Raw genomic sequence first — 72,089 nt, 5'->3', positions numbered from 1 at the left:
GCCTCCTAATACAGCTCTCCCATTATAAGATTGCCATATCTTACAGTTATACTGTTGATCACATTCAGGCCATGGTTGGTCAAAGGGCTCTGATGTGTCGGGGGCAGTGGTCTAGCGGAATTTGATATAAATTTACCTTTCTGTAAAGACCTTTGCGACAGTCCTGCCCCAGGAAGAAAATTATCACTCCGGTTTGTTGTTTGATTGAGTCATTGGCATAGCCCACAAAAGTAGGAATGGTGCGGCTTCCGAAGTATTGCAGAATTGAGTGTTGCAATAAAGAGGATTTTAAAGAATAGACATGACGGCGGGAAAAGCAGACTGTAAAAGAATTAGGACCTTTTTTAACAAAAATGTATATTACAAAATATAAAATACAAACTCTTTCGTTGACGCACTTCACTCGAAAGGATCGCAGTTTCACAACACTTCGCTGGCACAGTGCACACTTTCAACTAGTTATTAAGGTCACACTATCGCCACTGTAGACGCTACGCGCGAACGCTCAAAAACACCACACGATAAACAAAACAAAAAAAAAATGAAGTTTTTACCAAAATGTTAACTTGAGGAAACTTACCGCATAAAAATATCGATTGACGCGTCGGTATGTTGGAAGTCAGATTCCATATAGAATGGTGAGTAGCAGCTTTCGCCAGTTATGAGATGAAAGTGTACGTCACGAACGGTGAGAAAAACGTTGAAGACGAATGTGCGCTAGCACTACAGGCGATAACATAACGTTTGCGTATAAGTGCTGCAAAGGCGTGGCTGAATTTCATTTATATCTGAGCTGTACACCTGTCATTCCAAAGGTTTAGTGACGCCCGTTAACCGCAATACCAGCGGCAGAATTTACAACCTCCTGATAGTAGATACGTGCTGCCCAAAAATGAAACTGGCCTCCGTAAACTTAATCGTGTGGCGGAGGCCACTGCTAAACACGAGAAGAAACCTGACAGTGCAGTTACCTGTGGTGCTTCGCGTACATAAGGACGCAGCATCGAATTTGGTCTTTACAATTGCATTATGCCCCTGCTCTTAAGCGGCTGTGTGTATGTGGATGTTAAGCGAACAAAAATGAACCCGCGTATGGAAAAAGGCAGAATTCCCTGAAATGTAAGCGCAGTAAAATGAACAGTAGTTAGAAAAATCACGTGATTAAATAAAGGGATCGAGTGAGTCAAGCCAAATGACCTCAGGAATTTGTGCTTTATAAAAGATGGCTGAGCATGCACGGCTCAATGATTTAAGGCCATACAGGTGTATGTTACCGACAAACATCAATTTTTACTTTCTCATTTTGCTTGCATAACTATTTTCAACTGCCTTAAATATGTTGGTTTGTTTACTTGGCGATGTATCATGATTGCAATAGGAAAAAGAAGCACAATTAAGATCTTCCTAAAAGGCTCGTTCATGATGTGATATTTAAAGACCCCGATAAAAGTGCATTGCGTATTCAGAAGCGAAGCTTGGCCTTTTCCACAATTCATTCGTGCTCCTTACGATAATTAAAGTACAATTTTACCTGCATTCGCGCCGGAAGGAAATATTCTCGAATGTGTCACAGGTCACCAGCGTTAGCTAAGTTTGTATGGGCCGCCAGTAGAGCCGCCGCCGCCGCTCTCGAATCCGACCATGATAGAGCCTGTTGCGCCAGTGCCCGGCTCCCATTGTCACAAGCCCGGGGGAGGCTTCCCTGTCTCCTTCTGTTGCTGGGAATGCAAGGCGGCCATTTCCCCTTCACCTTTCAAAGCTCTCTCTCCCTCTCCACGAAAAACCAGTTGGCCAAAATGGATGCCGCGTTGGCGGCAGCGGGATGCGAGCGACCATCTGCATTCTCTTCTTTCTCCTCCCCTCTTCCTTCTCCCACTACCCGCAAGCTGACAGTGTCGGTGTCATTTCCGCCGGCAGTCCACAGCCCCCCCCCCCCCCCCCCCTTGTTTTTTTGTTTCTTGCTCAGCTTCCTCCTCGTTCACTCAAGTCAGCAAGATGCCGCGTTGTTCGTCTCGCGGATCACGTCAGTGCTGCCCTGTGCAGTCGTCTTTCTCCTTCGGTGACTTTATGCAGATCTGTGACGTTTCTGTTCGTACTCATTTAACATGAGAATAAGCCCAAGTGCGATATCATCTGAGAATACAGTGCGAAAGTCCTCACCGCAGGACATTGGAAAACCGACAGAACGATATGAAGATTTTGGCAAGGCGAAGAAAATCCGCGCGGCGGCCACCGCATTGCACATATATTTCATATTACAGGTAAGCGTCTCTTTTGCTACGACGTGTTTTGAATTGTATTCTGAAGCGAAAAATGAATCGTAACGCTGCACTTAACCGCAGAGGAAGAAATGGAGGGTTGGAGCAAGAGAGCTTAGCAGGCTGAACAGGAAACGCCATGGCGAGCCTGATGCGCGGAAGAAGGTACGTAATGTGATGTTTGTCCTTTGTTTTGTACTTTTAGTAGCTACGATGACGGATAAAGCTTCTAAACCCCACTGTTACCCTAAGCAACAACCTTGATCCTGAGCACTGCCTCTAGCCTCCTAGCATGAAAAGCACTAAGGCGCCAGACTACAGTTCGCGAGCAGCCAAGTACGGGCGTATAGTCTTGCCTGGCGAACTCGAGCTGGGCTGTGTGTCGCAAAATACTGCCGCCATCCTTTCAGATCTTTAAATGATAACGCCTTGTAGAGCACGGATCCATTCTGTGATTCTGTTCATGCTTATCGCGAACGCGCTTATTTGGCTGAGCTACATGTACTGGGAAAGCTCACGCAAACGCGACGGCGGCACACATCGCGCGAAGCCTTCGCGTGATCAGAAATGCATGTGTCGATTGGCTCGTCACTCCGACCGGTCGAAATTGAACATTTCGCTCCTTCCTCGCAATCGCATGCACAATCAGCTAACAGCATGAACGCGAAGCGTACGTTGCTGGCGTTCCTTTCGTACGCGCTCTCTCTCTCATTTTTTTTGTGCAGTGTTGCATTGTGATTGTGCATTTCCGCGCAAATTCCTCGCTTTGTATGAACAATGGTGAATGGGCAAGGATTCTACGAATGTATAATCGCAACAAAAAAAAAAATGAATGAAAGGTCAAGTTACTATTCTTATAGCGCAAGTGTAAATCCATTTTATTGCATGTTATCGCAAAACACTTCAATCCTTGCAATTGTGACTTTCATATGCAAATAGTTTGCAGTGCACTATACCAGCAACACTGAGCGTCGTCGCCGTTTCGCGTTGCCATCGATTCGCGATTAAAGTATATTCTAAATAACTTGCACTTGGTTGCTTCAAACTTTATTCAGTCAAGTGCTTTTGTCTCTTCAACAACTCTAACAAAATGTGTGCTTCTTTTGAATAATGCATGTCATATTTATCTAAAGAATCAGCCCCATTAATTACATTTAACTTTGTGTTTTTACAGGTCCACCTTGGCCATGGAAATTGTATGAACCAATTCAGTCTCCGATCGGATTCCGACTTGTGCAAGCTGATGTCCGTTTACCTCGGGGGTACTGAAGCACAAGGAGCATGACAGGAAGCCTTTGTAGCAGAGATATCTCAAGAGTGTTCCAACCACCTTACCCTTTTGGAGTGGCATCAGTTGTCAGGTAAACAAAAACATCTTTCCATGAACTACAGAAGAGATTTCATTTGGTTTTGTGGTGGCTGTATACAATATAATTGGAATTGTATTGTTTTGGTATTTCGGAAACAAGCTGGTGATGGTTTAACTGTGGCTATCAACAAGCTGTAAACCATGCTGCTTAACGAGCGTGGCTGCTATTTGAAATACAGTGCAGAGGAAGGCTGATGAGATCACACAAAACGGTTTTATCATTATCAATGGAGGACTGGCTCCATGTGCGAGTTGGTTGTTAGGCACCAACAATTATGCTAGCAGTTTTGAGTCACTTTCATAGCTGAACTGGGCTAGCACGAAAAAAAAAGCCATATTTGCTTCGAAATTTAACAACTTTAAACAACATGTGTTGCTCGTTTGGAAATGTATACAACAGTTGCTTGACCATGGTCAGAGGAGTAGTTGTATTTCAGCATGCTAACCCTTGCAATTTTCTCTTTTATGCTAAACAGTGTTTCGGTAGTAAATCAATGCTTCCAGTTGAGCAATAATTTTTCTGGAAAATATGTAAAGTTTTCATCCAAATTGCGATTTTGTCGTTTCCGCAAAATCGAATTAATAATTGATTAGGAAATAATTATTGATTTTATTTGTGCAGACGCCTGGCTGTTGCTGAGGGAGGTGAGTTGCAGCGAATAAGATGTGGCCAAGCGCTACAAGCTGATGCCGCAGTATCTGGCACAGAAATGTCTGCACCTTTTCCTCTAGGGTAAGATTTACAGTGTATTCCTTCTGGTGGGTGACAGAGTAATGTATGCACAGGATTTCCTTTTTTTTTTGCAGCGGAGTTGTGCTTGCTTTCAAGGTGTAGCTGATCAGCGGGTGTCACAGGTTGCTCAGTTCTCTAACATAAAAGCTTATAGGCTTATAGTACACAATAAAAGCTATTGAAATTTCAGGAGATTTTCCTAGCAGAGAAAGATTTGCATGGGCCGCAGTTATAAGAGCATTACATACTGGCTGTCCTGAGGATATCTGTGTGCAATAATGGTTAGGCTAAACACGTATAATCTTTGTCATTTTCCAACTCTTTAAACATTTATTTATTGCTCGATAAGAAGGCTTACTACTTTAGCATTCTACCACTTACGTTAAAGTTGTGGGCTTTATGTAGGAGAGACGGGCTATGATATGATAAAACAGTAATACAAAAATGGCCTAGTGCTGTTCATATCCAATCCACATAATGAGCACAATGAGGTTTAAAATATTCTTCTGCCTGCCACTACAACATTCACTATAGCAAATGTCTATGGAAAACCACAAAATAATTATTTCATTTTTCAGTTACCTTCAAAATAACGAGCATCAATTTTCCTTCATCGAAACCACTTTTTCGTTTAAAAATGCATTTTAAATAGGTGTTTAATTGAACTCTGCATCTGTTTGTCATTCAGGTGTTTCCGTTCAAGCGCCTTTTGTAAATACAGCTTCATGGATTCCAAATAAAGGCGCCTTCTCACAAGTGCTGTTTCGCATGTCTTCGGCATGCTTGCACACATTTTTGTGCAGAGCTGCTAGGTCTACATGCCTGCAAAATAGCCCAATTGATGACTATGATTCCATGAAACTATTTTTTCCCACTTGGCTGTGGTTGCATTTTGCACATGTGAATATTCTCACAATAGGAGAGAAGAAAGTCACAACAGTATGTGAAATGAACATGCGCCCTCGGACTATAGAACATCAGAGTACAGAATGTCAGATTGCGGGACATCAGAATGCATGCCGTCACAGTATAGAACAATAGGCTACAAAACGTCAAAATAGGGAACTACAAACAATGAACGTCACAGTACAAAACTACAGACAATGAACGTCACAATATAGAACTACAAACAGTGAACGTCACAATGCAGAACTACAGACAATGAACGTCACAATACAAAACTACAAACAATGAATGTCAGACTACAGGTCAAAAGTACGACAAGACTACAGACCATCAGAAATTTTCTGTTGTTTTTTTCGACTGGGAACCCTGTGTTTGAAGCCTTGGCTGCATGTATTTTATAGCTAGTGAGAGTGGCTGGATGTACGTTGTATGGGAGCCTGTGGGTATGCTTGGGTGGAAGACATTAGGCAACCGTTGAATGAGGCTGTGCATCAAGAAAATGAGATAGTCTGCCTTTGGTGGCCATTGTAGAAAGCCAGTCTAGTAAATTGGATCAACTCTTGGCACGGGAAGGGTCTCAATGAAACGCCATTAATGGTCCCAATATTGGACTGGCTGTTCCCAATATTGGGCTGATGGCAAGCCATTGTCGGCGTTTTACTTGGGATGTTGTAACTAGCGGACCCATTCTGCAGGTCGCGTAATCGGGGCACATATTGTGTGCAGTATTCTCAGCCCTAGCTTCTAGTATTCTAGGCAGCTTTAGCTCGACCATGACTGACTTCGAAAACCAGCTTCCAGTATCATTGGTCGTGTGGTCGTTCATGTAATGTGGTAGCTTAGGACTGGATACAATGGATAACGATTGTAATAGTGGAGGCATAATAATAAAAGATTAGTGAATAAGCGACCAGGAAAGTGATTGTGCGCAAATCAGGACCTGGAAGAGGAGGCGGCTGTCTGCAACATATACCGCCTCATCTTATTTCAAAGGTATGGACGAGGTATCCCTCCAATTTCTTCACGCTAAGGTATAACTTGAAGTTGAATAAAATAACCATGTTCTTTGCGTGCCATCATTTTATCATACTTCTAAATCTCCCATGATAGTTCTCAGATGGCATCTCTTGGAGAAAACGTAGGTAGCAATTCGACACTCAAATTACAAATTGATATTAACCGAAAAGTGTGTTTCTTGTCAGGGAAAACAGATTTGCCCTATCTGACCAGTTACATTCGAAACCTCAAGGCGAAAGCAAAGTTTATTTTTTCCAACGTTTCAACAAAACGTGCTAATTCTCAAACTCTCTTGTCTACACAATGTATACCTGGAAGGCACTTATCCGCAACCATTGCAAAATTGTCAGTTTAAGACCAGCAGCGCTACTGGCTGCTTTCTCAGCAAACCAAATCTGCCTCGAAAGCATGAAGGCTCGTGCAACAGTGGCCTTCGGATCTGTGTCACGAGATGGCATGCCGTGGACAAATTAGCAGTGTGACAATTTGGGCAGCCCTTTGCATAGGGGAATCGAATTTATTGATGCGAAATATAAAACTTCCTTCTCAAAGGATGCTTAACAAATCAGTTTCTCTGGTCCCTGTCAAATGAGTAGGTGTCGTCGTCATGTTCAAACCTGCTAGACTTAAACGCTGCGCTCACGGCGTAGTGGCCTTCGTCGGCTTCACCTCCTCCAGAAAAGGTGGGTCAGAGACCGGAATGCCTACTAAGATTTGAATACCTGGTTTTATGATAACGAGAGACTTCCACGTGGCGCATCAAGATAATGGCATTGGTGCCTCAACTGGAACATGATTTTTCGGATAACAATGAAGGCCAACTCTGGCTCATACCGAACATCTGACAAAGGATATCGCCAGCTGTATTATCAACCACACCGGGTACATGGCGGCAACAGTTGACAGTAGATTGTAAGGTCGTGGCTAAGCAGATCAAAGAAGTGCTATTATATGGCAAGCGGTACTACACAATATTCCGCGTCAATGTATTATAAACCATCTTCAAATTTGCACAACTTTCCCAACTTTGCAGGTGTTCATGCTACAAACTCATGCTGTAAGATTACAGCCCATCAAGATTATCGCAGCTACAGTCGTGTATACTATGCCGCTCAAGGCTTATAATGGTGCCCGTCCCACACAAACCATTTGTGGTGAACCCGAAAAAAACCACAGCAAGGCCACGGCGCTGCCTTTGAATAGGAACCAACCGTAACCGGTCGAAGTCGACCGGCTACCGGAAAAGTGGCCGGATCATAAAAGAAAATAAATCTATTGGCACAGAGACTACAAGCGTCCCACCTCTTCTGTGCGTTCCTCGCGCATGCCAACAAGTGCTGACCCGGACGTGATCGATCATGGATCAGGAAGGCAACATCACCAGTTATACAGTAGACGTCAAACTGGCTGTGCTTTCTACTGGCGACCCAGATCTCTGATACAAGTCAAGTCCCAGTTCGCTGTACACCGAATTACTACCGACAGCACAAAATATCATCACGTGGTGCGCAGCCTACTGCCTGTGACTGCCAGCGAGGTACGGTAAATACTTCTTGCGAGCCACCCGCTGAGAACGCCTACCGAGCCCTAAAGAGACGCTAATTCGTAGCCTTACACTTTCGGAACTGGAGCGTCTCCAACACATACTGCGGGTCCGCCGGCGACTACGCCCCTCGCCTATGTGATAATATGCATAATTTCCTGGCTACGCCTCAACGGCAGCCCACTCGCAGAAGTATATACCTGAGCAACGAACTTGATTCATGTAGTCAAGTGTTTCTGCGTATCGAAGCAATTCGATGACCCCTACAAGAACCATCTTAAGGACCACTCAAGCTTATCCATCGTGGTAGGAAAATGCTCACTTTTTAGGTGCGGGTCCGTCCGGAAGTTGTTTCATCGGAGAGTGAAACTTGCGTTCATGAATACTCAGTTCACGACCGCCATTCCAACCCCGTTGTCTAGCACCCGTGGAGAAGCACCTTGTGACATGGCAGCGGAATCTACTTCGAGAGAGACCAGCAGCTACCACACGTGCAGTGGCCGACTCAAACGCACCAAACCGCCTAAACAGCTATGTTTGTGAGCTGTTTCGCTCGTTTAGTTTATGCTCTCACAAGGGGGGGGGGGGGGGGGGGGGGGGGGGGGTGGGGGGGGGGGGGGGGGGGAGTGCTGTGGTGAAACCTAAAGACGCCACAGCTAGGCCACGGCGCTGCTAGCGAAAAGTAGCCAACCGTAGCCGACCGAAGTCAACGGGTAAAGGAAAAGGTGTCGACACATAAAAGAAAATAAATCAGATGTTAGTGAGACTACAAGCGTTCCGTCTCGTCTCTGCGTTCCTTGCGCATACAAACAAATTCAGATCTTCAGATCGAAATAAAAGTGCCGTTACTAAACTTGCCTTTTCTTAAGATACAGTAGTAGGCTATTTCACAAGGCACCACTACGCGTTTTTCCGATCTCTGCCCTGGATGCAGACCGCATGAAAGACATTTCGCGTGCTGAAAGCACATACGAAAACCTATTTCAGGCAATTGATTCTGACATTTTCTGTCGAGCACGTTTGGTAGTGCCCTGTCCTCCCAAAGCTTCTTCGTCGAATAACTGTATGGCTGGCGGTTTCTAATTGCTGCGACTAACAAGTCGGTCAGTCTGTTAGTACGAGAAACAGCATATTAGAGTGACAGTACAAGATGTGCTGGAACATTAATATCCGTTGCTCCTGGCAACTGTGGCGCGGCGCCTAGGAGAGGAGAGCCGACTCACGGACGCACTGATACGAGCGGACACAAAATGGCTGGAAAGTATTGAAGAAAGGCTGAACTGGAAAAGTCACATGCTTATACGGAAAGAAGGCCACCGGGTAGGAGAATTTCGAAGATTAGCGTAACTTAAAAAATACAAGCGGACGATGTAGGGGATTTCAGCAGTGCTTCTAAGCTGGCAAACAGGCATCTGTTAACTGCTAGCATATCTCCTTGCCCAATTTCACACGACGATGGCAACCTCTTCGGATCCAGAGATAGCCTCACCACTTCTTCCCTTCAGTTGAACACCTATCGGTGTTTGGCAGCGGCTGTTGGAAGTCCGTTTCTCGACAGCATCACCCCATCACTAAGATCAGTGAATGCATGGAGGATGGATAAAAAGCATTAATTGCACCCATCCTCCATCCATCCACCGATCTTAGTCTTTTCTGAGGAGCCGCTATTGTGCTTCATACTGTGTTTTCTCCATTACCATAGATGATATAGCGACTACGTAACTAACCCCTTTATAAACCATCCCTTTACTTACTTCGCACTTTGTTTCTCTGCTTTAACACTCATGTTATAAGCTTTTCCTTTTTAATTTTTTTTAAACATTCATCCTTTCGAGAATGCCGCCATCGGTACAACCGATCTCCTTTTTGAGACGAACTCTATAGAGGTTTAATGCACTAAGTTTCTTAGTATCTGTTCCAATGGCAGGCGCGCTCACCTGCAGAACACTGCTACAAATGGTTTCGTCACCGGATTACGTTGTATATATACAGTCCTGCCTCGTTAATACTGAAACTTTGGTTGCTGTAGAAGCCATTCATAATAACGAATAACGACTGTATTTGAGAAAAACCCCTGAAATATATGCTCCTTGGTTGCATCTGGGTAGCTTGTCAGGCTTGCTACCCAAGGATCAGAGGTTCGGTTACTTGGAATTTATCTTTAATTCGGTGCTATGCGCTGCCCAGCTGTTGCTGACGCTACAGCTGCAACGTTGGGCCACTTATCGGATTTCTAAGTGTCCTTGCTACAGTCGATCTGGTGCGAAGGGGATAGTCCAGGCCGTGTCCCTTAGTGCTCGGAATGACTGAAATGGCCTCTGCCATTTCGCGCTTTGCGCCTGCGTTCAGCTCCGTTCTTTTGCATTCAACTCCCGCTATGTAAAAACCATATTAATATTGTGTTGTAGAGGTGACTGATTCTTTGTAATGTTTCTATGCGGTATTTCTTTAAGGTTATACTGTAATCTAGTGAGTAAAGTATGCAGGCTGTTGCGCAGAATATCATCCAGTAGTCCCTCACTGGCACAGTTCGCAAGGGTTCCTAGGAAACAAGCACTACAAGCTGAATTAAAGTTTAGAATAATGACTAAGCGCCTGGGAAGAGGTGTGACCTTGTCATGTCCGCATTTTTAGTTCAAAACAAAGCCGGCACGTGGATCACAATGTGGAGTTTAGAGGAGGATGCAAAATATTGCAGTTTGGTAGCGCAACATTGAAGAAAAGCAGATTCCCCAGAGGGAAGTGCGTCCAAGAGGGTAAGCGAGGTTGAGGTTGCGTACTCGTCCCCTTTCTGTGGCCGCTTTAGCTTCTGAGTATATTTGTTGTAACACTGATTAGACAGCATTCCTGCTGCAGGCTTTGTGTGCTGGTGTTTTTTCTGTCAGTTCATTTTACTTTTCACATGATTTTCTGATCACGTTTAGCAGAGACCACTGCACTGCTTGTGGTAGCAATCGTGTAACGCAGCTTCTCACTGCGGCGCTCAATCCCACTCCATCCAGTCTCCTGGTTGCCTCTTTTCAGAACCTTAATCTCTTAGCAGACTCTAAGATTTCTGCAGGTTCTTCTCCGTCATTGCACAATTTTCCCAGCACGAAATAGGCGACGCACTAGTTCTTTCGAAGTATGCAAGGCTCATTTAGACATTTGGCCATAACGATTGCAGCGCAGGTTTACGGGTGGATTACTCTTTTAACTAGCGCTCGGACCCGTGGTTCGGTCTGGTCTACTTTTTCCAAGCCGCTGTCCATACTGACGCAACAGAAATACATGCTTGCCAAAGGATTGTTTGCATCGTTCCACTTCCCCATTGTCCAGACAGTAAGCTTCCATATTACAGAGGCATAAATACACTAAAAACGTTTGGTCTCCAGAAACGTTGTTTATATTTTGTGTTCTCCATGTTAACTGGCATGATATAAACGGAGCACTGCTTACATATCAAGCGATCGTGGAGCAAATATACGTCTTTCTCGAGTTAACTGATACTTGCAGTTAGTCGAACACTATTCAGCTTTTTTGGAGCTGTACGTACAATCCGCAGCCTTTCCTGAGCTATTCAACCGGACAACACATTTCTGGCGATGCTGCGTGCAGAAGAAAACTATTCTTTATGTCTCGCGTGCACTGACGGTTAGCAGCCAGCTAGCCGGGAGTTCTCGAAACTCAGATTATGTTCGCCGATGTTTTTCACTGTCTATTTTCGTCTCCGCTATTGAGGGTTACATCATTTCACTAAGCAAGGCGATATAGTGTCGTCGTTCGTTAACCGAGTGATGCTGCATCGATGACAGAACGTTTTGCACTTGGGTATGTACTTTCCACAGAGAGCACGTAAACGTACGATGTCTACAGCGAAGAAGTGAAATTGGTTATGCTCGTTCTACGCAAAACGTTACTCACCTTAAAGTTCGGCTCGAAAAGCGCCATAAAAATCTAGTCGCGCTCTATTTTTCTGATTGTTACGAATGACAAAAGTATGCTTTGTGTAAATTTTGAAACAGAAGTCAGCTTTCGAGCGGACAGTGACGGTGAGCCTGTTCTTGAACATTTTTTTTTTTCCTTTTTTATTGCAAGAGCTAGCTAGGATCGCGATTACGCTAGTCCGCGATTTGAGAGCAATAAGCATGTCATCCGAATTTGTGTGCCTAGAAATCCTTCCACTTGTGTTCACGTTAGCATAGAATAAACTTTAGAACTGACATTCACATATAAGATGCCTCATTTCCCAATTGCGTCTGGATATACTATTGGGCAGGGCACCACTCCGCAATCAAGACAGTCCGCATTGAACAGTTTACTGCATGAGTCATGCTACATGCGGGACTGTCACAAATGCCCGCTTACACACGTAGAACAGTGCCTCTACATGTTATTGCAGACATCAGAATGCACATCGCAAGATCATTCTCTCCAGATCCTGCAACACAGGTGGAAAGTGGTATATATTTGAAAGAATTATATGAGCCAATTCATCAGTTTGATCTATAGTAGCTACTTTGCTCATTCAATGTGCACAGTGTTCACCGCCAAGCGGCAACCTCGCGCGTAGTCACAACCCATGGACGCGCCACAAGTGAGTTTTAGGATGCCCTTGTAGCAGGGGTAAAATGTCTTCGCCGCCGCGATCTTTATCCTCACTGTGGGCCGCCATGTCCCCCACCGGGCTCCATGCGTTCTCAAATGCAATAGTCCAAACACAACATCATGTTGTACACCATCCCATTTAAAACAGGTGGCTCTAACTTTGACCCGGTTCCTAGACCCCTGTAATGCGCCCTTCAACTTGACCTTAAAGGTCTCATGTTTTCTGTCAGCAGCTTGACTATGGTGTACGCATATTTAGGCTGTCGACTTCATTATCATGCCTTTCGAAGCACAACTGGGACCGGGTACTTATACCTTTGTCTAGGACGCTGCAAGACGCTTCACGCTGCCATCAGAAGAGCCACATAGTTAACTGACTTCAAGATCTTTTTTTTCGGCGGCTCGAATTTTCTCACGCACTTTTTTATGAACAGTAAAGCACCCTTCGCGTTATACATTTCGTATGTGTTCGCTTATGAAGGTAAAGTGGGTTTATACCCCCAAATCGTACGAGCGCGGCATAATAAATTAGGTGAGAATTTTATATACAACAGTTCTAAGGCCTGATTGTCCGTGCCGCAAATTAAGAAGAAATTGAAAACATTTATATACCATAAACTAACTTTGTGTTACTGCTAATGCAGGTTTGGCGTATTTAAAAATTCTTACAATCACTGACAAAAACAGAAATTTATTGTTGTAGTTCAAGCGTGACAGGAACCATTTCACCCAATGGGTGAAAAATGTTCTTGCTATAAAAGCTGTCATGACAGAAAACTTACCACCGTGGCCACTAGCAAGAGAGTAGATGATTCCAAAGGTAAAACCGAGCAGGAGTAAAACGGCGGCTACAATGATGTACACAGCAGTGGTTTCGACTGTATTCATCTCAGTCCACCTGCGGCAGAAAACATCCCCGTAGGAAGTCTAGAGGGTTGCAGGGGCGCGTATGCTAATTTTCTAATGGCACCAGTATAGTATGTGGAAGAAAACTTAGTTACTTGTACATGCTGGGAGTCTTGAACCTGCATTAAGGTCGATGAGCACACGTGTGGTTTTTAATTTGATCTTAGTAAAAGCGGTGGTGCAAATGTGATTAAACTAAATATCATTGAATCCACGTGTCAAGCAAAACTAGCTGGCACTCGCTGCTGAGAGCCGGCGTCAACGGCAAGCAGTTATTAACAGGCTGTTTAGAAACGACACCACCCATCTGATGCCTCGTGATGCATCTTTAATGTGGTTTCGAAATTGTAGAGGCGTCATATTACAAAATGATAACATTGGTTCCTGCTCACGTACTTGCAGTGGCTCAGAGGTCAGGGCCCTCTACTAGCGATACAAAGACGCAGGTTTGAACTTAAGTGCATCGGCCATATTCATATGAAGGCGAAAGGCAAGGCTCTGGGGCACATGTGAGGTCTCGGCAGGTTAACTACCCTACGTGGTGAAGTGTCCTAAAGTCCCTTGAGCTTTTTATGAATTTCCTTAATCATATATAGGCTCATAACGGAAGTTGTATAAAGATCGACATGGACAGTTACTATCTTTAAGATAGAAAGGTAAAAAGCCATCATCTGATATAAAAATGCAGGCCGAGTTGTAAACGATGCCTTTCAATTTGTGTAGAGGAGAAGAAACGAAGAACATCAACTCAAATGAATAAAAGACTGCAGCAACGCACTGGTATTGAATGAAGCCAAACAAGCTACTTATAGTGATCAAGTAAATTGTTCTATAGTCGTGAAACTCCGCAGACAATGCGTGAAATTCGTGTTATCCCTAGACAGGCGGGTAGGACTTTTCCATAAAAAACTGAACTTGAGTAGTCCAGCGTCGCTACGGTATCTACCACAAATAAATTATTTGTACTAATATTTTAAAATGATCTGGCTATTTATTAAAAGAGAACAATCGAACAAATCACTGAAACGCCAGAGGTGGCACTAAAATAGGGAGCTATACCTTCTGTTAAGTCTATGGCTGTCTAAAAACTAAAAATTAGTCTGTAATCAGCTTGTAAAGTGTATAAATGGCAGAGTATAGATGGAAAAAATTGTCTTTTGCAGTGATGATGTAAGCGATTAAGCTTGAGCAACACGTTAGGACACGAGTCCAGCTTCAGCTCGTATAATACAAGGTTACCTTATTTGCCTCAACCCTGCAAAGTCGAAAAATTTTGTAAAGCTTCTGTGTGAGTATTGTGAATGCTGCCGTTTCACTGGCCCGCATTGTTGCACACCGATCTGTGCAAAGATGTCAAGATGGGGACCCTCTTTTTGAACACACTTCAAAGAAAGGCAATCTGGCAGGCTTTCTCCAAATGCCATTGCAATCATTATCACAGCGTTCGATATATGATAATGCCTTCGACACGGTTCGAATGCACTTCAAACATACAAAAACTGACTCGTCAGAAAAAAATAAATATAGTCGGTCACTTTTAAAAGTATCACGTGAGCGCCCACTGTCCGGTGCAGGAGCGTCGAGGCACAGTAGAACAGAAATCAAGAGTGAGATCGAGCATGCGCACAAGTTATGCTGCCTTAGTCACTGTAATCTGATTGGCTGTTCATCTTTGGTTATTTTGAGTCTGTTGAGTTGTAAGAGCCATTTTGCTTGGCACACGAACTGCAGAGCGCTGTTGTGAGACAGAACCCAAAACATGTGTTTTATTTATTCTTCCATCCCCGAGCGCCACCCTAAGAGCCCTAGCGGTCGCATCACGCTATTCCTGTCCCTTCTGCCACCGCTTTCGCGACCTAAAGAGAGCACTGCGACCTCACATCCTTTTCAGGGTATTATTTTCCTAAGGCCACGAGCATTGCATTTGGCATGGAGTTTTCTTGGCCTTGGGCCGCCTTTAAGAGTTTCTTTAGTAAGGTCTCTAACTATTCAATCTGCGAATTGGCAACGCTAATTGATGCCATCGCTTGCTTTACCATGGAGAACCCGAAAGCTTGCAATACGTGAATAATGTTCATTTCCTTCATGCCATGGTGTTCCTTTCTGGTTCCATGTACCATTGTCAGGAGTTGCTTGATGGATGGAGTAAGCCTCCTCGGAGTAGTGAATATTTGTCACCCGTGCAGGATATACTGCGCTGGGATCCTAACCTCCGTGTCTACTGGATTTCATGATCGTCTATAAACACCGTGATTTTCTACGCTAGTGGTGTCATCGGGTTCTTCAAGATGAGGGGCGCCCCACGTGTTCTAAATGGACTTAGTTGTTACGATGTCCTCAATCAATCAACCAACCAATCAAACAATGTGCAAACCAATCCCCTGGTGGAGTACCGGAAGCATTTCCTTGCGGCCTAGCTTCTGAATTTATAAGCAGTGTTTGCACTGAATGCTAAAACGTGTTACGTTCTATCCCTTATGCTGGGCACCAGTTTCATGTGCCGGTAGCGTCGCGTGGGCGTTCGTTTTATATTATTCAAAACACTCACGTCGACGGTCTCCTGCAAATTGTTTTTAGCAGTAGTAAGTACAATCAGTTTCTGGGGCATTCTAGGACGTTTTTCGCAAATCCGCACTTTCCACCAGGGCGCCAATGCAAAACAGTGAGAATATGGCCAGAAGTCACTTCACTTTCGGCAGAAAATTCACACAGATGACGCTGACTACATCAGAGGCAAGTGAGGGAAGTGCCCTTGCATACTTTTCCTTCTAAGCCGTCTTCCAGCCCATTAAAGCCGAGCATTTGAAGCTCGTGCGAAGCTTTTAAAGAAAGTAAACAACTATACATCATCAACATCATCAGCCTGACTATACCCACTGCAGGGCGAAGGCCTTTCCATATTTCTCCAATTAACCCGGTACTGTTCAAGCTGCATCCACTTGACCCTGCATCCACCTAACTTACTGCCGCCCCCTGCTACGCTTTCCTTCCCTTGGAATCCAGTTTGTTACCCTAAGCGACCATCGGTTATCCTCTCTTCGCACTAAATGTCCTGCCCATGCCCATTTCTTCTTCTTAATTTTCACTAGAATGTCAGTAACTTGAGTTATTTCTCTGCCCACTCTTCACGCTTCCTATATCTTAACGTTACCCCTGTAAAGAAGACGAAAAAGAAACAACGCTGCGGCATCGCCATCACCATCGCTGGTCTCCGGCGCCCATCTCTCTCGCGCTGAAGCTGTACCCTGCGGCTCGTATTCCGATCCTGCTGTGCCCGAATTACTGCCAGCGCTAGACGTTCGAATCAACTATTAAATCCACATTTCACTTGGTGGAGGTCAATCTGAGGTTCCCTGTACTCATCTCGCCCTGGAACTTCGCAGCAGAACATTGACTATCCCAATGACGGAGCCTAATTCATGGAACCTACCTCCGCCAGTCACCTGCACAGGTGCCCTTCGTCAACGGGACCCCACTACCTTCAGTGGAAGCAGCGATGACGACGTCGACGACTGGCTGTCCACTTAGGAACGGGTCAGCTGTCACAATACCAGAGACGAAAATCGTAAGCTCAATAATGTCATCTTTTACTTGAGCGACGTCGCTAATCTGTGGTTTCGAAACCACGAGTCGGACTTTACCACCTTGGCGAATTTCAAGACCAAATTTTCTGATGTCTTCGGTCGCCCCTCCGTCCGAAAACTCCGCGCGGAACAGTGTCTTCGATCGCGACTACAGCTGCCCAGCGAAACGTTCACCAGTTACATTGAGGACATTGCTGATTTGTGTCACCGCGTTGACCTGACCATGACCGAGGCCGTTAAGATACGTCATGTCCTCACAGGAATTGATGACGGCGCTTTCAACATGCTTATCGCCAAAGGCCCATTATGGTCAAGGAAATCTACGACCTCTGTCAAAGCTACGACGAGCTCCGCAAAGAGCGTGTTTTGATTCGCCAGCCTCATGCATCACTCGCTGGAATAGCCGCGGAGAGGGAGTCATGTAGCCTCTCTGAAGACATCAAGGTTTTTGTACGTCAGGAGGCCGCGCGACAACTGTACCTGCAGCCATATATTAAGGCGTCGACACCAACTGGCCTTGTTCCGGAGCTTCGCCGTGCGATCCAGCAACATGTATCTGAAGTTGTTCCTAATCCCGCTCCTCAATCAACTCCAGTCGCACCCTCAATACCATTCCCCACGCCACTGAGCTATATTGATTTTTAAGCCTACTGTTGTATCCTTATTTCTTGTTTCAGTTTCGGTTCTTTCAGTGTACATATTGTCATCGTCATTCAATAAGATTCCCTATATAAGTGGCTTCACTGTGACGAATAAAGGAGGGATTTTGCATACTGCGCTTGCGTGGTCCCGTGTCATGCGTCTGGTCTGAATCAGACACCACATATTGGCGACGAGGATCAGTATCTGAGCCATGTCACTCAGGTGTTTCCCAGCACCGCCCCCTTTCTTGCCTGCACCCGGTGACCTGGCTGTGCCTTGGCAGCAGTGTAAACGCGTATTCCTGAATTTCTTGGAGGCCATTGGCGGCGATGAACTGAAGCCGAAGCGTTGCAAGGCAATTCTGATAAACTCGCTTGGGGTTGAAGACCAGCGAATATTCTACAGCATCCTTGCACAAGGAGCAGATGCGACTGCGGACGCCAAGGCCGAGGAAAAGGTGGATCAGGTCAAGGACGCGCTTGCTACTCTGGATACGCATTTCGCGAGCGCTACGAATGATTTGGTGGAGCGGCGCCGGTTTCGCCAAAGACAACTGCCTGATGAGACATTTCAAGCATTTACAAGCAGTCTTCGGGACCTTGCGTCTACTTGCAATTTTGGCAGTGCTACCGATAGCATGATTCGAGACCAATTACTGGAAGGCACTTCGTCACGAACAACCCATGAACGCATGTTTCATGAAGGGTCTTCGCTTACATTCCAGCATGCTGTTGACATCGGGAAGCAAATTGAGCAAACACAACAAGAGCTAGGGGAATTCGCGAATAGCACTGTGAACAAGATCAAGATGTGCAAAAAAAGTGAGACTCTGAGCAAGGAAGTTGCTACAGGTGCATATGGCTCGTCATCGCATATGGCTAACTCGACTGCATGTCCGGCGTGGAACAAGCGTTGCCACTCTTGTGGAAAAATTAGACACTTTTCAAGTATGTGCAGATCGAAGAAAATGAAATATGCCGTTCGAAAGCCCGAGAAGAGCAACGCCGTCACGGTACTTCAAATCGGTGACCGTAATGCGTCGGCGAAATATATTCGAGCCAACATTTCCATCGGGAAGATAAGATTGTCGTTGATTGTCGACACAGGCGCTACGGTTTCTTTGCTCAGTGAAGAGCACTACCATAAATATCTAGCCGACACGTACTCATTACGACCGCCGACTGCCAATTTGTGTAACTATTCCGGAGAACAAAAGAAGTTAAGCGGTTGCTTTCTTGCTGACGTATCTTACAAGGGAAACAGAGCCAGTGTGCTTTTTCATGTCACAACCAAGGGCACTTCGCTGCGGGGGCTTGATGCCGTTCGGAGCCTAGGAATCACTATCAACGGCTCAACCTTGAATTGCTGCCAGGTGACATGCCCTGATTCACTGCCTTCAGAATTTACGCACCAGTTTGTGCTCTTGTTCACGGAACAGTTAGGGCATGTGAAAGGCTTTGTTCACCATGTTAAATGCCGTTCATCTGTGAAACCAGTCGTTGCGAAACTCAGACGCCTGCCGCTCACTCTACGGCAACAGGTATCGGTAGAGATTCAACACCTGCTGGCCGAAGATATAATTGAACCTGTCGACTCATCGGAGTGGATTTCACCGATCGTCATCGTGAGGAAGAAGGACGGTTCAATTAGGTTGTGTGTGGACCTACGTGAAGTGAACAAGATAGTAATTGCCGATGCTTTTTCTCTTCCGCATACAGAGGAATTACTTCATGAACTAGCTGGAGGAACGTGCTTCTCAAAGCTCGACTTAGCGTCGGCATACCACCAGCTAGAACTGGCTCCGGAAAGTCGGGGACTAACCACATTTATCACACACGAAGGATTGTTTCGTTTTAAGAGAGTGTGTTTTTGCCTTGCATCTGCCCCTTCAGCCTTTCAGAGAATGATGCAGCATATTTTGAAAGATTGTAAAGGCGTACTTTGTTACATTGATGATGTGATTATGTGGGGAAAGACACGTGAGGAGCACCACAAGAATCTACACCAGGTGCTAAAAGGCATTGGTGATTCAGGTTTGAAGCTCAACCAGAAATGCACATTTGCTCTTTCAGAACTATCCTTTTTAGGGCATACGGTGAGCTCAAAAGGGCTCACACCATTGCAGTCTAAGGTTGACGCTATTGTGAAAGTGCCTGCTCCTCACGATGTTGCCACTTTGAGGTCATTTTTGGGTCTCGCTGGTTACTATGCTCGGTTTGTGCCGCGATTTGCTGATCTCGTCGAGCCGCTTAGAAGGCTCCTGCGGTCTGGTCAACAGTTCACGTTGGATGATGAGACTGAGCGTAGCTTCCAGCTTGTTAAGACAGCTTTGTCTTCAAGCCTAGTCATAGAAATGTTTAACCCAGACCTTGATGTAACTGTTACGACAGACGCTTCTGATAAGGGTCTGGGAGCTGTTCTTTAGCAACGCGATGGTGACAGCGTACGCACGGTGGGCTTCGCATCACGTGCCCTGACTCCTGCTGAGCGGAAGTACTCCGCTGGGGAACGTGAGGCCCTTGCTTGTCTCTTCGCGTGCGAGCGCTGGCACATCTACTTGTGGGGTAGAAAATTTTTGTTACGTACGGACCAACAGGCACTGGTGACGTTACTTTCAGCTGCCGGTACAGGACGCCGACCTTTGCGTATATCCAGATGGTAAGCTCGACTTTTGTATTATAACATCGACATAGAGTACCAAAAGGGATCGCAAAATGTCGTGGGCGATGCGCTTTCACGCCTACCTCTTGACTGTGATTCGCAGCAGACGATGCAGGAAGAAATTGTGGCCGTTGTACCAGAGTGCCTAACAAAGGAGCGGCTGCGGGTGGCCACTGCTGCAGACAGCACACTGCAACAGGTTGTTGTGCACGTGGTACATGGTTGGGCGCCTAGAAAAGTTTTGCAAGCAGAAGTAATGCCGTACTTTAACGTGCGGGAAGAGCTTTCTGTCGTCAATGGCCTTTTGATGCGCGGCGAGCAGGTAGTTGTTGCGAGTGAATTAACCTCGCTCCTTGTTGGTTTTGCCCACGGTCACCCAGGAATTGTAAGGACGAAGCAGAGACTAAGTGATCTTTTTTGGTGGCCGCGTTTGAATAGACAGGTAGAAGAAGCAATCCCTTTTTTCCATACCTGCCAGGCCGCGGACAAGTCCCCTAAACCGTCGTTTGCACTGCTGCAGCCGGTGACGTTTACAGCGCTACCATGGCAGAAGTTAGCAATGGATATAGTGGGACCGATTGGCTGGGCCCCTTCAAACTGTAGGTACATGATATCACTGATCGATTATCATTCTAAGTGGCCTGAGGTTGCCTTTTCATCTACAGTGACGTCACAGAGTGTGGTCAATTTTTTGCAGACTGTGTTCAGCCGAGAAGGCTATGCGGAAGAAATTGTCACAGATAATGGGCCTCAGTTTAGTTCGCAAGTGTTTGAAACATTCTTGAGAGAGAGGGGCATTGCGCATCGTTGTTCTTCTCTGTACTGTCCACAGGGAAACGGCGCGTTTGAACGTTTTAATCGCGTGCTGAAAGATTTCATGTAGGTTGCCCGATTGGAGCAACGGCCCCTCCAGGCTGCTGTGATTGACTATCTCGGCATATATAGGTCGACGCCGCATGCGACAACGGGTGCGTCACCAGCTAAGTTGCTCCACGGGCGCCAGCCAAGGACAAGACTCAATACAGTTTGTTCGCCGACAAGAGAGGGAGGCCATGCCGGTTCGAATAAAAATGTTCCTGCTAGGGTGAGGACGAAGCAGATGTATGCAAAACAGTATACGGACAGGAGGCGAGGTGCGAAAAGACCAGCCTTTAGAGTAGGGGACTTTGTTCGTGTACGCAAGACAGCAGACGGTGGGAAAGCGTCGGTAACCTACACCGGACCTTACACGATTGTCGGCAGAAAAGGCAAAAATACCTTTTTGATGAGCGACTGTCGTTGCTGGAACGCGTCTAAACTAGTTCGGGTTCCCTGCAATCAATCGCAGACAATAGAACAATGGGCATGGGAATTGCCTCATCACTGCTCGGGTACCGCTGGGCCTGAAAGCCGCGCAGACGCTGAACAGGGTGAATTGTTGCGATGCCGGAAACAAGGGCTGAAGTTAATGAATAAGTGGTTGCTTCTCTAGAGGATTCGGTGGAGCAACCTTTGCGTCGCAGCACTAGGGTACGCCGACCTGTAGAAAGATTTGGGTTTTCTTTACCTGAACAATAAGTGTTTAGTTCGTGTTATTTTGGTTGTTGCAAATTACTGTGTTGTATTTTTCAAGCGGGAGGCGATGTTGTATCCTTATTTCTTGTTTCAGTTTCGTTTCTTTCAGTGTACATATCGTCATTGTCATTTAATATGATTCCCTATATAAGTGGCTTCACTGAGACGAATAAAGGAGGGTTTATGCATACTGCGCTTGCGTGGTCCCGTGTCATGCGTCTGTTCTGAATCAGACACCACACCTACCTTTCTATCTTTCCTGTGTAGGTCATCAATCATTATTTGCAGTTCATCCCCCGAGTTTCTTAACAAGACAATGTCATTAGCAAATCGCAGATTACTGAGGTATTCTCCATCTACCCTTATCCCTAACTGCTCCCATTCCAAGTCTCTGAATACATCCTCTAAGCAAGCTGTGAATAGTACTGAGGAGATTGTGTCTCCTTGCCTAACACCTTTCTTTATGAGAATTTTGTTACTTTCTTTATGCAGAACTATGGTTGCTGTGCAGCCACTATATATATCTTCCAGCACATTCACGTATTGATCGTCTACCCCCTGTTTTCGCAATGCCTGCATCACCGCCGAAATTTCAACTGAGTCAAATGCTTTTTCATAATCAATGAATGCTATGTATAAAGGCTGGTTATATTCCGAGCATTTTTGTATCACTTGGTGGATGGTATAGATATGATCGATAGTAGAGTATCGTTTCCGAAAACCTGCTTGATCCTTTGCTTGGTTGCAGTCTAAGATCGTCCTTATTCAATTAGCGATTACCTTGGTAAATACCTTATACGTAACAGACAGTAAGCTGATTGGCTTGTAAATTTTAAGGTCCTTAGAGTCCCCTTTCTTATGAATGAGGATACTGTTTGCATTCTTCCATGGTTCCGGTACCGTCGATGACACCAAGCACTGCGAATACAGGGTGGCCAGTTTTTCTAGCACGATATATCCCCTCCCCCAAGTCCTTTCACAAATCTGTAGTTATCTAATCCTCTCCAGCTGATTTCCCCTTTTTCATAGTTTCTAATGCTTTCGTGACCTCGTCCTTCGTCACTGGTGGAACGTCTGACTGTTTTTCCCTTCCGCCAATCTCATTACGGTCCTGACTACTTTGGCTACTGTAGAGATCTGTATAGAACTGCTCGGCTACTTTGACTACCTTGTCCATATTCGTGATGACGTTGCACACCTTGTCCCTTATCGCATACATCTGGTTTTTGCCTATGCCCAATTTCTTCTTTACCGCTTTAAGGCTTCCCTCGTTCTTTACAGCAAGCTCAATTTTTTCCATGGTATACTTCCTTATATCGGCCACCTTACGCTTATACATTAGCTTTGATATCTCGACCAGTTCTATCGGGTCTGTTGGATTGGAAGCTTTCATACTCTGGCGTTTCTTAATGAAATCTTTCGTCTCCTTAGACAGCTTACCGGTATCCTCTCTAACTATCCTACCGCCTACTTCTACAGCGCACTCAGTAATGATATCTCTGAAATTATTACTAATTGCTTCTAGGGTAATGTCGCCATCCTCGGTTAGAGCAGAATATCTATTCTCTAGCAAGATCCTGAACTCTTCTGCCCTCCCCCTCACCGCTAATTTATTGATGGGTTTCTTTCTTACTAATCTGTTGCGTTCCTTCTTTAGATTTAGGTTAATTCTGGACTTCACCATCCTGTGGTCACTGCATCGCACTTTCCCGATTACGTTGACATCTTGCATAATGGCGGGGGTTAAACACAGTATGAAGTCAATTTCATTTTTAGTCTCCCCGTTAGGACTTTTCCATGTCGATTTCCGGTTCTTTCGTTTGCTGAAGAAGGTATTCATGATTTTTAAGTTATTGCGCTCTGCAAACTCAACAAGCACCTCCCCCCTGCTATTCCTAGAGCTAATGCCATAGTCACCTATTACCTGGTCTCCTGCTGCTTTTTTCCTACCTTGGCATTCAAGTCGCCCATTAGTACAGTATACTGCGTCTTTACTTTTCGCATTGCCGATTCTACATCTTCGTAGAAGCTTTCAATTGCCTGGTCATCATAACTACATGTGGGTGCATAGGCCTGTACAACCTTCAGTTTATACCGCTTATTAAGCCTAATTACGATGCCTGCCACCCTCTCATTTATGCAATAGAATTCATCTATATTGCCCGCTATATACTTATCGACAAGGAAACCTACTCCTAGTTCTCGCCTCTCCGGTAAACTTCGATAACGCAGTACATGTCTATCTTTCAGTACAGTATATGCCTCATTCGCCCTCCTGACCTCACCGAGCCATATGACATCGCATTTCATACCCTCTAGTTCCTGTAACAGCACTGCTAAACTAGCTTCACTATCTAGGGTTCTAGCGTTAAACGTTGCCTGGGTCAGTTTCGAATGGCGGTCTGTCCAGTGGAGCCAGAAGTTCTTAGCACCCCCTGCTGCGTCACAGGTCTGACCGCCGCCGTTGTCAGCTGTTCCGCATGCCGCTGATGACTGAGGGCCGGGGTTTTATGGAGCTTATCATAGGAGATTGCGGCCAATTACTGCACCAGGGTGACCAACTCTGTTCTGGTGAGGGAGTGCGTTTCCGGAGGTGTTCACCGGCATCAGGTCGCACCCCAAACCTGTTTATGCAATTCTATCGACACGCGGACTTTTTTTTCTTTGACCCGGTGGAGAATTGCGTTGCACCGGGATTTGAGCCCCGGTCATCTTGCATGCGAGGCGGATGTTCTACCGCTACACCACCGCTGCACTGCACAACAACTATACAATAATACTTAATTAATTACTGGAATTGTGGAGTAGCTGCTGACCCTCAATTTTGCTAATATTGTAAGATCAAATAAAAATATTGCATATGCGTTTATGCATTCAAGCACCGCTGTGCCAGTTGCGAATTATGAACTTGGACATTTAAAGCACGCTACTTACTTGGAATCACCCATTCTTCCATCTTGCGTCATGCCTATCGGGTATAAATAATTTATAAAAACTAAGGTTGAGGACATGCATACCGTACGTATTTCATTGCGACGATTTTGATAAGAATGTTCTTAAAATTAAGATAACCATCTACATTAATTTATTATTTGGAAAAAAAATTGCTACATTTGATTTCTATCACTGCAGAGTTACTGTATTTATTGTAGGGTGTGGCTTCGGGTTGGGTTATTATTAGGTATAGAGGAGAGGTGCTGGCCCTGCGGAAGGTAAATGCGGCTGATGGTGAAGATGATATAAGAATAGAATATTGGCTGCAGTATAGTCGTATCAAACAATATGATTAGAATTTTCGCTATTGTTCTTCAAAATGAACTCATCTTCAAATGAACTTACGTTGCTACTAGTATAATTACACTTTCACGTGTGGCTCTTCTTAAAATCTGCAGAACGCAAATCCCTTGAATGTTCCTTGAAGTTATAAATAGCTCTCTTATAGAATACCGTGTAAGTTTATGTGGTTTGAGGAAAATGGTTTTACATTGTTCTTCCGGTGAAACGTAATAATAAACAGGAATGCTGTAATTGGTCATATATAGAGACAGAAATCGGCTTAGGCAAATTATTTTTGTCGTGCCTGAGTGAGAGACATTCATTATTTCTGAAAAAGTATAAGTATTTGCTTGCATCTTAACATTTTGGAAGAGACTCATAAAATGCCAAACATTCTGTTTATAAAAAAAATATGTATAAGCCGGGTGAAATCACAAATCTTGGTGCATCTAATAATTAAAAATGTTTTTCAAAGTGCTAATAATACCGCAATGTTATTTTACTGGCTCCGCCATGTGGCAAGCTCGGGAGACTGGCACGCGCTCGTCTCTCCGCTCATGGTACTTGCTCACCAGTCGGTTAGCTAGCCGTGCCTTCTTTTGCCGGTGATTTTGCTTAGTTGTAAGTAAACCTGCTTAACCAGTTCCACTGGCTTCTGCCACAATAATATTAATAGATACATCTCTCGTGTCATGGCAGGTGAATGCTTTATGAAGAGATCGTAGCGACGCTTCTTCACGGTGAAGCTGCGGCCACCCGAGGTCTCACTTTGGCTGTCGTAGTATTTATTTCGCAATACAACTGCACTTTTCACTCCTATATGAATTCAAAGTACTCCCATTTGGATTGTGGTCTGCCCAGCTACATTCCAACAGATGATGGACACCGCCCTCACTGGCCTCAAGTGGCAGATCGGTCTTGCACATTTGGACGACGTCGTCGTTTTGTAGCGAAAGCAATACTACGACAGCCAAAGCAAGCCCTCGGATGGCCGCAGCTTCACTGTGAAGAAGCGTCGCTACGATCTTTTCAGAAACACTTGAACAACACTTCCAACGCCTTCGAGCTGTTCTGGAAGCCCTCCGTTTTGCTGACCTCACGCTGAAGCTCCAGAAATGCCACTTCGGGTATACAGAACTCAAGTTTCTTGGTCATGTTGTGAGCGCTGACAGTGTGCGCCAGAATCCCGATAAATCTACTGCCGTCGCCTTGTTTCCCATTCCAGCTAACAAGAAAGCCGTCCAGAGCTTTATGGGTCCGTGCACGTTATACTGGAGATTCATAGCGGAGGCAATTAATAACCGAGCAATGCTGCCTCTATGCTCCCGCCTTTTTGCTACAGAAGGGAGAGAGCTGGTCGAGTTCTTATTCGTTTTTTCATATTCCATCTATAGTTAGATTTTCATTTCGAGACAGGAACTCAGATATTGCTAGCGTGCACAGGACAACCACGAGATCTTTTTGCGAAACCGCTCTAGACCGGCAGCTGTGAAAAATAGTCATTATTCGGATTGTTTCAGAGCGTAAAGAATCGATCAAAAGGAATGCTCCGAGATAGTCGAAACCAAAGTGTATTACTCGTGTCTTGAAAACCTGAAAGGCGAGTACATTACAAATATTCGGCCACTACGTCTAAACGCCCACCTCAACGAGTGGTGCACAGTGCACAGAAACGAGATGGCCTCTCTGCTTGTATCTATGTCCCAGAAAATTATGAACTTCTTTCAACTGGATTAACCCTGAATTTAGCACATAATAAAAAATAGTGCTGAACTTACTTTCCTCCATGCTTGGTCAAGATCTTAGAATAAGCGAGGGTTCTCGCCGTTTAGCTTAGGGTTGTGCCAATCGAAGCACCAAAATACGCTCGTCCTCTACTTCTTCGACAGCAGGCGTGCAATTTTTAGTAGCCTGAACATTAGGTAATCGGTAATACCGGCATCCTACTCACCCGTTTAATTGTTTATACATTATTCTTTTGCAGGAGAAAATGTCTATTTTAAGAACAGATGTCTGAAAATGCGATTTGAGTTAAATGAGCACAAAAAGTTATGCCAATGTTGTAAGCCTATTGCAAAACTGACAACCGGACTCACTGCTATGCCGTGCTCTTTGCTAAGGGTACTTTATTATGTCCTTAACTTTCAACTATCTTTGGACTCTAAAGGGAGGTTTACCTGTGTTATTTCTTGAAATGCATAAAATATGAGGATGAGTGTCTTCACGAAGTAGCACGCGGCGAACACAAATTCCATCTCAACCACTTCATTTCAACTACGAGCATTAACACCACTTGCGCAATGGTTCTATAAGTGCTTTAGATGAAAAGTGATGAAATGCACAGTTTTCGTATCACAGCGTGGGCCGGTCCCAGGGTTGTGCATAATCGAATAATTGTATTCGTCTACAAGTAATTAAATAACCGTTTGTGTAATTTTGCACTTTAGTGATGACTTTTGAGATAGTAATGTTTGGGGTAATTCACGTACATTTTTACAACTGATTAGGACTAATCAATTACTTTATAAAACGCTACTGAAGCGAAGCGTCCGTGTCCATGCGATTGCGTCGAATTCGGCTCAACGCCGGTGTACATGACTGCCTCGGGATGCTGCGATCTTTGCGGAGCTCATTCCTGTAGCCAGCGTACTTGTTGCGCCGCCATCACCACCGCCGGGTGCAACCTGTGTACGCGACGTTCACGGTGTACTGGCGTAAGATTCTGATGCTTTTTGCAATACATCGGGGCTATCTAATCCGTTGTATATAAAAAAATTATATTTCTTGACTTTAAACTTGGCTATCTGGCAGCTGTATTATAAATCTACAGAAAATAGTTATTAATATTCCTGTGAGATCTTTGTGGCGCTTTGACTTTCTCAGCTGTGAATAAGCAGCTCCATCTTCATCCTTCTCGACTGCGGACGCCCATTTTCATCATTTAGAGATAGTATTCGTTCCCTTGCGCAACTCAGGTTCACGTTGTGAGACAACCTTGTCCGCCGAGCCCGACTTTATATACACAAACGAAGCGCCAAGCAGGATTTTCTTTTAGGATTTTCTCAACATTCGGGGGATTGTTTGTAAAGGTTAGCATCCGATTGCAGTGATGTGTTGGCTGGGATTCCTCAATGACGTCACTGCAATTAGTTCCTCCCTTTTATTAGCCTCGATGATGATAGAGGATGGGAAACGCTCTTTCCCTAAAACCACTCTTATACGATTAGTGTTTACATGAAAACTCTCCGATCTTGAGCAAAGTCTTGAATCTGATGGTCTGGGACTAGGGAATTGAAATATTACAGTGGCTTATGTGGGAACTGCAGAAATGAAGGTATTGGTGACAGTCCGTGGCTTTTATAAACTTTACTGATTAACTTCCATTCAGCTAGATTTAAGACATCAAGGGAGTTATTTTATTCAGTTGAGTAATTGTGTATAAAAGTTGTTTGGCTGTATTTTATTGAATGAGGTGATAATAGGAATGAGTTCTTCCTCGGTGTCTGCCGAAGCTACGAATATGTTATCTAGGAACGTTTGTACAAAGCTTGATGTTTGCTTATGAGGAGACAGTGTGTTTATGAATATGGTTACGGAAGAGGAAGAAGCGGACAGTGATGCGGGCAGGAACGCTTGTGCAGGACCTGTCTGGTTCATTAAATCATTTCACGGTCCTCGGCCATCTCTCTGTTCTCTGTGTTCATTGGCTTGCCGCCCTGTGACAACATGTTGGCGTAATTTACGCCATTGTTTGTGCATATTGCTGTACCACTTGTTTGATGATAATATGAGTTTTTGAATTCCACCAGAATGGCGAATAGCCAGACGGCAGTTGGACTAGGGCAATTCGGAGATTCTCGTTCTTTATAAGATCCGATGTGGAGGAGGAGGAAACAACTTTATTCAACGTATTACTAAGCGTCAAGAATATCCTGGGCCAGGGTCTCCAAAGCCAAGTTATCATTCAGCTGGCAAGATGCCAACAAAACCCTCCACGTTGGGGAAGGAGGGTGCGGAAAGTGGGGTAATTCTATTGCGAAAGAGCATGAAAACAGGCAATGTTCAAAGTTTGCATAGTGTTCAGAACAATTTGGTCATGCGGAGGAATGTCTGAATCGGTATAGAAACGATCTGGCAGGAATAAGCCGTGTATTTAGTTGCATGCGTCTAAGAATGTGTATTGCAAGGTAGTGAGTGATTTATCAGAAAGAGGAAATGCACGAAGAGTTTCTCTAATGTCATAGTGAATGTTTATTTTTTGTGTAGTGAAGATTAGTGTCCCACGTGGGTGGATAAGGCCAGGGAATCCCAGCCGCCGGTCTTGAAGTTCGCGGGCGAGGCGATGCACTACCTTATTGCCTGGGATACCAGCGCAACCAGTAATCTATCTCCGTGTCACAGTGTTGGGAAGCAGTTTGGTGAGAGCTCTGTGTAGATAACCCTGCAGTTTTTCAGGAATGCAACCCGTATGAATGGCGCGTACAGCCTGTGTTGAATCAGTGTATATGGTATATCCTGAAAGGTTAGGGGGTGCTTGTGCGAGGTCTTGAATACTAGCGACTATTGGCAGGGTCTCGAGAGTCGCTGAAGAAGGAGGATCTATGTAAGGACCGAGGGCATGCGTCACTAAGTACCTACAGCTCAAATTGAGTAAGCAGCCACTCCGGCGTCCAGGGAACTAGGAAGTCTTCACATATGAATTTTTATTGCATAATTCGTTTAGGGTAATGAATAATATTGCGTATTTAATATGCTGTTGTATGGAAAAACCTTCTAAAGAACATGAGCGGGTCATGTGAGCGGGTCGCATCAATGGCAAACAACTGATGCGCCAAAAACCAGAGGCATTTGCCAAGTCTTTCATGGTGCATTCCCTAACAGAGAAACCTCTCTGCTATCGTCGTTGCAAAAATGTATAAAACACTGCGTCGGCGAAAGGCACAAAGAAAAAAACAGCAAATGGAGATCTTCTGATAGAGATAACAACAACAGGCCAGAGCACTAAACCTCAATCCCTGCAAACTCTTGGAGAAATGAGCCTGAAAGTGACTCGTAACCGCACCCTCATCTACACCAAAGGCGTCCTCTCTAAGATAGAATTGCTACAAAGCACTGACAAAGAATTAGCACTCGCCAATCAAGCTGTAATACCAGCCCATCGATTAACCATCGAAGAAAGAACACGGAAATCAAAATGAAACACATCTTACTTAAATTCAACAGTGCAACTCTGCCAGATTGTACACATGCCGCCTATCATACTGCGAATCCTCCCTACATTCCAAACCTACGATGGTGTTTCAAGTGCTAGAGGTTTGGGCAAAGCTCAGTGGCTTGTTGTGGCAAACCCTCTTGTATCACTTGTGGAGATAACACACTCAAAATAGACGTGAGCGCACGGCCAACTGGGTCAACTGCAGCGGTCCAAATGGCACGTACTCGAGGTCTTGTCACGTCGTGTAAACTGCAGACATAATAACATTGAAAGCTACAGAAGACTTATCATACACGCAGGCACGAAAGCGACTCTCCTTACAGCAGAAGGGTGTAACTATGAACTGGTAACGCTGGTTCGCCACGAACTTCATTTTCAGTCGGCACAAGTGTCGACCCGCTGGAGCTGGTGTCACAGCTCCAAAGGCCTAATGCTTTCGCGAGACGAGCACGCGATCAAAACCGGAGGCGGCCTGCAATTTTCGCCTTCGGTGGCGGCCTCTTCGGTGGGAGGCAACCTGAACGGCACTGCTGAACTGGACTGTCCCCCAACCGACAAAGAAAGAAGCACCTGAGCCAGTTAAATCCGCCGTTTCAGCGGAGCCTTCTGCAGCCGTGCTAATAAGAAAAGCACACGCGAAGGCAACAGGCCACGGTGACCGAGCAGCATTCTCCATATATATCGTGGAGGATATAGATGTCAGCAATATTCTGCTTGCATCCAAAACTTACACATCCGCGATACCTCTGGGAAGGCCCAGGGCCACAACAGTGTCAATGGTCTCATCTCCCAGTCCGCCGCTGCTGCTGTGGTGGCGAGACTTCCTAGAACAAAAAGGGCAACCACGAATCGTCCCACCTGAGAACAAGTAACTTTCACCAATACCAAGCCTATCACAATGGCATATTTATTAAAACGGAACTGTAGAGGTTTATACAGAAATTACTCGCACATTACAGAATTCAAATAACAATGACACCCACGGCCATGTGCTTTCAAGAAACGAACCTTGGGCCACAACACACACAAATATCTTTATTTCCTAAAAGTTCGTGGGCAGGCTGGCAGACTGTCAGGAGGCGTCGCTATGAGAACACAACGCTACTTCCCAGCCAGAGAAATCACGCTGAAAACTGGCCTTAGAGCAGTTCCTGTAAATATTGACAGCAACAGCCTTTTCTACCAGCCGCAATTCAAGGATGGAACCAGCTTCCCGAACACATTGTAACCGCACGTGAATGCCCTGCTAGATTTAAAGAACGCTTCACATGTCATTTCGTTTCATAACCGATTGTTTCCTCTTCCTTTTTATTTTCAGTGCCTCCTTCATTTGAAATTTGTATTTGAGCATTTTGACTTTTTGTACCTATGTTTAGATCATGAACGATTGTTATCTTTATGTGTTACCTGCCCCCCCCCCCTTATGTAATACCCCACCCGGGGTCTTTAAGGGTACAATAAATGATAAATGATGATGATGAGCAAGGAGACGTTTCTGCTTGTTGTGCCATCTCAGTTACGCTCCGAAATCTTGAGCGCTTGTCACGATCAACCATCCGCCGGCCACTTGGGGGTCAGTCGCACACTAGCAAAGAATCGGCTAAAGTGTTACTGGTTTAGTTTACTAACATCAGTGCGTAAATACGTAACAATATGCCGCGATTGCCAACGGCACAAATCTCCTCCTCTGAAACCAGCCGGCGTTCTGCAGCCCATAGCACCCCCAAAGACCCCTTTTTACCAAATTAGCATAGACCTCCTCGGCCCTTTTCCGGAGTCGTCCACGGGAAAAGGGTGGATTGTGGTCGCGACAGATTATTTGACACGGTACGCTAAGACCACGTCACTTGCAAGCGGTACTGCTGCTGAAGTTGCCGCATTCTTTGTCCACAACATCGTCCTGCGTCATGGCGCTCCTGCAGCTATCATTACTGACCGTGGAGCTGCATTTACGGCCCGCTTCACTCAGGCTGTGCTCAAGCTCACGCATACCAGCCATAGACATACAAGGGCCTACCATTCGAAAACAAAGAGCTTGGTGGAACGCCTCAACAGGACCTTGACTAACATGATTTCCATGTATGTTGATATTAAGCACAAAACATGGGACCAAATTCTTCCATACGCAACATTCGCGTATAATACCGCGCAGCAAGAAACAAACCGGTTCACTCCATTCGATTTAGTCTTCGGTCGACAGGTTACCACTCCCCTGGATGCTATGCTACCCGTGGACCCCCCTGACAGTGAGAGCGAACTTGACGTCGACGTCGCCACTTATGTTCAGCGCGCGGAAGAAGCGCGGCAACTGGCCACGCTCGCATTCATCGTCAGCAGCAGATCGATGTTGACCGCTACAACCTTGGACGCCGCTACGTTGCTTACAACCCGGGTGACTATGTGTGGGTTTGGAAGCCCGTTCGTCGCCGCAGGCTGTCCGAAAAGTTAATACGCCGCTACTTCGGCCCTTACCTTGTTGTCCGCCGCCTCAGCGACGTAACGTATGAGGTTGCACCACCCACACCAGATCGTTCATCGCACAACAGCAAGCGACCCCCCGACTGACTTTCAGGCTGCATGTAGTCTATCCGTGATGTCAGACTGTGGTGTAACTCTTGAATGCTTTTCCTCCCCCGCTCTGCTGTCTGATGGTAACACCGACGGGGCAATGCTCCAGAGGAGGGAGCAGTGACACGTACATTAGATGAGGAGAAGAAGAAGCAGCGCAATCGGAAGAAGTAGAGAACGTAGAAGTGTCGGCCGTTCCTATTGCCCGTGTTCCTGGTTCTGCTCGCTCGGTGCCCCTTGTTCAGCGGTTGTAGTAATTCTTTAGTGTAACCACCGTTACAATATCATTACTCATAAAAGCCTAATATTGTCCTTGTGCATTCCACCACATCTCGAAGTTACACTCCACGCCATAGAAGACCTTCCCGAATAATTGCCAGAGCTATATGTGATACCTTTGGATATTTACGCTCCCTCTTCCTTTTGGTGCAGTGAACGTACAGGTTCAAGAGGATAAATTATAGATTTCATTTTATTAAAAAAGATATGCATAATGAACATGGTGAAGGCTATTTATTATTGTCCTAACTCAGGAAAATTCAGTTATTCACCTAGCTTTTACAGCACCAACTCTTTTTACTGATTTTATTGGGATGATTTAGATAACCATATAGTAAGTGACATCTTACCAATAGTTTTAACGCTATCATCATCTGCACCCATCATCCCTGTGAGGCCATGGCTCTTGAAAATCTACCTTGCTGAGTAAGTGACATCTTACCAATAGTTTTAACGCTATCATCATCTGCACCCATCATCCCTGCGAGGCCATGGCGCTTGAAAATCTACCTTGCTGATTGATTAGCGTTTAGCGAAAGTATTAAATGAAAAGTTCACAACATGCATAATATCAGCACCAATTGCAGCAATCTCACAAGCTTGACTACTGTTACGTTTCTCCACCGACAAGTGGGACAGCTGACGCGGCCACCGCATAGCAACAGGCAGAACCGCGAGCGGATCGGCCATTTCGGCGCCGTTCATCGGCCGCGCAACGCTTCCTCCCGCGGGCCAGTCTCGACGTGCTCCTGCAACGCGCCAAATGTGTGTGCGTGCGTGTGTGTGTGCCAACGCCGGCCAAGCCTGGAGCTCGAGGGAGAGTGCGTCGCCCTCGTCCGTCTGCAGGAGGTGGAGGAGATGCGGTTGGACCACCTGCGATTGAGTCGTCCCGTCGTGCTCAGACTTGTCGGGCTCTCCATTTCCTGTGAGGGCTTTCCCTTTCCCTGTGAACTGCTATGCCTATAAAAAGCAGCGGCAGACTCCACTGAGACAGAGACTACTTTGACGCGCCGTGGAGACGACGCTAGACACCAGCTGTGTGAACGTGTCTGTATTCTCTCCGGGTCAGCTTCTCTGCCCGTTTCTTCACGATGTTGTAGTAAAGGTTGTTTCGTCTTTGCTGGGACCGTTGATGCCGTCCGCCGTCCACGGAGCCGCCAGGCCAACGCTACCGAGGGGCCGCCAGCCGCATGTAATAACTGGTCGCAGCGGTACGCTACTCTAGCGCACGCGACCCGCACCTAATACTACACTCACATAGAAAGCATAAAGTCTTATGAAAAAATGATTGCAAATGGCCAACAAATAACAAAATAAAGCGTGGGAACTTTCCTCAGGTACCCCACCAAACAAAACCTACTTAAGTTTAAAAGGGCTTAAGGTGAAGCACAGCACCTCAGACGGCAAACAAAAAAACCTTGATGGCAGAAATACGCATCCTCTATTAATTGTCCTGTCCCATCACCAAAATTATGGGAACTGGTTTAAAATTCATTGAAAATATGCATGCTCTGTTCACATTTCCTATGGTTACAATGCCTGGTACGCAAACTACACCAGAAGAGGAGGCCAACATTGTGGGCGAGCATTTCGCCAGTGTCCAGCTCGTCCAATTACACACAAATCATAAAGAAGAAGACTTGTGGAGCTCCACAGCCCCTTTTAGCGTTTGAAACCACGCACGCTTTTTACTATTTGTATTGTTCTGCGCAGACAGCGTGAGTGCGCATGAGCGAGCAGCCTGTCTTGGGGGCGGCATGTTAGCAGCGAAAAGACGAGGGTAAATAAGCGCGCTTCGGAAGCAAGTCTCGGTGCTTCTTGCCAGGTGGGAGACCAACGTGGGCCGGCCAGCGTGCGTCAAGGGCCAGCAGAATGCGCACGGACTATGGTACGAAAATGTGCGTGAAGACGGAAGCAATGCCTGGAATAATGGCTTAGACGTATTTGCGTCAGTTGCTGCCAGCGAGGAGCTATGTTTCTTGTGCCGCCGTTAGCGTTCTGGCCCCATTGCTAGCCCTATTCGCTCCGCATTGTGTTTTGTATCGCCGTTGTAAAGCCCTGACCTTGTTACTGCTTTATCTTTATTATTCTATTGTCGCGCAAATAAACAGCATGTTTTCAGCGCAGTAGCGCCCGATGTTGTTTCTTTTTTTTAATGCTTTTTCGTTTATCCCGAATAAACCGGTGTTTTTAAAAGAGACTGGACTTGTCATTCGTCGGGCGAGACCATGGCTTGCGGACTCGTTTCCTGAAGGCGAGGCCTTCAAACTATTACCGAAATAAAAAACCTGCCTCTCAGAGCAGGCATTCATGAAGAGTACAATCAACTGACTCATCTTTGCAAGAAATTAACAGAGTTATCTTCAGGGAAAAAACAGCACCGGGCGCAGGCAATGTACAATACGTCGTGCTTGATCACCTTTCTAAACCTGCCGTTGAAGTTCTATTGAAATTGCATAATAAAATATAGATAACTGGTAAGATACCTAAGCCATGGAAAGCAGCAGTTGTATTACCCTTCCTTAATCTGGGCAAACCATCAAGTAATCCTACCAGTTACAGGCCGATAGCACTCACCACTTGCATAGAAAAATCATTCGAAATAATTCTAAACATCAAACTAACGATACCATGTGGAGGTTCCCGTCCATGCGCACCTTCAGAGGCTGCCTATAGGAGCAAGTTTCTCAAACACTTTTCGTCAAGAGAACGGTGTACCCCAGGGGCCCATCCTAAGCCCAGCCCTATTCTTAGTCACATTGAACTACGTAGCAAACGTCATCCCTAAATCCATAATGTACTCAGTTTTCGTGGACGATCTGCAAATAGCGAGCACCCCATCCAGCATATCTACTTGTGAGCCACACATACAAATGACAATAAATAAACTGGCTACATGGGCACATCAAAACAGATTTACAGTTTCTCCTCAGAAAACAGTCGCAGTAATTTGCTCTTCTCGGTGAACAGTAGCAGTTCGTTTCTGTTTGAGACGAGGCTACAGGCTGAACTCACACTATATTTAAACCAAACTTCACAATCACTCAAACAACTTCTTACATTACTTTTTAGGCGTCACTATTAATAAAAAACTAATGCTTTTACCACACATAAATACCCTGAAGAAAAAGCGTCCCAGGCTCTCAATGCCCTCAAACGACTGTCACGGAAACGAGGTTCCGGCAGGGCATTCTTAATACATTTCTATTTTTCGCTCATTCGGTCTAAGCTAAATTATGGGTCAATAGTGTATGGCGGAGCACGACCATCCTACGCAAAACAACTAGGTCCAGTCCATAATCTCAGTCTACTGTTGCCACCAAGTGCTTACAGGACATTCCCAGTATCAGTCTGTATGTTGAAACTAATGAGCGTTCATTAGACAATCTAAGAACAGCACTAACATTCAAATATGTTCTAAAGATACGTTATCAGCCAAAACACATAAGTTATAACGTATTTACGAATTGCACATCAAGAACAATCTTAAACAACAAGCCCCGGGCGATATAGCCATTGCTCTTGCGTTTCGAAGAGTTATGCCAGGGCTTAGATGTAACAAATTAAATACCCAGTATTGCCACAAGCCATGAGTCACTCCCTCGTGGTACACTCTTCCTGCAATTTTGTACCTCACGCTAGCACAATATCATAATAATTTACACTAGGCATGAGCACATATTACAAGAATATCTTACATTGAAAGAAAAACATGAAGAATACTCTGCATTCTGCAGAGATAGTTGAAAGACTAAAAACTATGTCGAAACATGACGAAACAGAATAAACAGTACGTCTGCCTCAGGATGCGTCAATTTTTAATGTAAAGTGTTACACTGCTGCTGTGGAGAAAGTAAGGAATGAAAATATCAAAAATAGCATTATATACACCAATTTTAAGTGTCCTCACTGCGTAAACCCTACAAATGCTGCTCAACTGCTAAATGGTAACCCAATACACAACATAGTACAGTGAAGTCCCAAAAACATAATAGATTCTGCCTTGTCGCCAGTCATGTTGGGATTGAGAGTAATAAGAGACTAGACATGTACAGCACAGGCCAAATCCAGAGAAATAAAACTGGAGAACATACACCACAAGGATCGCATAAAGTTGGTGCGCAGCAAACTAAGAGCTAATCGTTAAGCCGATTGGGAAAACGAATAAAAGGACTAGCTACATACTGTAAACTATCTTTTTTAGTGGAATTCAGATCGTGCCGACATCAAGAACGTTTTATAGTAGTTATTTTTTATGTCGTCCATGCATTGGTCACACACACACATCACACATAATTTCCTCTTGACAAAAAAGAAAAACCAGGTTGTGAATTGTGCGGCGGTGAGCTCACAGTCACATTTTATTCTCGTGCCCGCGACTTGAGGATGTTAGGAAAGTATGTTTTGCTGTATTTGATATTGAACACATTACATTTCATTTTGCATTGCTTTTAGCGAACAAGCATTCGTCGATTTTTCTCGTGTTTGCACATATAATAACCAAGGCGATGTTTTAGATCAAGTATGAGCACCATTACTACTGGCACTTCACATAACAAATCATCTAACATTGTGTCTAGTGCATCATAGCCAAAGTTGCACGGCCCCTAATGAATGGTCGCGAATAAGTCGGGGAATATGGCTATTAAAAAGGACGCAAGTCGAGTGAATCATGAGTATTTACGTGTACCATGTATAAAATGTTATGTACCGGATACGGTTATTATATTGTGGGGTTTATGACGGTCAAACTGGAAGGTTTTCAAATGTACGATTACGGGAGCACGAGAGGTGTACATTGTAAGGAATGCGCTGAATGCTTTCTGTTTCTTTCAGCTACGCGAATATTGGCGGTTCATCTAACGGAAATCAACCGGGACATCATTGAAGCTGAACGCATTTTACGAATAGGTGACGAATGTGTTAGTGCGCCGTTCATCACGTTAGCTTGCAGTGAGTTGCGTCATCTTGATCATAAATCAGGAAATTCTAGTGACTCATGTTTTGCTGCCGGATTATCGGCGATTGATTAGTTTACGGTGTTGTTCTGTTTTTGTATACATTTCATGTTTCCTTCAATAAACCTTACTTGGGACATTGCAGCTCTCTTGCTCTTTTCACATCCTTGTTTTTTCCGTGCTGCTACATTCAAGATAAGATTATTTGCTCTAAGCACTAAATATTTACTTTAGACAATAAGTGTGATTTGCAGGCTTGGAGAGCACCTTCAGGTACCCTGCTTCAATATTTTCGGTAAGGAAACCTAGCATGGAGCTTTTTGTTTCCATATCCAAAAAAAAAAAAAAAACAAATCCGCGAAATGTAGATACAACTCCTGTTACCAGTAAATTCTTGCTCTAAAATTGGCCTGCTTTCAACCACAATTTCAGCGAACAAAACAATCTCCAGCCGAGATGTATGGTCCCATTAAAGAGTAAGGTTTCGTTTGGTTTTTGGGTTTTAACGTCCCAAAGCGACCCAGGCTATGAGAGACGCCGTAGTGGAGGACTCCGAAAATTTCGACCATGTGGGGTTCTTTAACGTGCACTGACATCGCACAGCACACTGGCGCCTTGCTTTACGCCTCCATCGAAAAGCTGCCACCGAGGCCGGGATCCCATTATAGACTAAGGCGGTTGGTTCGCATCACCGTTTGAGTAGGATGATGGCATAATTTGCAGCGAGCGTGCTGCGCATCACAATTAGGATAAAGACTACAAAGTTGCAATGATACATATTAAAGGAAATGTATTTGTCAGTCGTATCAAGAAGCAAGCAAATATAGTAGCGTTGAAGTTTTTGGCGGACGCGGACTTTAATAGATCTACCGCTTCGCTGGTCCGTCGAGCGAAGTCCGGTATTGAATTCTCAGGCTACGTGAATGTTTTATTTTTCAGGGTTGCTTTTTTATCTGGAATAGAGCACATGAGGTTCTTTTATGACATAAAATGGACCGGGGAGTTTGTGGTAGTGCTCGCCAACCGTAGCAATCGCCAAATATTGTCAGAAGTCAATATTTAGTAGCATAAAAAATATTTTCAGTAAAAAATTGCCACCAAGATTTTGTGTGGCGCTCAGAGTAGCTACCAACAATAAATAAATGGCCTCCTTCGCCTGCCACTGAAATTGGTTCGGACACGGAGTATATTGTAAAAGCAGTACACCTCCTCTTTCAGTCAACTTCGCATGTCATCCGGTGACTACAGCATCGATTCCTAAGCACTGATCACACTGACAATCATTATGGTAGTTGCCTAAGTGTATGGCTTTTGTAGTGCTGAAAGAGTATTGTTATTATGAATACATATTGGAAGCTGACTTTTTCTTCCTTATATTTTGTAGGATGCGTTAGAAGCAACAACATTTCTCTGATTGAGGAGGTTTTTTTCGTGAAGGTCAGGATGGCAACAATCCAGCGATGAGTTCGAACCGCCAAGGAATGGGACGGCGGCTACAACAAGCAAGGAAAGGTGGCATCTTCAACACAGCGCAGAAGTTGAAAGCCGAAATAAATTTCTGTTCAGCATCTTTTGTTATGCTGCTCTAGAGGCGATAATCTGCTCATAAGAGAAGTGTGTAGTCTTTCTTCTTCCGCAGAATGACTAGAGCTGCCCAGGAGCTCTGCGATGGTTGTATGACATCGCCGTAAGGCATTTCCACTACTTATTTCGTGTGCCCAGGCACTCTCGCGGTGATACAGGGCAGGGGCATTCACGAAGCGGTCCGGCGTGTTTATCTGCATTAGTACTGTGTTTTTCCCAAGAGAGTTTGTCACGCCTTAGACGCCGAAGAAAGGCACTCGCTGTACCTTTCAAGAAGACTGAAAATGCGTTCTTGGCTGTATTGAGGTAGTGCTGCGTCGATGTGGAACGTGGGCTGCTTGGATATGTTGGGTGCGTCAGATTCGGGTTGGCCGGGGATGGCGAAGACATCTTGGCTCACCACTAGCTCGTCCATGAAAACGACTGCTGCGCCCTTATTAAAATGCTGGTATTCTTAGGTGAAGTTCGTCATCAGCACTTGCGCCTCTATCCTTCGGACACGTGCGATACCTTTTGCGACGCCAGACCTCGTTACAAAAGCAGCTTGGAGATTCCTTCTATGACGTCTGCGCCGTTTTAGATGCGTGCGTTGCCTACGCAGGCGACGACGCTTGATCGTGAGGGCACAGTCAAGCCAGCATCGTGGACGCTTAGAGCAACGTGATACGTCGATGTCGTCGGGCAAGGTATGGGGTTGTTCATTGATAGCTTGATCAGCTTTCAGCAACGGTCGATGAAAGGCCCAAGTTCACTTAGACAATCCATACATGTAATAACGTCTCTCGAGCAGTTCAGTTCTGTAGGACCGCGAGTCTTGTAGAATAAGTATGCCTATTCACTGTCATTCTTCTGGTGCATCATCTGAATGGAGTAATAAGATTACCATCAGTGGTGCAGATTAGCAGGCCAGCGCAGTTTGTCGTCGCTTGCTGGATTGATTGATTGAAACGCAGGTCGCCGACCAGCGGCACCTCCGAGCCGTGGACGAACATGAGGAGCGCCCACCAGAGCTTGATGGCACAATCTCGAGACGAGGTATCGGGGGAGGTTCAGGTCCAGACAGAAAAAGGCCATGGTCTCCGTTTAAAATTGGCCAGAGCTCGAAGAGGAGATGGTGTGTAGGGAGGACATTCCCAGAACATGTGGTTCAGATCCGCACTGCAGTTGCACCTGGAGCAGGAACCAGATACAGGTGGCTGGAGCAGGAACCAGATACAGGTGGCGTCGTGCCACCCCGGTGAAAGCGATTCAACAAGAAAGGAGTAAGAATGGTGCTTGTTTGAATTCGCCGCAGCAGGACCGATTCTCGTCGCGTGAATACCATCGGGGGAGGTGCAGGTATAGAGAGGGGTTGCCCACTGCCGTGAGGTAGGCGGTGCGATGAAGTTTCATCACAAGTTTCTCCGCGATCGGATCTGCCACATCAGGTGTAGTAGCGTCGGAAGGGGGAAGGGTATCGGAAACTCTGGCTAGAACGGTAGAGAGATGAGCGCGTGCTAGCCCACGAGCCTTCTCGTTTCCGGACATATCGCAGTGCGCGGGGACCCAATGAATGCTGACGTATTGACCGCGTTTGCGAAGCAGGCATGCGTTATGCCTGATCTTCTGCATTACTGAGTCCGTATAGGCCAACACCGATCTGTGACGTAAGCGCGGTGCGGTGGCGCTTCTGTCGCCAGGCTGGGTCGGTTGAGGGTGAAAACTAGGCTTAGCGCCCATAAGAATACATGGACCCGAAAACTTTCGAAGCAATTTTCTAATTTCACGGCCCACCTATGATCTCGTTATTCAGTACAGAGCAACCATGAACATACTAGAACAGATCACGAAAATGTGAAAATGCGAAATCAATATCGCGAAACGTATGCGGGTGGGAGTTGGGAGGGCAACCCATAGAAACACACGTAAACACAACTTACCGCAACATTTTACTCTGTTCAGCAGAATTGAACCCTTCTCATATTTTGGTGAACGTCTTGTATCAGGCCCCAATAAGATGTTGCACGGCACACTACATTCCTTTGCAAGTACTGCAAGTCTGACAGCTTGTGGGACCGTTCACAGCACGATAAACTGGCTGTGCACCACCGGCGCTGTCGCTAGCAGACGTTCCGGAGCTGGAGGCGGCCGTAGTGGGTATCGCCAGCTGCGCTACGGTCTGCTGCAATGCGCGACTCTCGTTCGTTCCGTGTTGTCGTAGGGCGTTTGACAACTGCCTTTTAAATGTAATTCTGTCTAGGAAGTATCACTTGAGGGACACTATTATCAAGCTAATTTATTCCATGCGGCAGCATATCAGATTGTAAACAAAACTACGCGTTTCGCTACATGAGCATTTTGGGTGTGTCTGTATTCACAACATATAATAGTCAGGGAGTTTTAAAAGCAGACCGCCTCCGCAATGACGCAGCATACTTCTTCAAAGCGCTGGCTAAAGTTTAACGACCGGGCACTTCTTCTGGTGCTCTGCATAACGAGAAAAATGTTGCGGTAAGCTGCATTTACGTGTGTTTTTATGGCTTACCCTCCCAACTTGCACCCCCATACGTTTCGCGGTGTTTTAAAAATACTTCGCCTCGGTCATGAGCTTTCATACTTTCCCGATCTGTTTTAGGATTTTCACAGTTAATCTGCACTGAATAGAAACATCATATGTGTCTCGTGAAATTAAAAATTGGGCGCTGACCCTATTTTTTACCCCAGTCAGCTGCGAAGCCGCGAGCGCCCCCTTTATTTGCAAACGCGGTCTTGGTCTATAAAGAATGTTGGCGCATGGGCTGTAGGCAGCTTGAGAGTTCGTGTACACATGATGGTGAATGAGGTTAGTTTCAAAAGTAATTGCGAAAGCCGATTCCAAGTAGTCTAATATGGCCATTAGGTCGGCTCGGGTACTGAATGGCATTTCTGCCGATGTATGGTGGCATCGGCCCTGACTCGGTTGTCTGGTCGTACCACGCAGTAGTGTAGCAAGTGTGGTTGCTGCCGTCCGCAGGCACTGCAGCGTTCGTGTACACAACACGTTCAGTTGAGGGGAGTGATCTCGTAGCCTTAGCATGCCTCTTAGCATCAGTCCGGTGCCGCATTTGCTGATGCGCATCCATATGTAGTGGAAGCGGCTTCCCTTCAGTGAGTAGTGGGGTTTTCCCATGGCAGTGTCTTGAAGGGCAAAGCGGGCAATGTGCGTACATCGTGCCCGAGGAGCAATAGTGTGTGCCGCTCGGCGTTTGTGCCGCATAGTCTCGTCGGAACGCGGGCGCGCGCGTCTCGTGAAGCACATTTCGCATGCGGGGTGTGCGCTTCCCACTTGCTAGAGCTGGGCGGCGAAAGCTCCACTGATAACCGAATAGTCGCTTTCGGTGTCCACTAAGCCGCTAATTGTGCGACCGTCGACAGCAACTTCGATGTCACTTTTCCGCGTCCTGGCATTGCTTGTTGGCTTGTGCCTAGGTTGCCTCTGGAACTCACTTCGGTAGCAGCGTGAACGTGGATTATGTCATGGCGTTGTCGGTGTTGTCGGGTGTCGTTGACGGGTCACATTGAAGTCTTGGCGCTTGACCGTCGAAGACATCCTCGCAAGAAGCGTGGGCGTAATGGCGGCGTTTTGTCATTCGTCGTCGCGGCGGGAGATTTTCATTAACCCGCCATATAGCTATCTCGCCTCCAAAGGTTGCTGCTTTTAGTTCCTCTGCGGGGGATTGCGAACCTACAAAGTATATCTCTGCGTCCCGATGATGCAAATCGACCGTTGTACGCCGAGGGAGAGCGGTACTGACGGCTTGCTGGCTCTGCCGTGCGCAGCTAGTGGTAGATTTCATCTTGTCGTTCGCCAGGATAGGGTCGTGGCGCATCGATGGCAAAGCTGTGCCGGTCGATGCCTCTGTACGGGCAGTGTAGCAGAATATGACCGGCTTAATCGCCTGAAACACAACCATTGTCATCATAAACATCATCAGCCTGATTATTCCCACTGTAGGGCGAAGGCCTCTCTCATAATCCTCCAGTTTACCCTGTCCGGTATTAGCTGCATTCACCTGACCCCCCCGACGAACTTCTTAACCTCATCCGCACACCTAATATTCTGCCGCCCCCTGCTACACTTTCCTTCCCTTGGAATCCAATTTGTTGCCGTAAGCCATCATCGTTTATCCTCTCTTCGTACTATACGTATGTCGTGCCCGTGCCTATTTATTCTTTATTTCCACAAGATATCAGTACTTGAGAGTTTTCTCTGACCCACTCTTGCACATTTCCGGTCTCTTAAGGTTACCCCTACCATTTTGGTTCCATAGTCCTCTGTGTCGTCCTCATTAAGTAGAACCCTCTTTGTAAGCCACCCCGTTTCGGCCCCATAGTTGAGGACAGGTAAGATGCAACTGTTGTGAGCTTTCCTCTTGAGCGATACCGGTAAGCTGCTAGTCATAATGTGCGAGAACTTGCGAAATGCGCACCATCCAAATCTAATTTTCCTTGTTTTTTTTCCTTTCGTGGAGGATCTGCGGTTACTACCTGTCCTTGACATACGTCAAGATTTACCTTCAATGATGACAGTAAAGCGCAACTGACATTACATTGTTCCAGACTTCTCTATAATATTTTGGGTGGTTTATATCGATTGTTCTTGTAGCGCTGCCTAGGCAGCGAGCACTCGCAGTTAGACAAGGAGGTTGCTGCTATCACCCAAGCTGATTTCCTTGATTCCTTTGCGGGCACGAGGTAACCCAGAAAGAGAAATTTTAATTAATTATTATCATCATCAGCCTGACTATACCCACTGCAGGGCGAAGGCCTCTCCCATATTTCTCCAATTAACCCGGCTCTGTGCTAGCTGCATCCACTTGACCCCTGCGAAATTCTTAACCGCATCCGTCCACCTAACTTTCTGCCGCCACCTGCTATATATACGCTTTCCTTCCCTTGGAATGCAGTTTGTTAGCCTAAGCGACCATCGGTTATCCTCTCTTCGCACTACATGTCCTGCCGATGCCCGTTTCGTCTTGATTTCCACTAGAATGCCAGTACCATGAGTCATTTCTCTGACCCCCTGTGCACGCTTCATAATTCTTAATGTTACCCCTACCATTGTTCGTTCCATAGCACTCTGGGTTGTCCTTAACTTAAGTGGAACCCTCTTGGTTAGCCTCCACCTTTCAGCCCCATAGGTGAGTACAGGTAAGATGCAACTGTTGTATACTTTCCTTTTTAGCGATAACGGTAAGCTGCTAGTCATAATCTGCGAGTGCTTGCCAAATACGCTCCATTCCAAACTTATTCTTGTTATTTCCTTTTCATGGTCCGGATCTGCGGTTACTAGTTGTTCTAAGTAGACATATTTGCCTACTACTTCCAGTGCTTCGCTACCTAATGTAAACGGCTGCTCCTTCCCGAGGCTGTTAAACAATACCTTAGTCTTCTGCATATTGATTTTCAAGCCTGCCGTTCTACTTTTCCTGTCTAGGTCACCAATCATTCTTTGCAGTTCATCGCCTGAGTTACTTAGCAAGGCAAATTCCTCAGCAAATTGCAGATTACTGAGGTATTCTCCATCTACTTTTATCCCTATCTTCTCCCATTCCAATTCTGAATACTTCCTCTAAGCAAGCTGTGAATAGTACTGGGGAGATCGTGCCTTCTTGCCTAACACCTTTCTTTATGGGAATTTTGTTACCTTCTTTATGCAGAACTATGGTTGCTGTGCAGCCAGTATATATATCTTCCAGGACTTTCACATACGGCTCGTCTACCCCCTAATTTCGCAATGCCTGCATCACCGCCGAGGTTTCTACTGAGTCAAATGCTTTTTCGTAATCAATAAATGCTGTTTAATTTAATTACACGCTACTTTCTTCGTTTGTCTCCAGTGTTCCCATGAACCGGTGACAATATGTGAGTGAAGAACATGGTCAATCAAGCTCAAGGAACTGATTGTGCGAGATAATCATAGCTGTTGCTTACAGAAAGTGATCCAGTTTTTTCTCTGCACCAACACTCTCTCTACCTTGCTCTTTTTATTAGCCGCCGTGTTCAATATAAGAGTATTTGAATTTTTTCTTTACTTTCGGAGAAATGCAGTTTTGGCCTAAGGAGGCCACAAGTTAAATGGGTTGTCTTCTCGTTGTCTATGTTATTAAAATATATGCTGGGCATTAGTTGTTGAATGCACTTCGGCAATTTTTGTAGCGAAAAGAAGGGGAAATCTTCCTTCCCGCTTTTAATTCGTGGATGTAGCGTCTTCGCCATCTAACCGCGGACAGGCTTATGCTGGAGGGCGCGAAGGGACGGTAGGGGAAGGCGTATGCATTCGAAAACTATCAATTTAAATTGTAAATAGGAAAGTGTATCGGTTAGCTCAGCAACATCAACGAGGTTTCCTTGGAAGGAAAGGCTACGTAAGCAGGCTTCTGACTCACCGGCTGGGTAACTGGAGTGCGAAGTCGGCGCGGAACATTTGCATGCTCCGACAGAGGCGGCCAGGAGCTAACGTGCGCCTTGCATTGCTCGAATGTCGTCTTACTACCTATGCCGCGGGAGGCAGCTGAGGTACGGGATAGTCCCTGATTGTCCCTTAGCTTCGCTCCATAAAATGGGCAGTTGCGTGCAGTAGGTTTTTTCCGCTGGCGCACAAAGTAATGCTGAATTGCAATTTCAGAGCTGGATCACTTCCAGAGAAACGTTTTCTGCCCTTTTCGGAGCAACTGCATTCCATACCCAGACTCGGAACAGGAATCGTGTCTTTCGAAAGCCGGTAGAAAGTAAATGCCTAGGCAAGGTCACTACGCGTAGTAGTCAAGACAGCTGCGCCTAATTTTGGTGGAGCTGTTCGGGATTTTGCAGGACGTACTCCTTCAGCGGCTCTCTCCATTTCCGGCTGCAGATCGTCGTCGCCGGGCCGGTTCCACTCTCTGCCAGCCTCTCCTGTTTGCAACGAACGGTCAGTATTTCTCGACGCTATGAATGCGAATTCTCGTCGCGAATTCGCGCTCCTTCTGGTGAACAGCAAATCGGAGGGCAGCCTCGACTCTGTGAGCGACTGCAAATCTATGCATGAAGACTACGCACTTGTATTTCATAAACTTGAGGTCATTCAGTAAGTGCTCTGCTTTTCTATACTGTGCACCGCGACATTGTTCTATTCAAAAAACTGTCATAGAACTCTCACCGTGTCCTTGCGCGTTCGGCTGTGTGAACATGAACGAAATAATCGCGTATAGCCTGTTGATAAAGCTCGTTGTCTCGAAGCATGCGAACAACTCAGGATCTACGATTGCAATTCATCAAAAGCGTTGCGCCCCGTCGCGTGGTCCCGGGAAGGGACACATTTGACCTTGAAAAGCCGCGAAGAAGACGAAGAGGGGGAAGAAGACGAAGATGAAGCTGAAGAAGAAGAATAGGAAGAAGACGAAGGCGACGAAAAGAAGAAGACGAAGAAGAAGACGAAGAAAAAGACGAAGAAGAAACTAAGATGAAGAAGAAGACGAAGAACGCTCGGTCACCCGCAGCTATTGCTTTCGCTCCATATTCGCTTCAGCAGCATTGAACCCTCCTCATTTATATGCGGGCTGGTAGCTTACGCTCTCGCGTCATATTCCTAAACGATGAGCTTAAGTGCCCCAATAATGTAGCACCCTACACGTATAGGACGTAATAGGGGAATAATGTAGCAGGCAGAAGCTTCCGCCATAGCTATCGCAATTCAACTAGGGTTAACGAGACCTAAACCACAACTAATTTTATTTAGTGGTCTTTTATGTCCGATTAGGTTTTTCATTGGCGGTTTTCTATGGTGCTTCACTTTTGCTCTTAGTACAGTCTATGTTCCTTAACATTTGAATAATTTTTGCGAGGGACGATTACTGTGACTGCATTACGTAGCGACATGCGAAGGGACTAATATTGCATTCGCCTGGCACAGCTTGATTTGGTTTTTGAGGGCTTTTAATGCAATCATGAAGCCTGCTGTTGAAGGAAACGAAGACGGCCGGAGTGGGACCGATATATACGCGCAGATGTTTGGGAGAGTCTGGATAATACACCCTATGTTTCGAGAGCGGCTACTAAAATTTCTAAACGCACATTAAACCTATTTCTGCCTTTGTTGGTTTCTCATTTCTAATTACAAGTTAGAGTCTTACACAAAAAAACATCGCTGCCTGTCAACTGCAATGAAAACAGCGCACTCTTGTCAGCTGGAACCACTGCGTGAATGCAGCTGCGTTGTGCGATAGAGCGAGCAGTTCAAGTACACTAGCGACATTCTTTGAGCTGGCTGAGTTTGCTCTCACTTTGCTGAAGCTGCCCTTGACAACGAGTCACCCAACCATCATCATATATAAAGAAGAAATCAAATGTGAAAAGAGATGACGAATCCTATCAAAAATATTCGACATGCTTTCCTAAGGCAGGTAAATGCAGCTCCGGCTACTAACTGCTCGCAAGAGCAGTCCAAATGTGCAGCAAGCTATGAATAAATATGCTGAAACTGATAGTGAACACTTGGTCTGTCTTTCTGCGTATCTGTCATCGTCGCTGGGGTGCCACAAGATGAATCCAACCAACTTGGTCAGTTTTCTACTCTCGTTAAATATGCTGACAGAATGACTAGAATTATTTTTAAGATCGGTGGCAACAAAAAAACATCCGCATGCAAATTGCTAGGCAAACAAGAAGGAGACGACGTCTTTATGTGAGTGAGAGGGATCGATGTCAAAAGATTAGTCATGATAAAAACAAGCTATCGTGAGGGTTTAAATCTGGGGAAGGCAGGTGAAACCGTCTGGAGAACTACAAACCTCCCAGTCCGATGTTTCGGTTGACATGAGGAATAGGCTGTTTTTGGGCATCACAGTATCATTTTTACTACTGACATTGTTCACAGACTGGATCAAATAAAACGCGTGAAAACAAATGATTTGACGCAGATATTGAATTTGGCGGGCTTTAGCCAGTTTTTTTACTTCATGTTGCGGGTTATCTATTGTCAAGTTGGCGACGTAGGGAGTCAAACTTCGGGTGAGATCATTCCTGGACATTTGCACACTGAAGCGACGAGAGCGTTCCGCCTACGACTGCTAATCTTATCAATAGTTTCCTCAATAGCCTTGACTTTTGCAGAACACTCCGTAGATATCTTGACGGTGCTTTCTATCTTCGCCGAAAGGAAAGTATTTATCTCCTCATCTAGTCGGCGCTTTCCCGATGTTTGATGACGTAGTGGCAATACACCGCATGGCAGAGTAGAAAACCGGTTTTCCACATTATTAAGGTATCAACGCGTTCTCAATTCAACAGACAAAAATACACAATAAATGGCTTAGTACAAAGCGAAAAGGAATAAGCCTTTTGTTGAAAGATTGTTGGAAGAGAGTTGGGTTAAATATGTTCAAATATGTCTAGAATTTCTGCGTAGAATGCTGAATACTGTGTTTGAAGAGATGTGCCTTGGTTTGCGCTGTGAATTACTTACGTATTTCGTCAATGTGATGGGGCGCCATTTTTTTTTTTCGTAGCTATTGAGGATTGAGGCTTTTTTTGCATGCTATACAAAAACTTTGTTTTTGTTTTGATGCTTAGAGCTGGCTTGAGCCATCGCAATATGGACATCTTCGTGTCCTCCACTAATGGATAGTTTTTCATAAATACCCGTTAGTCCGCATAAAGGTGGTGATAAAATCTGCTAAACCATGCATACTAACCAAGCACACAACAGCTCTAAGGTCATGCTTGCGCACTGGCAACTTATATAGGGAGCCACCATTTTTTCAGTGCATGTGCTTGAGCGTTCGGAATAAAAAAGGCCCGTCATATTTTTCTCTAAGTTCTTTCAAGTTTGTAAGAATACAAGGTTAGTCTCAGGCACAGTACTATTTATCTAGCTCAGTTAGAATGAAAAAGAGTCGAACTAGGGATATTGTATGGCATGCAGTTGTATTACACATTCAATAAAAGCAAAGAACCATTGGCACAAAGGAAATTGTAGGGATTGTCTTGGCGTTTACAAATGTCAAATATCAATGTAATGATTGTTTCCAGAGAATAATAAGTTCAAGAAATAGAGTGAAACGGCGCTGGTTTCACCCATATTAGCGTTTGAATTTTGCGTCAGGTACTATACCGGCTGTGCTACGGCGATAGATTTAGAAGCGGGGATGACATTCGAAAGTTCAGAATTGAACGTGAAAATAAACGCCACTGGAAAGCTACTGGATTTTCTACATTCGAAATGGTATTGAACTAGGAGGACACTCTTACATGAGCCTTGAGTGCAAAAGGCAATAATAAACCCGTACTAATAGTTCCAAATTGGGGACGAGTGTTGTCACTATGATTCACGAACGTCGAATGTAGTAAATTTCCTGAGAGCCCACGTGGACCCATATTGTCGCCACTGTTTTCCGACAATGGGCGATTGTCGGTCGAATGGTGGTGTGCTGCTTGAGAAAGATCATTAGGTTTTCCACTGTGTCTTGTAAACACAAACTGGTAAGTTAGTGGAATCGGTGCACATGCCACGATGAGATATATATGGTCATGCCAAAGTGTGACCCGGTAGGCATGCGTGACTTCCACACCACAGTAATGGGCGCCTCCACGCAAGCAGAAAAGCATGCCCAAAGCAGACAAGCTCAACTAAGAAGCATGGGGCCCTTCCCTGTACAGAGCGTGGCCGGAGTCTGAACGACCTCCGAGGAGGCGCTCACCCCACCCCAGTCAGGCTCAAATAGGGGACCAAAAGGACTTCCGGGGGTGTTTTTAAAAACAAGGATGGAGCGTTGGCATCACTGCGTGCATATTACAAGAAGAAACATGTGAGGAATGCACTAAGGTAATCAGGCAGCCAGGAAAAAAGAATATTTGGAAAGAAAGACATTGGAATCATTGAACATAACTCGAGAGTGAAGAAAAGCAAATCAACTTTGAATTATTACGTACATAATTGGAGCAGAAGTTTCGAAATAAAATTGCAAAAGGGTAGGAAAATAAAAATACGTAACTTTTGACAGGAGATATGTGGAGAAATAAAACTGCTTGCATCTGAATTCAAATTAATACGAACAATAGTTTAAATCAAACAAGAAAGTCACTGACAATAGTCCGGTATAGTGCTTCTTGTAATTTGGAGCGTTTGGAATTAATTAGCACAAGCAGAAAGAGTTCTAGAAGACTCGGGTAATAGGACGGTGTAATATCTGATGAGCAAAATATTTTAGACAAGAAACAATAGCATCAATAAGGAAGCAGTCCCGGAAGTAGCGACTAACGCCTTCACAAATCTTTCTACAAGAACAAAGAGGACAGACGTAGTTTCTTAAAACCAAAAGGAAATCTGCCATGCCCAGTGATCAAAGTTGTTAGCGGATTAAGGGGCTGTGTTTTGGTATATCGAGATATCAGTTACCCAGTTAGACCATTCTGTCGCGCCATTATTTCCAAGCCGGAATGTTCCCCATAAAATAAGGGAAGAATGTATCACTGAAATGACTCAACATCGCAAAATGTTAGGGGAGAGAGAGAGTAAACTTTATTTTGTTAACGGAATTGCGTGGGTATTTCCTGCCTCCCGAGCCCTGGTGAGCAGGCTGCGCGGCTCAAAGAGACCCGTGTGGGCCAGCTCTGCCTCCCACTCCGCTTAGCTCAGTGCTCGAGCTTTATATTTATCTAACTGCTCTTTGCAATTGCATATCATGTGCAGGATGTCCGAGATTTCACCGCATGCAGTGCATCGATTATTTTTGATTTTTCGGGCTTGACTTTGTGGTACTTTACTAGCTCGGGGAATGTCCTAGATTGTATGTTCCTCCAGGCTACTGCCTACCGTCTGCTGATTTTTTGTGTGGTTCTGCGTATCGTTTTCTTCCTACTTTGAAGTATTTTATTAGTTCCTGGTATGTGAGAGGGGTTGAAGGCTCTGAGGCAGCCGGCGCAGGTGCCCGGAAAGTATGCCTTGGGGCTGTCCTGTCCGCTGCCTCGTTGCCGCCGATTCCCTCGCGTGCTTGTATCCACAGGATTGTGTGCTTCAAGTTGCCTGTATTTTTTTCTGCTCCATTATTTGGTGTGCCTGTTTGCATACGCGTCCCAGGAGAGAGGCACGACAGGCCTTTTGGGAATTTGCTCAGTATTATGCGTTTTTACCTTGGCTGCTGGCGTGTTTAACTGCAAGGGCAATTTCAACTTCCTCCGCATTTTCTATGTAGTTATTGGTCTTGACCGATGAGCTGGTCATGTCTGTTCCGGTGTTGTCAACTGTGGTGGCTACTGCCGCTTTTCTTCCCAGATATGGACTGGCGTCTACATAAAGTAGGTCGCTATTGTTTCCGATGACGTTGTTTTTTATGTGAAGACTTCTCGCTTGTAGTCTTTCGCTGTTGTGTAGGGGGTACATGTTTTGGGGAATTGGAAGGACTTGGTATTCAGCTCTTCTATCGGGAATGAGTGTTTCTCTTGGGGGGTTAGTTTTCTCGTCGATGGGTTTTCCCATGATGTTCAGAAGGTGTCTACTAGTCCGACTTAGTTCTAGTCTGTGGTCTTGACAGATGAGGATTACTTCTTTGTGTTCGTCGTAGATGGCCAAGGTGCATATGGCCATAAAAGCCTCATATTATGCATGACTTGGTAATCCGAGTGCTAGTTTAAAAGCTTTCTGAAACTGCGCATCAATTTTCTGTGATTCTGTTCTGGTGACATTCTGGTACGGGAGGCTATAGGTCCAGTGGGGAACTATCATCACCGTTACTATTCTGATCTAGTCCTTCTCCTTTACACATCCGTTCCTGTTTGCTATTCTTGGGATAATGCCGCAGACCTTCATTATCCGAAGTAGCTTCATTGTGTGTTATTTCCCCGTGGCTCTGTAGCCACGTATCCTCAAGGTTTTTACTTCTTTGATGTTTTGGTCTTGAAGCCGGATTTCAATCGGCTCTACCTTGAAGTTTTTCATGTGCATTCTAATGACTTCGGATTTTTCAGGGACGCATTGCTTGCCGTGTCTTCTTGCAATTTCTTCAATGCCTTCCAGGGCTCTTTGCAGTGTCTTCCTTTTCTCCCGCTGATCCTGTTGTCGTCCACACCATAATGTCGTTGGCGTAGTGTATGACGAAATCCAGGTATCCTTTCCAATTTCCTCGCTTTTGGCACCATGGCCAGATTGAAGAGAAGGGGCGAGATGATGGATCCCAGCGGGAATGCTTTCCCGGCAGTTACTCTCTCATTGGTCCTTATACCACCGACACTTATCGTTGCTGTCTGGACGCTGAGACAGTACCGGACGAAATTGTACATTCTCTTCCCGCACCCGGTTTCCGATATGCTATCGAGAATTGCTCTGTGGCTGACGTTCTCAAAGGCACCTTTTAGGTCCACCGCGAAGAGGATACCTTCGGTTTTTGTTGATATTATATCCAAGTTGCCATGCTTGATTTGCAGCATCACGTCTTTTAATGACAGATTCTTCCTGAAGCCGAACATCGCGTTTGGCAGTAGTTTTACGCCTTCCAGGTAGTCTGTCAGTCGGCCGTTGATGATTCTTTCGAGCCATTTTCCTATGCAAGATGTAAGCGAGATGTATTTGAGCGGCCATACTGGCCTTCTTTACAAATTTCTACTGCTTGGTCAGCTAAGTCGTTACTATAAGTTGCAGAGTGGTGACGGATATAAAATAAGATAAATGCAGCAAAGAACGATAAAAACGAGTTCTTTAATGGCAAAATGTAGGGTAAAACAGGTCTACCGAAGAAATAGTAGAAAACAGAGAATCACTATAGACGTGAATAAGTGCAGTGGGCGGGTTATTAACATCATAATCAACAGCTGGATGAAAGCTACCATGTTACGCTTCATACTTACTAGAAGGCCGCTGCCAGGAAAGGTGATGGCAAATAATATATTTTGCTTTGTGGTAAGCACAACAAAATCGGACCCGCGGAAAGATGTGCGAAAGACCCATCAGTATAGATATGCAGTACGCGTTGAGACGACAACATGGCTTTCTGAGAAGTCCGTTTCATAAAACGAAATTTAAGCCATAGAGAGGGAGAATCGTTGCAGGTATTGAATAAAGGTTGTGTTTAAGCAGGGTTATAATTTACGGTACCATATATTATAGGTTCCAGGAATGTATAAAGATTGAATTCAGCACGTAACTGGTCTAGATCAGTATGAAAAAGAAAAACACTCCAAGAACATGCAGAGCAGTAGTATGCGTAGTTGCGTAGGCGATAGTAACAGCGATGAATGGCATTTGTTGCAATGACCGGACGTGATCGCTCAAGCGAGAAAGACGGCAGTGATACCACCTAGCTGGTGGAGCATATAGAATTGAGAGAAGAGAAAGTTGACGATCAATTAGGCGCAAATGAGAAGGCGAAACACGAAAGTGAAAATGAAACCAATTAAGGACCTTACCAGTAGAGGCCAGTGTTTCAGTTGGAACGTGATTGACTTAGGGAATGAAAGCAACACACGAATAAAAAATAAAGCCTAATAATGTGGTATTAGAGGATTGCGGGATTACTTAAACTGTACAGTAAATGGCATTGGCTTAGCTCAGCTATGCCAGGATATACGTAGCAGAGGTACGTCTCACTGGCGGAGCTTGTTGAGGTCATGTGTAATTAGCAATGAGACATTGGGGGCATACACTCCTGTTATACAATTTGCTTGACACAGACGAAGACAGCCCCGTGACCTGTGAAGTAGAATGTGTAAGGAACTAGTGCCACACGGTGTCTGCAACTCCCAGCACAAGAGAAAAGAGATGAAGACAACGCAAGTATTTGGAGCGTACGAGGGAGAATACACAGTGACACGTAAGAGAGATCGTTGAAGCCGCTTGAAGAAGGAAGGCTAGTCATGGAGCTGCGGCTGAACGCGTTCCGCCTGGCCTACGACCCGGGATACCATACCTCGGAGTGGCCACGGAGCTCGTGCGGATCTCTTCCCATCTGTCTTATCCCCTTGGTGACCAGACCTGGTAGTGGCCGACTACTGTTGTTCTCTTGGAGCACATAGCCAGCATGCACGTTCGGCGTCGTGCTCGGTATACTGGATGGAATTCGGGCGCCTCTGCCGCGTGACGGCAACCTGAAGCTTCTCGCCTCGGCCGAGCGTCTCCTGCCGCCAAGCCACCTGCTTGACTGACCCAAGCGCCTGTGAAGACCGGGAGTTCCTTGCACTCCGAGCCCATGCAACGGAGATAGTCCGTATAGACTTCCTTCTTCTAGCGTCAATTGACCATTACTAGTTTGTGCTCCTCTTCACCATCTTTGCGAAGATCGATATTTGTTATCAGTTGTTATTTGTCTAGTCCTAGGTTTCTGTATAAAATGTATGTTACTAGTTGGAACGGTCTGTTCATGTGTTCTTTTGATCCCACCAAATCACCCTTCGATTGGTGAGTTTTAAAGAACCTCCTCACAATTTTTGCGTCCGCGCCAGGACTAGGACAGTCTCTAGGCTAGACAAGAAAAATATTTTTGGAGAAAGTATGAGCGCTTCTGAATTGGTCACCTTGGCGAGCAGTAAGGATTGAAGGACGCTGAGCTGCAAGCATTGGTGCAAGAAGAGCTTCGGAATGAGCGGAAAGAGCGAATCGCTAGGCCCGAAAGGGCGTAAGAGAAACTGGTGTGAGATGCACGAGCTGCGAAGGAGAATCTAGACTTGAAGGCACGAGCTACGAAAGAGAAACTGAGGTTAAAACGAGCTGCCAAGAAGATAGAGGTGTGTAATTTAGAGTTGCAAGTAAGGCTCATTGAAGGCGGCGCAATGCCTTTTCAGATAAAGGTACAGCGCAGTCATTGTTAATAGAAACAGCGCCAACAGGAAGACACAGGACAAGCGCTGACTCACAACTCAGCCTAAGCCTTTACTCTAATGCCCAGATAAAAACAAATATGACGAAAACGAAGAATTCGCGTCCTGTGTCCTGTGGCTTCCTTTTATATGGTCCTGTGTCTTCCTGTTCGCGTGGTTTATATTTACAATAGATGTTTACCAACTCGCCCAACAAAGTATTTCGATAAAGCGCAGTGTCATTCAGGCCCCATATATAAATCCCCGTAAGCTTATACCGCAGTTCAATGAAAGTCGAGATGACGTAGATGCTTATTTGGAAAGGTTTCAATATAGGCCACGGGACAGCATTGGCTAAACAAAGTGGGCCACAGCTTTGAGCTTTTACTTCGGTGGGGAAGCCCCAAACGTATTTCGTCAGCTCTCTCCTTAGAATTCGATTGAATATGAGAAGGATAAGTTTGCTTAACTGCAGACATCTCGATTTACTTCTGAGTGTTATTGCGAGAAACAATGATTGTGCGCTACTAGGCTTTTCAGCTTCCTTAAACACGGGGTCGAAATGCGGGGACAGGACCACTCATGTGATAATGTTCGCGTCATGGTGGTAGCCGAGCAGTTCGTAAACAACTGTCACTCCCGTCTTGCTATGTTTCAACGTGAACGGATTTCTGAGACAGTTGACAAACTGACGGAAGCGGCCGATCATTTCCTCGAGGCACAGCGGCAGAATAATTTACTCATTTCAAAGAGAAGTAACAACAATGAAGTGAAACAAATAACCAACTTTCCTCCCCCACAGAACTAGGTTCTGTGCATCTTCGCGAGAAGAGTTGCTACAGAGTCGCAGATTGCCCTTTTGAACCCAAATCAACCTTACTGTACATTCTGGCGTAGGTCACGAAATGACGCACAGTTATGCATGCGTAAAAGATCAGGGAATCATGAGGAGTCTACCTGTTGCCAGACTCCTGGAGTACTTCCGACACACCTCCAGGAATAAGGCTGGAAAAGACAGCTGGAAAAGTGAGTTCATACTTCAACCCCGGGGGATGCCGAAATGCCCGTGATGCACGGTGAGGTATTTGGACAGCCAGCGTACATGTTGCGCGAAACCGGCTGCAATAGCATTATTTTGCGCTAGGCTGTCGTACCTGCGAATGCTCTCACAGGGAAACATGCAATGTAGTCCTTGGCGGATGGAACTAACATTGAATTTCCAGGGGCGGATGTGGTGATCTCTTCACCACACTTCTTGGGCAAGCTCATTGCACGATGCCTACCCACTCCAATTTACGATGTCATATTTGGCAATGGTTTAGATGCAAAGTCGCCATTTGTAGTTGATTCACCAGTTCCTACGAAGAACGCGACTTCCCCTGCCACGGTAGGATTAGTGAATAATCGTTTCCCCAGTTCAGTCGCGAACGTTTGGGAGGGCCGCAATTATCACGACCTCAATACGCACAATGTGTTACCATGTTCTCGACTGGTGTCCTTTACAGCTTTCCTTCGGCCTGTGGAAAAGCGTATACAGGTGTATTAATAAGGGATTACAAGAACACAACACATCCCTAGGAGGGGGGACCACGGAAGGCATTTGGCAGTGCACTGCCGCAGTTGCAAAAAGTGTACAAAAAACTATGTCGATGTTTGACCGTGTGACTATTCACGGAAAGATAAGGATAAATATCAGCGGCAAATCTTAGAAGCTTTCTATACGGGCAACCAGAAAGAAAATTGTATGAGTGAGACGTGGTTATGTTTTTTTAACAAGGAACGTGTCTACCTAACGAGCCCTAACGAGTAGGCAAAAGTGCTGTCTAATTGACATCAGCACTCCTATTACAGGTGGCGCTTTAGATGCGCATGCACCGGATGTGTGTTTTTTGTGCGGCAAAGGTTCTTAATAAACCGCAGTTGATTGTCCAGCGTCCGTCCGTGTCTACCTCCTCGTTCTTGTGTCCGCGTCTTTGTGTTTCCGCTGGCACCCCTGCGATTAAGTTGACTTTCGGTGTTACGCCTTGAGCAAGAAAAAGACACCACCTTAAAGAGGCGTCAGAGTTAGCTAGAAAAGCGAGTTTTGGCCAGAGGTAGACCGCCCATACTTTTCATCTTGAAGACTGGGTTAATTTCCGATCGTATCAAGTGTGTCCCAACCGAGTAGTTTAGCAGGTAGTGGTACTGAAGTACTTGCGTTCTAAGGTCCTCATGCTGGCGCATGAGAGTTCGCCATCAGGCCATAGGGGGGGTCCAGAGAACTAGAGCTAAGGTGCTCAGGAAGTGCTATTGGCCCTGGGTACAGGCTGAGGTTAAAGTTTCGTCACGGCATTCGACATGTGCCAACGTGCCGTGCTGAAGAGGAATGCCGGGATCAATAGGGAGCGATGTGTATTGTTGCATGCGTTTGATGACACTGATGTCAACGAGGAAGGAATGAAGGCTGCTTCTCGTGAGGGCCTAAGTGAGACAGCCAGGGCTTCAGCATTGTTGTATGGCAGAGGGACTGCGTTCAAAGCTACAGCGCGCGGTCACTGCCTTAAACTCAAGTCGCTACCTTCTAGTTTTATGAGATACCGTACCGACTTGTACCGTTCTTCTAGGAGTATTAAGCTGAAGACTAGCAATCAGTCATCACAGAGAGGTACGGAAGTCTTTCCGCAGGTTGCATGGTCTGCGAAGACAAGCAGGCACATAGATGAACTGCAGGGCCGACTTCATTACGCATTCGGTGAAAATTGCTGACTCAGAACGAGCAATCGTACATTCAAGGGCCCATGAATATTTCGCGCTGTGAGAAGGAATGTTTACTCTCTGTAGAATTGAGACAGTGTGTGCGAGTGCTGCTGAAAGAGATCGCGTGTTTCTGTGTATGGTGGTTTCTGAATGTAGGTCGTTGTAGCGATATGCAAGAATGTAGGTTCAGAAACTGAGTGCTGAACAGGTAAATAAATTAGAAGCGTTCGCTTAGATGTTTTTGCGTCTTCCGCGTTCATTTTGTCTTTTTCCGCGCGTTTATATGTTCGTATGGCCGGCGCATTTTGAGCACCTTATGTGTAGATGACATGGACTCTGGAAGTCTTCTCCTGTACTCTGTGTTGTGTGCGGAACTCCTGACGACACACTGATCTGAACGCTCGTGACTTTTATAGGATGTGTCACATGCGCGCTGTGCTATGCGTGATGTGGAACAAATATCGAGAACATCATGTGCCACCCAACTTGGATTGCTTTTTCCGAGCCCTAGATAATAATTAATTAATAATATATGGTTCACTGGAAGGGAAAGGCGCGGTAACTGTCTCACTCGTTTTCTGTGGACACCTGAACCACGCCGTGAGGGAAGGGAGGAAGGTGGGAGTTAAAGTGGAAAGAAAGAAAGAGGAGCCGTAGTGGAGGACTACGGAGTAATTTCGACCACCTGGGGATCTTTAACGTGCGCTGACATCGCACAGCACACGGACGCCTCTTCGTTTCGCCTCCATCGAAACGCAGCCGCCGAGGTCGGGCTCGAACCCGGGAATTCCGGACAGTAGTCGGGCGTCTTCCGAGCCCTAGAAAAACTTTCGAGAGGGTAGCATGAGTAAGGAGCTAGTGCCACGCGCTTTCTACAACTCCCGGCACGAGGCAAGAAAACTGAAGACACGTATGTGGCGCGTGCAGGGGAGAATGCAATGGATACGTAAGACAGAGACTGGCGGAGAAGCGTTGCTGGAGGACGGGTGGTCAAGGAGCTGCGGCTTCTCGCGTCCTTACTGGCCTACGACGCGGAGTATCAGACCTGGGAGTGGCCATGATGGTGGTGGTAAGAACATTTATTTACACAAGGGCCAGGACGTATGTTTGGAGCGGCCCATAAGGGACCGGTCCTTACAAGCACTAGGTGGAGGTCCCTAGTTGGGGACACCAGTGGCGGTTGCCGCCAATCGGGCGCGTCCGATTAAGGCTTGTTGGGCCTGTAAGTCGTGGCAGCCGAGCAGGACCGCCTCCCAGTTCTCCCGGGTTGGGTTGGGGATGGGGGGAATAGCCGGGTTGGAGGGGCATGCCCACACCATGTGATAGATGTCAGAAGACACCGCTCCACAGGGTGGGCAGCTGCCACTAAAGGAGGGGTCAAATGTTTTAGGGCTGCCGGGCACAGCAATGTATTGGTGAAAAGGCGGAGAAGGAGCCGCTCATCCACCTTTTTGAGACCTTTACATGGGCTGGGGTAAAGGCGATGACAATTTTGATAGTACGTCGTGATATCTTTGAAGGTGTAAGCCGGATTAAAATCGGGTTCCTGATCGGGTAGGGAGGAGAAAACAGCCCGATGAGAGCGCGCGAGCGGCTGCGTCTGCTGCCTCGTTTCCTGCCAAACCCTGATGACCAGGGGCCCATATAAGGTAGCGGTGTGCGGGGTCCGTATCCCGTATGCAATTTAAGTAAATTTTATAGGCTAGTAAGGAAGTCCAGCCTTGTCTGACGTTCCGACAGGCTCCTCGCGAGTCGGTAATTATGTATTTTGAGTCGAAGCTGCTGTGAGAAACGCTCAATTTGCCTTCGGACCTGAGTGACCAGACCTGGGAGCCGCCGCCTCCTGCTCTGCTCCTTAAGCACACAGCCAGCACGCACATTCGGTATTGTGCTGGGTGCGCTGGCCATAGGCACCTGGAAATCAGGCGTATCTGCTGCGTGACTACAACCTGAGCCCTCTCGCCTCTATCGAGCGTCTCCTGCCGCCAAGCCACCTGCTGGCCTGGCCGAAGCGCCTGTAGACGCCGGACGTTACTTACAGTCCGAGCCCACGCAACCGGGTAAGTCCGCATGGACTTCAATATTCTAGCGTCCTGTTACTTTTACTGGTTTGCATTCGTTTCCTCTTGTTAAGCTCGTTATATATTATCTGTTACTATTTTTTCTGTCTTAGATATCTTTATAAAAGGATATGTTCCTAGTTTTACCTGTCCGGTTGTGTATTCGTTTGATCCCGATTAATCAGCCCTTCGAGTAATGGCTTTTCAAAAACCTCCTAACAGCATGAAGCGTTCCCAATTTTATCTATACAGTATTTCGATCTGGCGGAGTTTTCAGACGCAGTCTCATACGCTGGATTAGTAAACGATGTCGAGTCCATTTAGTGTCACAGCCTCTCACGCACACTACACACATGTCCAAGCGGATTGCTCACAAATCAGCTTGGAATGCCCGGGTCGCAGATGTACTTTCGGGAACTGGCATGAAGGGATCAGCCACACGACATGCCTTCAGTTGGTTCCAGTTGACTGAACTCTTCCATTGCCCTATCGCCGCGGCTGTGGTGCGTACATTGTGCTCGGCAGTCTGGCATCACCGTTTGGCAAACCTTTCTTCTCTCTGTTCGGGTATCTCCGCTGCTCTTTTCGCCTTTTTACGCTCATTCTCTCATTGCGCCCGCTATGCCCGGAGAGTGAGCGCACGGGCGGCGGCCTCTGCCGTTTCATTGCATTCGAGGCCCATGTGAGGTGGAGCCCATATAATCGTTCGATACGCGGGGGCCCCGAGGTAGTCACTGTCTTGAAGTGTGCGGCGTGCAAAGAGAGGAATGTACCCCTGTTTAAAATTTCGGCAGGCCTCCCTCGAGTCGGTGACGATGACTCGCGAGTTGTGGTCTGCGGCGGCTAACATAATGGCAACTTCGTCCGCATGTGTTATGTCTAGCGCTCGGAAAGTTAGGCCATTCCCCACAACTTTTTGGCGGACGACTGTGGCCGTATACCACCGCCCATGCTGAAGACCGGAGTAGTGGTAGTAGTAGTAAGTGGTTCTTTATTATAATAGAACAAAATAAAACAATAAAGGAAGGAAAAGATTTTTGCCTGCACCGGTATCAGCTATCGAAATGAGCTGAAGCACCTGAGCTGAGGCGAGGGCCGGAGGCTTCCACGTAGAAGATTCTGTGTTCGTTCCTACAGTGAGGGGCTAGTGCATTCGCCCGCGCTAGGCGCCTGCAACTGTGGTCGTCCCTTGTCATGTTGGCCGGAATAGGGCCAAAATGACAAGGATTTCACCACCCTCAGCGTCGTCTATTTCTCGGAATCTCTTGCACTTTGTCATCCTCAGCACGACTAGCGAATACCGCTAGGTAGCACTACCCTTCCTCGGGAAAAGCACAGTCCCGGTGCGGTCTACGTTGGCGAAATAGAACGTGCCTAATAGGGCTTCAGACGGGACATGCACTATTTCGGGGGTTGGGTTGGTGGTGTGGATAAGGACTTCAGTAGCACCTTATTATTATCTTAGCGTGCGTTAAACCACGCAGTTTGGAAAGATTTTAGTGTGTCCTCTGCGCCGACAAACCTGAGCATGCGTAAGAGCCACGCTACGTCACAGGGAGACAGCTGCCGCTGACGCCACCACCCCTGCGGAGGAAAAGGAGAAAGGGTGTGTCGAGCGAGAGGGAAAGAGAGGGGAACCATGCCCAAGGCAGTATAGTTAAGGAGGAGGAAGTATAGGAGAAAGGGGGTGTGTCGAGGAAGACGAAGGGAAAGGGAGAGAATCTGTGCCCATGAAAGTGTAGTGTGGCGCTCTTAGCTCGGCATTTGTATACCAGCGTTCGTAAACCACCAACCTTCGAAGACTGGCGCTCGCGCACATGGGCGTTTGTAGCAGGGATGAAAGGGGCAGACCTCTGTCGCGTTCCACTTTTAAAAACGTAGCTTAAACATTCTACCAAAACCACCTGAAAGAAGAAGTTGGTGTTCGTTCTACCGGGGTGTGTCAACGAGAGAGAGAAAGGGAACGCAACCATGTCTGTAACAGCGAGAGAGAGAGAAACCTTTATTAAAACGTAGGAATTCAGGGCGCGCAGGCACCTGGGTCTTCGCACGACCCCACTGAAAGTCAAGTGTTAATGTCACTTACGATCATAACACTGGCAGCCCGGCCGGTGGAGATGGTCTTCACGGCCGGGTCCTCCGAACGCAGCAGGGTCTCCCACTCCGCATTCATTAATCAGGTTGATCAGAATTCCAGCTATTCCTGTAGATGTGTTTTTAGGAATATTTTTTCTGTCTTTTTCCAGTTTAGATTGGTCAGTTCTAAGCTGCTTTGTATTCTGCTATCTCGTGTTGCTTCCTGATTTGCGGAGATTACCCTATCGTCGCTCTTAAATGACTCGGCTATAGCTGATGTAATGTAGTTCACTGCGTTATCTCCCTTTAAACAATTTCCCTCGTTATCGTGAATCCGGTCCTGCTTTCTTTGATTCTTCTTCCCTAGCCAGCTTATATGGCTCCAGAAATGTCTTGCTCTGCCTCTAGAAGCATCGTGCATGCCAGCCATCCAGCGATCGGTGGACTGCCTTATTTTACTTTGGACGAGGGGCTGCACCTCAAGTTTCTTTTGTCGATATGATTCCCATTTTTGGTCCATTTCCTCCTGAGATACCTGTTCTTTCTTTGCCTCTCGGTGTTCCTTTGAAGCAGCCCGTCGTTGTTCAATAGCTTCCCTGATTTCCTAATTCCACCAGTTCCGTGGCTTCCTTTTTCCATTCCAGCGGTTTGATACTTTAACCTCTTAATTTTCCTCCTTATGCGTAGTTCTATCTATTCGTAATCCGTCTTCCATGGGACTTTTCTCTATTGCTTCCTCTATGTCTGCTGTTATCTGCGCTATTTGACGGTCGTTTAATTTTGCGTTTACGTTTTGTCTAAGTTCCATTTTTCTTCTCATCAAGGGCCCCATCTGCAGAGTAATACGTTTATGATCACTTCCCAGAATACACTCCCCTTCTTCATCTATTTCCATTTTTGTGACCTTGCTATAAATTTCCTGCGACATTAGACAGTAGTCAAGGGTCGTGTGCCTGTTACGGAATTCCCACGTGATTTGGCCTCCACATTTTGTTTCTCTATTTACTATAACTAGGTCGTGTCGCTAACAGAAATCTAGCATTAGCTTCCCGTTACAATCCGTGTATCCATCCAGATCGTCGATGTGGCGGTTCATGTCCCTTAGCAGAGTAATACTGGCTCCGTTTCCAAACTGACTTATATCGTCACTGAGACATTCAACAAGATCCTTGTTTTCTTGCGTGCATTGGTGTCCCGTTCCTAATTAAAATCGCCCTAGCCATACCCTTATGCCGGTAATTGTTCCATATTCCCAGATTTCTTCTTTACAAGATGATTTAATTCTTTGCCAATTTGCTCCCTGGTGTATCAGCATACCTACCCCTCCATTCTTTTTTTCCGTTCTCGTTCTGTTGCACCCTTCCCAGACGTACCCTTCTATAAACGGCGGATCTTCTAGATCCCTGAGATGAGTCTCGCAAAGTGCGTCAGTTCAGTTCAGTCGTTCAGTCGTGTCCGACTCGTCGTGACCCTATGGACCATGTCACGCCACGCTTTCCGGTCTCTCACCATCTTCCTAACATCACATAACTTCATCTGCAGTGCCTCGAGGATGCCATCTAACCATCGCGTTCGCTGCCTACCCCTTTTCCTGCGACCCTCAACTTTCCCAACATCAAATCTTTCTCCAGCGACTCCTCTCTTCTCATCAGATGACCAAAGTAGCTGAGCTTTAACTTCAGAATTTGACCCTCCAATAAGCAGTCAGGGTTTAAGGTGGACAATATCGACTGATTTGATCGTCTGGCAGTCCAAGGAACTCTCAAGAGTCTTCGCCAGCACCCCAATTCAAACGCGTCAATTCTTCGGCGGTCAGCCGTTTTCACAGTCCAACTCTCGCATCCATACATAGCAACTGGAAAGACCATAGCACGAGTTATACGGATCTTCGTTGACAGACGGTCTCTGCTCTTTACTAGGTGGTCAAGGCTAACCATGGCTCTCTTTCCCAGAAGAAGGCGTCTCCTAATTTAATGGCTGCAGTCTCCTTCCGGGGTAATCTTGGAGCCCAAGAAGATAAAATTTGTCACAGCTTCTACTTATTGCCCTTGATGCTCCAGGACTTGATAGGGCAAGACGCCATAACCTTTGTCTTTTTAATGTTCAGTTTAAGCCCAAACTTTTCACTCTCTTCTTGTATGCGCATCAGAAGTCTCTTGAGTTCCATTTCACTTTCTGTTATTATAGTGGTATCATCCACATATCTAAGGTTGTTGATACGTTTTCCAGCAATCTTCACTCCAGCTGAAGACTCGTCCAGACCGGCCTTCCTGATGATACACTCTGCATATAGGTTAAATAGGCAGGGCGACAGTATGCAGCCTTGCCACTCCTTTCTCAATCGGAACCCAATCAGTTAGACCATGCCCAGTTCTGACTGTGGCCTCTTGCCCTTCATACAGGTTCCTGAGGTGACAGATGAGGTGAATTGGAACTCCCATCTCTTGGAGAGCGTGCCACAATCTGCTGTGATCTACGCAGTCAAACGGTTTCGCATAATCAATAAAGCAGAAGTAGAGGGGTTTCTGGAACTATCTTGCTTTTTTCATGATCCAGCGAAGGGTGGCAATTTGGTCTCTAGTTCCTCTGCCCTTGCGAAACCGAGCTTTATTTTCTTCGAAACCCACACCTATTTTGTCATCCTTCAACTGCTGTTCTATATCTAGCCAATTCGCTCTTTTTCTACCTCCTTGCATGTTTATGTAGCTGATACTAGTGTTAAATTTCTTTTTTTTTACTTTTCTTTCTGGACCTCCTCCTTGTAATTTTTGGAGGCTCAGCCTCCGTTATTACACTTTCTTCTGCTTCACTTCTAACTACCTCTGTGCACGGAGTCCTCGCGGACCCCCTAAAAAAGCTACAGCCCTGCCTGCCAGGCGCCAGCCGATCTCTGCTTCCACCCTTCTGTTAAAATGAATGCCATCTCGCTGAAAAGCCCTACCAAAAACTTGCTTTATGCAACTCCCTGTTTACCTCAACCACTTCGAAACGCTTCTCCAGGCTTAACTTTCTTATGTCCTGATTAACTGTCACCACGTCCTTTTCCAGCTTTCCGTTCAATCCTAGCACCTCCGGTACTGTGCATACAACTACCTGGCTTCCTCTTCTATCTCCCTGCTATGGTCAACTCCCTTAGATAAACTTTCCACCACTCCTGCAGCGTCACCATTTAGGACATCGTTTAGCCCCGCGGCTACAATCACCATACTGATCTCCGCGGAATTTTTGACACCTTGATTTTTACTCTCTTTTAGCACTGCCCTCATTGTGCTCCCTGGGAAGGCTCCAACTAACACTCGCTCATCACCCTTTACACGTTCCAAGTTATCTCGCTTGCACTTGCTCATGTTAGAATCTCCGGCGATTAGCACCTGGGCCTTCTCTCTCCCTCTCCCAACTGTAGGCTCCTGCTTTTGGTTATCTGTGTCCTTCTCTCTGGGATTTTCATTCTTCCTTGCTTCTTCCTTTTTATTCCGGCTTGTTAGTAGCTGCTTCTAAATAACTCTGTCGGTTCGGATCCGCCTGACCTACTTTGCTTATGCCTTCCATGCCAGTGCTGGTCCCAGCCACGTGGCCCGCACTGGGATGTTCGTCCTCGTTGGTTCTAAGGATAAAGTCGGCCACTTTTTTTTCCATTTCAGGAAACTGTCCAAGCAGTTTCTGATCTTCTGCCCTTCACAAACGTACTTCATTTTCTAAATCATCAACACGAGGCACAAAACTGCCCCTTTCTTGATCAAATCTACCTATACGTGCACTCAGCACGCAACACCGACACAAAAATTCGCTGCCTTCCACTTCACCTACATAGTCAAAACGTATTTCCTTGAGATTAACCTGCGCCTCACACTGAGTACACTTTGCCTTCTTTTGATTGCACATCTTAATCATGTATCGCTTAAGCACATCTTAAGCATGGCTTGTTGACATCGGAGCCATCTGTCGGCATGCAGCCGAACTGCAAGGCGCACCTCTCTACGCCCGAACATAATCTGGACGCTCCAGCGGGCGCAGTGTCAACCCGTCTGCATTCTTCCATCGTGGCCTGAATGTATCCTACCCAGATACTCCTGGCCAGCAGCACGAGTGAGCACAACCTCCCAATCGCCGGCCTAGCTACTCAAAAGCCAGCACTGTACTGAGGACGAAAAGATCGGCTTAGTGCACCACTGCAGCTTGACAGAGAAAAGTCGGTTGCTTTATTCGGCAAATTTAATTCGGCAGTTACAAGGAAAAACGGGAGTAAGCTTGGGCAGATTTTACTCAAGAATTCAATTCGCACCATAAAACGAAGAGGGACATTTTGGAAAATTTGCAAGATTCTTGACCAACTAGCTCGAATGTCGGTTTTCCTACAGAAGAGGGACATAAGGCAGCGCTTGCCTGAAGAAGCACATAAGTGTTGACCCCTGCACGTACAGAGCCTTGTCTAGAGCGCGCTGAGTGCCCATCGTGTAATGAAGACTAAAATTAAAAAGCAGCGCCTGTTTTCCGCACAATTTGCTTGCACTCGCCTTCTTCGCAGCTCGGTGTGAATCGACTTCCGCACAAGCATTTCCTCTAAAAATTAGGAACTGTGGCGATGGGTCAGTTTTCATGCAGGGAAGTGTGCCGATCGAGCGCTCTACACAAGGGTTAAGCAGACTGTACGATGGTAGGCTCAATAGCGTGACGATGGAAGGAAAATCCAAATCCATCCCGTTTCATTTTGTATCTTGTATTTCGGTAGCTGCAAAATACTGGCACCCTGTGCATTTTTCATGTTTATGTCTTCAACACAATCAGTAAGATGAGTAAACTGAAATTTGGCTTTCTGATAGCTTTCAAAGCCTGTCATTTATTGAAGTAAACCAAAATAAGCAAAACGTCCTTTCTGCAACAGAACAAACAACGAGACAATGCTCCAATGGCTGCAACTCTGGCTAGAATTGCAAAAATAGTTTAGACAATAGTTCGCACTTCGTAACATCCACAGACAACATTACAAAATGAGAAAGGAACAAAAAAGACTTACCCTGTAAACAAATTTATATATATACATTTTTTCTGTTCACAGAAAAAGAGTACTGTGTTTCCAGCGTAACAAAATCATTTTCCCGCCCTACTCAGTGCAGATGAACATGGATGATGTCTGGTTTGTTAGCATTTGTTCGGTCTGTGTCACGACCGTAGTTCGTAACACACACTAAAATCGGCTACACATATGCATAAATTAACAAAATCCAGAGCACTAGCAACACACAAGCTAGGTTTATTTTACCCACATGCAAGGAATCCAAGCAAAGAAGGCCAGGTCGAGACGCCAAAGTCGTGACGGCAGGCAAATCACGCCGTGTCAGCGTTTCAGTCTGATGGTGAACCTGCAGGCGCGTGCTGGAGCCGGCGCCGCGGGACCTTGCCTGCCGTCACGACTTTGGCGTCTCGACCTGGCCTTCTTTCACAATATGTATATTGCTCAATTCAGTTCAGTCGTTCAGTCGTGTCCGACTCGTCGTGACCCTATGGACCATGTCACGCCACGCTTTCCGGTCTCTCACTATCTTCCTAACATCACATAACTTCATCTGCAGTGCCTCGAGGATGCCATCTAACCATCGCGTTCGCTGCCTACCCCTTCTCCGGCGACCCTCAACTTTTCCCAACATCAAATCTTTCTCCAGCGACTCCTCTCTTCTCATCAGATGACCAAAGTAGCTGAGCTTTAACTTTAGAATTTGACCCTCCAATGAGCAGTCAGGGTTTATGGTTGACAATATCGACTGATTTGATCTTCTGGCAGTTCAAGGAACTCTCAAGTCTTCGCCAGCACCCCAATTCAAACGCGTCAATTTTTCGGCGGTCAGCCTTTTTCACAGTCCAACTCTCGCATCCATACATCACAACTGGAATGACCATAGCAGAGTTATACGGATCTTGGTTGGCAGACTAACGTCCCTGCTCTTTACTAGGCGGTCAAGGCTAACCATTGCTCTCTTTCCCAGAAGCAGGCGTCTCCTAATTTCATGGCTGCAGTCTCCTTCCGAGGTAATCTTTGAGCACAAGAACAGAAAATCTGTCACAGCTTCCACATCTTGTCCATTGATGATCCAGGACTTGATAGGGCAAGACGCCATGATCTTTGTCTTTTTAATGTTCAGTTTAAGCCCAAACTTCTCACTCTCTTCTTGTACGCGCATCAGAAGTCTCTTGAGTTCCACTTCTCTTTCTGCTATTAAAGTGGTATCATCCGCATATCTAAGGTTATTGATACGTTTTCCAGCAATCTTCACTCCAGCTGAAGACTCGTCCAGACCGGCCTTCCTCATGATGCACTCTGCATATAGGTTAAATAGGCAGGGCGACAGTATGCAGCCTTGCCTCACTCCTTTCACGATCGGAAACCAATCAGTACGACCATGCTCACTTCTGACTGTGTCCTCTTGCCCTTCATAGAGGTTCCTGAGGAGACAGATGAGGTGAATTGGAACGCCCATCTCTTGGAGAGCTTGGCACAATCTGCTGTGATCTACGCAGTCAAACGCTTTCGCATAGTCAATAAAGCAGGAGTAGATGGGTTTCTGGAACTATCTTGCTTTTTCCATCATCCAGCGAAGGTTGGCGATTTGGTTGCTAGTTCCTCTGCCCTTGCGAAGCCCAGCTTGCACGTCCGGAACCTCCCGATCCACATACTGCTGCAGCCTACCTTGGAGGATTTTCAACATCACCTTGCTAGCATGCGAAATAAGCGCGATCGTGCGGTAGTTGGAACAATCTTTGGCACTGCCTTTCTTTGGAATGGGGATGTAAACTGACCTCCTCCAATCCTATGGCCACTGCAGGGTTGTCCAAATCTTCTGAAATAATGTATGCAGAATGTTAACAGCGTCATGGTTGAGGTTTTGAAGCAACTCACCTGGAATGCCATCAAATCCGCTAGCTTTGTTCTTAGCAAGGCTGGCTAAGGCCCATTCAACTTCACTCTTCAGGATGCCCGGCTCGAGATCAGTAATCACAACCGTCTTATGTTGGGTTTGCACATTCGGGTCCTTCTTGTACAGTTCTTCTGTGTATTCCTGCTACCTCTTCTTTATCTCTGAGGCTTCAATGAGGTCCTTGCTTCGTTTGTCCTTTATCGCGCCCAGCTTAGCACAGAAGCTTCTTTTGATATCTTTGATTGTCTTATACAGAGCTCTTGTGTTCCTTATTTGGCTATTGTCCTCAAATTCTTGGTACTGTATTTACAGAAAGGCATTGTTATCTATCCTTGCTATTTTCTGAAAATCCGCATTGAGAACCTTGTATCTTTCTCTTTCCCCCATAAGTTTTGCCATCCTCCTTTCCTCAGCTATTTGCAAAGCCTCTTCAGATAACCAGTATGCTTTCTTGCATTTCTTTTGCTTTGGAAGTACCTTAATAGCAACTTCTTGTTTTATATCACTAACATCAGTCCACATCTCTTCGGGCTCTCTGTCTTCTAGATCTAATTCTTGAAATCGATTCCTCACTTCCACAGCATATTCTAATGGAATTTGATCCAGATCATACCTGAAAGGCCTTCTAGTTTTCTGCGTTTTCCTCAATCGAAGCTTAATTTTGGCAACAAGAAGCTGATGATTGGTGCCACAATCGGCCGCAGGCCTTGTTTTTACTGCCTGTATAGCGCTTCTCCATCTCTGCCGGCAAATAATATAATCGATCTGATTCCTGTACAGACCGTCCGGTGAAGTCCATGTGTACAGGCGCCTCTTGTGCTGTTGAAAATGAGTATTCGCTATGGTCAGGTTGTTTTCTTGACAAAACTCTACTAGCCTCTGCCCAGCTTCATTTGGCTCGCCAAGACCGAACTTACCTCTAATTCCGGATATTTCTGCACTCCCGACCTTAGCATTCCAGTCTCCTATGAGGAAAACGACGTCTGATGATGGGGTGCGGTCTAAAAGGCATTGTAGGTCCGCATAAAATCTCCCAACGTCAGCTTCTTCAGCAGTAGTGGTCGGTGCATAGACATGGATAACTGTTATGCTAAAAGGGTGACCTTGGATCCGAAGTGAAATCATTCGGTCGTTTTTGAGGTTGTACCCTAGCACCGCTTTGCCCATTCTTCTGTTTACTATGAGAGCGACCCCATTCCTTCTCTTGGAGTCGTGCCCACAATAAAAGACATAATGGTCGCCGGAGTTAAATTCTTCCATTCCGGTCCACTTGAGCTCGCTGATACCCAAGATATCAATGTTCAATCTCTCCATTTCTCACTTGACGACATCCAGTTTACCTTGCGTCATAGATCTTACATTCCATGTTGCTATGTGATATATCGCCTTGCAACAGACTTTCCGGTCGCTTCCCGACACATCCACAACTGAGCGTCCCTTTGTCTTTAGCCCAGCCGCTTCATTCGTCCTGGAGCTACTAGGAATCGCCCTTTGTTCATCCCCAGTAACATGTGGGACGGCTTCCAATCTGGAGGCTCATCTTCCGGCGCCATATCATTAATGGTATTGTGATTGGCCGTAGGGTTTTCTTCGCAGGATATACTGGAATGGGTTGCCATTATCTTCTCCAGTGAATCACATTTTGTCAGAACTCTCTGCCGTGACCTGTCTATCTTGGGTGGCCCTACACAGCAGAGCTCACGACTTCATCGAGTTCATATTGTTACGGTGTAATAAGAAAGGGATGTTTATTTACAGTGGTGAGGTAGCGGGACAAGATGAAGCCTACCACCCCTAGAAACCAACGCTTCTTCCTTCTCTTCTGCCCCACCATCACAATCTTTCATCGTCGTCAGTAGCGTGACATTTCCCCCTACTCAGACGAAGCCCTCTGGGCGTGTTCGTGAGTCGTGCGAGGCTCACACGGCTTCAAGCGGGCAACATGACATAGTTCGGTTTTGGCAGACCGACGACCCGATGCTGTCAGGCGGGCTATTGCATACGTTAAATCAGTGATACGTTTGACAACCCCATATGGGCCGTCATACTGGGCCAAAAGTTTTTGATGTAGGCCGCGGCGCCGAATTGGACGCAACAGCCAGACTAAATCACCAATTCAGTACGTTACACGCCGGTGACTGGCATCGTACCGTGTTTTGGAACGTTCTTGTGAAGCACCAGACCGTAAGCGGACGATTCTCCGAGCTTCTTCGGCGAGACAGAGGGTCTCAGCCAGGCAGGGATCTTCCCGGCTTGAGAAGGGCAGGATAGTATCCAAGGAGTAGCGTGGCGGTCTGACATACAGCAGGAAGAATAGACTGTACCCAGTCGTCTCATGCGTGGCGGTATTAAACGCATACGTGATGACCAATTCTGATGCACTGCATCCACATACATAGCTAGCCTGTTTATAAGGGTCTGTTTACGCGCTCAGTCAAGCCATTTGTCTGGGGATGGTACGGCGTCGAGTGTCGGGAAGTTACGGTGCATAAACGCATGAGCTCTTCAACAACAACAGCGGTGAATTGTCGGCCCCGATCAGTAATGACAATTCGTGGCGGCCCGTGTCGTAAGATAACTGAGTGCAGCAGGAAAAGCGACACTTGATGCGCCGTTGCAGAAGGAATAGCGGCCGTTTCACAGTAACGTGTCAGGTAGTCGACACAGATTACAATCCAGCGATTTCCATCCAAGGACTTCGGAAACGGACCGACGAAGTCAATGCCTACTTGATCAAACGGAGCTGTCGGGGTCTTCACAGGATGCAGCAAGCCAGATGGAGTTGCGGTGGGATGTTTGTGGCGTTGACATCGCTTCCAACTTGCAACGTATTTTTCAATAGTCGAGCGCATTCTAGGCCAGTAAAATCTCCCTTGAGCACGGTGG

At 46.0% G+C, this 72,089-nt stretch overlaps 2 pseudogenes; one reads left to right on the top strand and one right to left on the bottom strand.

Annotated features, from left to right (window-relative positions):
* Window positions 1-17,756: 17,756 nt before the first annotated feature.
* LOC146188307 (uncharacterized) lies at window positions 17,757-30,825 on the top strand (annotated as a pseudogene).
* Window positions 30,826-30,978: 153 nt separating this feature from the next.
* LOC146188306 (uncharacterized) lies at window positions 30,979-62,389 on the bottom strand (annotated as a pseudogene).
* Between the last annotated feature and the right edge of the window lie 9,700 nt (window positions 62,390-72,089).

This window comes from Amblyomma maculatum, chromosome 5 (assembly GCF_055883805.1).
Source record: "Amblyomma maculatum isolate TAMU_Amacu chromosome 5, ASM5588380v1, whole genome shotgun sequence".
NCBI lineage: Eukaryota > Metazoa > Arthropoda > Arachnida > Ixodida > Ixodidae > Amblyomma > Amblyomma maculatum.
Note: the sequence above shows the minus strand (reverse complement) of the source record. Positions and strands in the feature narration are given on the sequence as shown.